Source organism: Pieris rapae, chromosome 16 (genome assembly GCF_905147795.1).
Source record: "Pieris rapae chromosome 16, ilPieRapa1.1, whole genome shotgun sequence".
Classification (NCBI taxonomy): Eukaryota; Metazoa; Arthropoda; class Insecta; order Lepidoptera; family Pieridae; genus Pieris; species Pieris rapae.
The window spans coordinates 8,433,126-8,505,214 of NC_059524.1; the positions used below are offsets into that span (position 1 = coordinate 8,433,126).

General features: G+C 32.8%; 3 protein-coding genes across 5 annotated transcripts; 1 reads left to right on the forward strand and 2 right to left on the reverse strand.

Moving 5' to 3' along the window:
- Positions 1–976: 976 nt before the first annotated feature.
- LOC110993115 (tryptophan 2,3-dioxygenase) lies at positions 977–15,901 on the reverse strand. The gene is made up of 10 exons (XM_022259228.2): positions 15,769–15,901; positions 12,422–12,591; positions 8,898–9,031; positions 5,687–5,809; positions 5,109–5,200; positions 4,179–4,323; positions 2,950–3,071; positions 2,482–2,609; positions 1,959–2,052; positions 977–1,731 (listed from the first exon to the last, which is right to left on the reverse strand). The coding sequence occupies exons 1-10, from the start codon at positions 15,783–15,785 to the stop codon at positions 1,557–1,559; spliced, it is 1,200 nt and encodes a 399-aa protein (XP_022114920.1). The 5' UTR covers positions 15,786–15,901; the 3' UTR covers positions 977–1,556.
- A 6,619-nt stretch (positions 15,902–22,520) lies between these two features.
- Positions 22,521–25,033, forward strand: LOC110993104 (RNA-binding protein 41-like). The gene is made up of 6 exons (XM_022259209.2): positions 22,521–22,666; positions 22,759–23,037; positions 23,373–23,705; positions 24,071–24,287; positions 24,450–24,597; positions 24,856–25,033. Exons 1-6 carry the CDS (start codon positions 22,662–22,664, stop codon positions 24,966–24,968), a joined length of 1,095 nt encoding a protein of 364 aa, XP_022114901.2. The 5' UTR covers positions 22,521–22,661; the 3' UTR covers positions 24,969–25,033.
- On the reverse strand, positions 24,829–34,024 carry LOC110993103 (SWI/SNF-related matrix-associated actin-dependent regulator of chromatin subfamily E member 1). 3 transcript variants are annotated; one of them, XM_022259206.2, is made up of 15 exons: positions 33,926–34,024; positions 33,382–33,461; positions 32,828–32,872; positions 32,026–32,273; positions 31,705–31,908; positions 29,942–30,023; positions 28,656–28,757; positions 28,416–28,549; positions 27,883–28,023; positions 27,421–27,537; positions 27,121–27,301; positions 26,738–26,836; positions 26,581–26,652; positions 26,041–26,184; positions 24,829–25,833 (listed from the first exon to the last, which is right to left on the reverse strand). In XM_022259206.2, exons 2-15 carry the CDS (start codon positions 33,446–33,448, stop codon positions 25,796–25,798), a joined length of 1,674 nt encoding a protein of 557 aa, XP_022114898.1. In that variant the 5' UTR covers positions 33,449–33,461; positions 33,926–34,024; the 3' UTR covers positions 24,829–25,795. The 3 variants fall into 3 exon arrangements, with proteins under 3 accessions (XP_022114898.1, XP_022114899.1, XP_022114900.1); XM_022259207.2 differs by lacking the exon at positions 29,942–30,023 and adding an exon at positions 31,341–31,416; XM_022259208.2 differs by lacking the exon at positions 32,828–32,872 and having other exon boundaries at positions 32,026–32,162.
- Positions 34,025–72,089: the final 38,065 nt, after the last annotated feature.

Sequence of the window (72,089 nt, forward strand, 5' to 3'; positions counted from 1 at the left end):
TATGGCAGGTAAGCTGGCTGGCGAGGAACTGTTTGTGTCTTGTTTTTGTTTCTGTGATGCAGCCGGGGGATGCGCAACTTGTTTCGGTGTAGCACCTGTTTGACATGCTGTAGTTCCTCCTTGAGGTGGGCCGCATCACAAAGACGTTGGGCTCTCTGAAACAAACATTTACCGACAGAGAGCAGTTGTGACGGGTGGTGGTGGGATTCACCATTGAGGTACCTATCTGTGTGGGTTGCCTTTCTGTGTATTGTGTGACCTAGTGTGCCATCTGCTTTGCGTATAATTAAAATGTCCAAAAAGGGCAGACAGTTGTTGTTTTCTTTTTCAACAGTAAATTTAATGTTCTTGTGTATTGAATTTAAATGCGCTAGAAATGTAGATATTTTGTCATTGGGGAGTACTACAAATGTGTCATCGACATATCTCTTGTACAGTCTAGGTTTAACCGGGGCATTGGCCAAAGCTCTCTCCTCAAAGTCCTCCATGAAGATGTCAGCGACTATAGGTGACACCGGAGAACCCATGGCTACTCCATCAACCTGCACATAGAACTCATCTTTCCACATTAAGTACCCTGATGTGAGACAGTGTTTTACAATATCTACATAATCTGGTGACATGTTCTGTTCCTTAAGTCTTTTTGAAATTATATCTAGGCAGTCATTTAGTGGTAAGTTTGTAAATAGTAACTCAACGTCAAAACTCACCATAGTTTCGTTGTGGAGTAATTTGAGATCTCTACATGTTTCCACAAAATGGTAAGAGTCCTTGACATAAGCACTAGTGTGCCCCCTGAGAGGGGATAATATTGATGCTAAGTGTTTGGCTAACCTTTGTCTTCAGTCACCGTGACCACGCACGCTGTAAAGCACGCGAAACGTCGGTTTAAATTTAAAATTATGTACAAATAATTATAAGTTTAAATATAATAATACATATCTATAATCCGTTAAAAAAGTGTTTTTCTTTAAATGTATAACTATTTGTAAGGTACAATTGTCTAATAAATTTTTATCTATCGACAAAATATCTTTTTATACGTACTATACTAGGAACTCTCTATAATTTACTAAAATTCTTGGTAAAATCCGCACAGACTCCATATAAACATTCTATAAAAAACAGCCATAGATGTTGGACAAATAACTTTTAATTGGGTATTTTTAATGTTCGTACAATTCAATTTAATTTTTATATTAATGTTTTCCAGTTTTGAAACTATTAATCAGTTACAAACAGTAATGATGTCACTTGATGTTATCTGTATTTAGTTAATGTCATTTGTGTAGTTTACAGTAATAATGCACTATGCATTGCCATCCATCTTTATTTGACAACTTCATGACACTTGACATTTCTCAGATTGACATCGGCTCCTTGAATGACGTCATTGCGGTTGTTTTCGGGGGAAAATATTTTTTTTGATTTCGATTTCATTACGTCAAAAACAATAATATTAAAAAATTTAATTGACAAGGTTTGTAATACCCTATTGATAATTCCTTTAATGGTTTTGTAATATATTTGTTATACAGACTGTTATATAGAAAAACCTATAAATTTGAATTTTCTAAGCCATTTTGACTGCTTCTTTCATTTTCCTTAACTGGTTCTCCCCATGTGAGGTTTAAGTCCCGTTTCATACCATCATCCAGAGGTGGAATGAGAGACCGAGGCAGAAGGAAAGTAGAGAGATTGAAGAGGTCCAGAAAAACTTTGTAGCGGTCACTGAAATGTAAAAAAAAAACAATTTTTCAAACAAATTTATTTCCTGCTGTAGTTCTTCTAAGACTCATACTAATACTCCGGCAAATATGTATTCAATTCCGTGCTCTCTGGAATTGTAAGAGGGCGTTAGCTCCTCGCCCGTATCTATTAAGCCATAGACAAATTGTCTTTGATGTCTAAGCCTTCTTTAACATTATTATTATTTATTTGCAATAGTTCTAGATTACCTGAGAGTAGATCTTAAGTATTGGTACCCCGATGATCCACCAGTACCAAGCTGCTGGGAGCCAATCATACGCTGGACCATTATCACGTGATTGTCTGGGAAAAAAATTATTACAGATTCAGGGACATTATTTAAGAGAAAACATTTCCTATATAATTTTTTTGTATTGGACGTTTTTCCAATCACCAGTAACAAAAGCATATATAATATAATAGCATGGCTTCTGACTCTCTGCGACCCAACAAACTACGACTTGATTCTTCAGTCTCTTTTAATGGAAACCAAAATGCGAAATCTCTATGTTGGTTATGTAACAGTCGACGGTTTGACGACACCATTGTTATATCTGGGGGACGTTGCCAGGCCGGTAAGTGGAAAAACGTCAATTCAAACAATAATATTTTTGTAAGGAAAAATGTTTTATTTTTTATTTATTTTATAAAATATGTTTGAAAAGTAATCTGTTAATATTGGTGTAAATATGACAGTTTTGTTAAAAATCCTTCTTCCCTAAAAATACTCACATCGCCACTTGGTGATAAGACTGTCCATATCCATAAGCAGAGTTAGGAGCTGATGGGGTTGAGAAAAGCGGGGCTCATCGCGATAAAAAGTTATCATGATGGCACCCTGCAGTGCCTTGTGAGACAACCTGTATAAGAAATTTTCCGATAAGTTGGAGGATTGTTTTATTATATTGATTCCAACAAAATATTAACATTAGCACGTATATATATATGTAAACAGTGTGAATATATGGCGCACTAATAGATAAGAGAAATATAATAAAGATTTAATGTAACAAGCACTCATCGACAAACATAACAAACACGAAAAGATTTAAAAAAAACTAAAGGAAATTGATTTCAAACTAAGCAAAGCAAAAAAGCGAAGCGTTCCTTTGAACTAACGGGAGCGTAAGTACCTTTTTAAGGGGCAGATTTTGATCAACCTTTTTTAATTATCAAATTGGATTAGAAAAAAGATGATACCTTCTTTCTCCCCTAGACCTTAGAGCATCATGGACGGCAGGATCGAAAATGGAGCGATAGATTTCTCGACGATTTTCAATATCTTGGAGACGGTGACGGCGGACGTCTTCGTGGGGTTCTCGCTAAAATAAAAAAAAGCCTGTAGAGTAAAATAGAAAAAAACTCAACATCTACAGCTGTGATACTTTGTGACATTTAACACCTTTGTCACCGTGACCACGCACGCTGTAAAGCACGCAAAACGTCGGTTTAAATTTATGTCTTAATAATTATAAGTTTAAATTACAACAATAATACATAACTATAATCCGTAAAAAGTGTTTTCTTTTAACTCAACATCGTTTAAAAGTAAACGATTTTTTGAGAATTAAATTAGAACTATTTTTAAACTGTCATATCTATATATCTATTAATATTTATATAAAAAATAATAGTGCTAAAAGTTTTTTAGGTGTGTGCCTCAGATTTCTGTATAAATATCATGATAATTATTCAATCTAATACACGACACGCTGTCGACTTTTTCTGTCAAAGGTCCACTATGTATATAATAGGAAGATGACAATTTTGCCATTTCTAATTTACAAAAAAAATATATATTTTTTTATTACACGACTTTTTGAGCGTCTTTATTAAATGTTTGTATTTGACCATGACAGATAACAGATATATGATAACTTTTACTAGGGAAGGCATTTTATTATTTATTTATTTACACTTCGTTACATTACAATATAAATATTGAACACTAGCAGACTCGGCCAAGCGTTGCTGTGGCTAAGGTTTTTGTTATATTACATAGTAGTAAATTAATCAAGGGAAACCGTAGGAGAACTTATGTGAAACGTTGGTACCACGACACGGACCTAAACTAAACTACCTTTAACTCAGCGCCATCTGTTAGAATTGTATCAAATAATAAACAAATGTTAATGTTATCGTAATTTTAGTAAGGATGCCTATTTTTTTTGAAAATGAAATATAGCCTATGTCACTCAGGAATGATGTAGCTTTCCAACAGTGAAAGAATTTTTCAAATCTGCCAAGTAGTTTCGGAGCCTATTCAATTCATACAAACAAACAAAAATCAAACCTTTCCTCTTTATAATATTAGTATAGATAATTAAATGAAAAGGAGAGCAACTCGCTGTTGGCTACCTAAACATACAACAATTCATGTATGTCAAAATCTACGTTTTTAAATATAAGTTTCGTCTCTGAAAACATACCATGGCCTCTTCAATATCCTCAGCTAGAACTTTGTCAACAACAGCTTGGAATTTTCCCCAGAAATTGAAGCCGTGCGTGTTCAAGCCGGGAGTACGCTCCAGCCATCGCTCGATTAAAGCTAAGAGAGCTGGCTCCTCTTCTGATCTGAAAGCAATCAATCATTGCAATCATTAGTTTAAATCGTGTTAATTTTCTATTACATGTTACAACATAATATATACATATGAAGAACAAACATCATCTGGTCTCCTAACTCCAAAAAAGTACATAGTTTCTTTCCATTTTTATAATGGAAAAAATATATCCAATTTGAAAGTTCGATACACGATTTAAATATTCACTCGCTAGAAAAAAAAACCATATAGCCAATTTTTGACACTTTGAATTTATTTTATGACGAAAATGTATATAGAACATGATTCTGAAATATACACGATATATTTTATCGCAAACCAAGTAATCCGTTTCATAATAAAAAATGACAAAATTACATTAATGAGACACTGACACAACAATTCATGCTGGCATTAAGTGATACCACCAGCACATAAACTCTCTCAAAGGCTCGCGTGCGTTGCTGGCCTTTTAATAATTGGAACGCTATTTTCTTGAAGAACCCTAAGTTTCCGAACCAACTAGTTAAATACTGCGGAGGGCAGCTGGTTCCGAATAGTGGTGGTACGCGGATATACTGCCTTAAAAACGCTCAGTTGTGGAACAACGGACGTCGACAACGGGTGGAATTATTAACGAACCAAATATTTAATCCTTAAATAAACGTAGGTATTTAATAATTTAAAAGAATTTATATTATTAATTACAAAACAACGGACTAAATTGGGCACATGTTTCTTTTATATTTTTATATGAATATAATAATTCTATAAATTTTGCAACGTTCATAAAGCCGAATGTTTTAATTCACTCACTTTTTCAAAGCCTCCATAGCTTCCGGATCGTCTCCGAAGACTGTTTGGTAATTTTGATTGTATTTTACGCGCAGAGCTTGTTTGAGACCCAACTGGAATGAAAATAACATATTAGGTATTTTATGGCTGAATGTTCAATTTAAGTAGAAATTAATACACAAGGACATGGGCCGCCTTATAAACAAACAAACAAATAACATTTGCAAGCCTTTGTTTCCGCTTTCGTATTTAAGCATTGCTTTTGCAAATTCTTTTACATAAACTAATACAGTCATAGCCGTCAAAGTAGACGACGACACATTCGAGAATTTATTACTTATATTTTTATTTTCTTATAGTGGTTGCCTGGAAGAGATCGTTTGAAAGCGATAAGACCGCCAGTTGCCCTATTTTAATGCAACGAAGTGTTAATAAATAAATAGTGTATAAAGAAAGTCGAAAACTAAATTTGTGTGAAAATCACATTTCATGTCGACAATTTTTTTCTTGTTAGTTCGTTCCTTCGTGCGTATGTATATTAATTTTAGGATCTTATTTTTGTGACATTAGTTTATTCAGTCTTTAATAAATAATATTACCTTATTCTCAAGAAGCCTAAACTGTAGACTTTGGAAACCCGAAGCTGGACGCAAATACTGCCTGAAATCCATGAAGTCTAAAGGTGTCATTGTCTCCAAGATCATTACCTGATCTACTAGTAGCTGAAAATATAAAAACTCGTTTATCAATTAAACATGATACAAAATATCGTTCAACAACCTAGCGAATAAATCTCAGTATTGTCAAAGCTCTATATTGACGTACTGAAGTCAGACTTAGCATTAAGGGCGATCATTAACTCTTCAAAGTACCCTCATTATGGTATAAATTAATAAAATAAATCAGTGGCGCTACAACCTCTTTAGGTCTTGGCCTCAGATTTCTGAATCTGTATCATGATCATTTTAAATCTAATAAGCATGTAGGATCAGCCTCCAGTGCATAAGACATGTCGGTTTCCTCACGATGTTAAATGCGCATTATAGTATGTATAAAGAAATGCCAAAATTCTAACACAATTATTGAACTATTCAAAAACTACATTATCTAGAAGATAGTTCTAAAAAATAAAAGAGTGGCATTACAATCTTTAATGGTCTGAGCTTTATATTTCTGTATCTGGTTTGTGATCATTTTTGAAAGGCAAGTAGGTGATCAGTCTCCTGACACACGCCGTCGATTTTTTGCGTCTAAGACAAGCTGGCTGCCTCACGATGTTTTCCTTCACCGTTCGACCAAATGTTAAATGCGCACATAGAAAGTCCATTGGTGCACAGCCAACGACCTCATTGACGAGTCGTACGTTGATATTTGGCCGCCTCTGCTCTTGCAAGCCACGGCCCGTACTGAATTTTGGTCTCAGGATACAAGTCGTTCGTATTAATACGTATCAGACAGTTGCTCTGTCTTTTTCGTCACAAAAAAGCTTTTTGTCTTGATTTTTAAATACATTAAATTAATTACTTTAGAAATGCACGGAGGAAAGTGCGCAATCAAATGCGTCCTTATATTATGACATCATGGTATTAGAAGAAGTAGCCTCTTGTCTATGGCTACTTAAAACATTATTATCTAAGAATTTATGAATCAAATAATATTGCTATATTCTACAAATGAAATCAAAATATTTGTCTCCAATAGGCCCGCTATCTTCTGACTTTTGACATCGGAAACGTACGTTTAGATAAACGAAGACGTAACGAAAACATATTAAAAATGATTCACGGACGTTTAAAAGATTGAGGAGCACCCATTTTAACGATTTTTGAATTGGAATAATTTTCTCAGGAAACAAGTTTCGCCAATTTGTTTTAATACCGCTTTAATATGAACATACAAATAAAATTGTTTTTTTTTATAAAACGGATATATATGTATAAATGGCTTCGCTGTTAATACAAAATTTATTGATTGTACGATGTTTAATATTATATTACTTCAACCTGTCTTATGCAAGTGATATGTAGAAATTATTATGGTCCGTTAATATGTCATAAGTACGACTATAATGTGGTACTATTTCTATATTCTATATATTATATAGAAGATAAGCCACTCCTTATATGGAAATTGTATTCGTTTTTACAACAAAAACCCAAGCGAAATTAGAGAATTATCACTAAATAAATTCAAAGCCCTCCTTAAAAGTAAATTAATTAATACAGCTTTTTTATAAATGTGACGAATACTTAAATGATCCTAATCCTTGGGATTGAATTGCTCCAGTTCAAACAATTTGTATTAAAAACTTGGCTCTTGACTTGCGAACTGGTAGTAAATGTAAATTTACAATTAATATTTTTTTTGACGTTCATAAGTGTACTTGTTTACCTAGATGAATAAAGATATTTTGTTGTTGTTCTTGTTATATATTATACTAGCTGAACTGGCAAACGTCGTTTTGCCATGTATATCATTTATGGTTATTGTGCCTCACTCGACATAAATAGGTATAGTGTGTCGCGGACTTTTTTGTAGATATTTATAAGATCTACAATTACTTAGAACATTTTATGGTTCTATCTTTAATAGTTTAGGCAGGGTACGCAAAATAAGTAACTTTTTTGGTTGATTTTTTACACCTAGTGTCCGAAAAACCCTAATATCTTACGGAACCCTATTTTTGTTCAAAATTAAACATAGCCTATATTTTTCGTGGATAATGTAGCTTTCGAATGGTGAAAGAATTTTTAAAATCGGTCCAGTAGTTTATGAGCCTATTCATTACAAACAAACAAAGTTTTCCTCTTTATAATATTAGTGTAGATTACACAAAAACTACTGAACCGGTTTCAAAAATTCTTTCAGTCTTAGAAAGCTGCATGTTGCAGTGAAGATCAGTCAGAACTGACAAAAGCTATATTACATTTAATGAATATGCAATAGTATTCATTAATTCCCAAGAAAGAATTAACCAAAAAAAACTGACATCGCGTACGCTGTGGAAACTTATGATTATAGAACTAAATATGTTGTACAATATTATAGATTTATATTTTTATTGTGTATACCATATTTTTTCATTACAACGTTTACTATTTATTTTATCTCTTAAAGTAGAAACTAAAACTCGTATGATGTTAAAAAAGCAGAGAGTGTCTTTTACTACAGTTGATCGCAGTTACAAATCAATGACTTCACAATGTCACTTGGTAGCTATCCTGAATAATCGATTGTAACAAAAATTTATCAACCAATGTTTAAAGTTACGTAAAGGAGATGCATACGCTGTCATTACATCCCTGAAATTACGTATATCTTTTAAAGCCACGTATTTAATTACGTACGTACGGTATTGCGTTTAGCTTATCGGTTAAAAAAGTGAATTATTAAACAATATTATAATCAATCGCGGTCAGAGAGACTGCCATATCAAGTTGACAGAGGACTACAACTTACAAGATTAATTAATAAATTTATTAATAATAATTAATTAATTAAATAATAATAAATATTTAATCAAATGTTGCCATTACATAGGCACGGAGTTTGTAATTGCCACATTTTCTATATTGTTAGTTATAAGATTTAGGAATTAAGTTTAATTTTTTAATATTTGTATGTAGGTTAGTTGGTGTGGGTAATATTATGGAATTCTATCGCATTAGTTGTAACTGTTAAGATAGGAAAACTTACTGGAAAAAAAAAATTACGGTTACAAAAGTATTTAAATTTGTAATCGCAACCAAAGACAATAGTTTATTTCCCACATAATATAATTAGTGACAGTTAAATATAAATACTTTTTACCTTTAATATAAGAACTACTCTGTTCATTCTCTTGAGGATTTCCATGGTGTGACCCTCATCCAGACCTTCCACATTCAGCATAGATCTCACAGAGTCCACCTCGAAGATTATTTGCTTGAACCACAACTCGTAAGCTGGAATATATTAAAAGATATATTATATACTCCAAACATTTAACACGTTTATACCACAAAGATATTATATATAGATGATTTTGATGATTAAAAAACTAGGATCATACAAAAAATGATAGGTACCAATTTCTCTAATAGAAAAATATGAAGCAAAGTATTGTACAAAGTACTCCTCATATCCCCATATGGGTATCCCCCATTTCTTTTAATTGTTAACTTATTAATTCCCAAAGCTCAAGCTTCTTACCCGCTCTACGCCCTTGACTTGCGAACTGGTTTTAAATGTAAATTTACAATTAATTTAATTTTTTTGACGTTCATAAGTGTACATGTTTACTTATATGAATAAAGATATTTTTGAGATTGAGTTTCAGTTCAATATCAGCAGAATTTTACAAATTCCGTCTACAAAAACCAACTTAGGAGTTGAGGCACCTCTCTTTATAATGCTATGCGAATATAACAGAATAAACATAACGTATCAAGAGCTTGATAGTTTAATTAATTAAAAAAAAGTATTATTAATCCGTTATTTTGCTATTAAGAAAAAATTACCAGTAAAATTTATACAAATATTTTATTTGTTTAAGTTTTAAAAGTGCAACAATTATGAGAATTAATTAATAATTATCATATATTTTAGAATAACACGTAACATCTACAGATGGTGAACTTTATTATATATGTTTATACATCCCAGACGACCAGATTAGTTTAAAATATGCATTTCATATATCAAACAGTCATTCTATTCTTGAGCAAGCACATGGGACAGGTTGATGAACTTAAACATATGTGTATATAATTAATATATTATAAGTTGAATGACGTATCCATATCATAGACTGGTTTATTATTCAACAAAATTTAAGTTCTGTGACACATGAAATCTGCATATCTTAATATATATAAATCATGTGTAACGTTGTTTGTCCGCGATGGACTCCTAAACTACCGAACCGATATCAATCAAATTTGCACACCGTGTGCAGTTTGATCTAACTTAAGAGGATAGCTTACATCATAATTTATACCCGCAATTTTATATTATTGCAAAAATTTGTTTATTATTTGATACAATTCTAACAGATGGCGCTGTGTTAAAAGTACCAACGTTTCACATAAGCTACCTTTCACAAATGTTCTCCTACCGTTTCCCTTGAATAGTTTACTACTATGTAATATAACAAAAACCTTAGCCACAGCAACGCTTGGCCGAGTCTGCTAGTTACCTATAAAGCAAACCTTTCAACGGAATCACTTAATTTTCCAGTAACGTTATCTTGTATCGTAAGTTCATATTTAAATCAAATTCCAATCTCGTCGCATGACGATAAAAATGGTTTGAGAATTGTTTTTTTAAAACGTTTTATAATAATAATAAATTACTAAAGTTATATATACAAATTAGATTTTTGTTCTGTATTTATTTCTTCTTATTATCGGAATATCATATTTTTATTTTGTGCGACATCTCCATTATAGTTGTCTATAAAGTCCATCTGCTATCATCTATATATAAATATATATATATATATAAATATATTTATCTATTTATAAAGGATTGCCAACGCTCGGCACACTGATTCATTGGTACAATAAAAATTTAATCTGATAGGCAAACATTACAAACACGAAGAGATAATGAAAAAACTATAGGAAAATCAATTTCAAATGTAGCTTTTATAAATGTTGATTTTTGCGTCAACAATTAAATTGACAGAATACTAATTATAGGCTTATTTTCCTGTATGGGATGCAACCTGTTCAGACACACTGGCCTCTTCCCATCTAGATGGAACCAACAATAGAGCTGATGCGGCTGAAAAAGCTAAAGCATGAAAATACAGGGCTCTAGGCTCCGAATATGATGTTGTTCCATTCGGTGTCGAGACCCTTGGTCCGTGGGGTCCTAGCGCTATAAGGCTTTTTAGGGAATAATCAAAAAGGTTAGTCGACATCACAGGAGAACGAAGAGCTGGCAGCTACCTCGCACAAAGAATTAGTCTAGCTATTCAAAGAGGGAACGCTGCCAGTATCTTCGGAACCTTGCCTAAAAGGACTTTTAATAACATATTTTAGTTATTACATTTTAAGGTTAATTATTTTATTAGAATAATTTTTACATATTAAAAGTAATAAATTAAAATTGTTAATTTGTTTATTAAATATATTATTATAAAATAAAAATAAAAATAGCCTTTATTACTGATTAACCTGATACAAATATACATTAGATTTATTTCAATTTTCGGTATCAGTTTGCCTTTTGGCATAGGCCTCCCCTAGGCTTTCCCACCCTTGAAGAATTTAGGTTTATTTGACAATATGAAATCAATCTCATTTTTCACGTTCCCGTCTGGAGAAATCCAGGTCCATTTTTTATTTTTGTTTTTCTTATATAAACTATTTAATATCCTAAGGTTATGTGCCTGTGCCAGGTGTATTAGTCTTTGTCCGTTATCATTTCTTTTTCCTGTGCTGAATTGGCCTAGTATGTTATTTTCGTTTGTTAATCTTTTACCAATCTGGCCATTGAAATCTCCCATCAGTATGATTGCCTTGTGTGCATCTTCCAGAGTCCTGTCCAGGTCTTCGTAGAAATTATCCTTTATGTCTTTTGGTGTCAGCTCTGTCGGTGCATATACTTGAATTATTGACACAGTTGCATACCCAGGCAAGTTGATATTTAGTTGTGCAATTCGTTCTGATATTCCAATGAAGGACTGTATAGTGTATGTATTGACTGTAGCATTTTTTAATAAGGAAACCTACACCGTGTAGGCCTGGTGTGGTTCCTATATGGTATAATATGTAGTTTTCATGTTGTTCAATCTTTTCTCCCATTCTTCTCACTTCGCTTAGGACAATAATGTCCCACTTTATAAAACCTAAGGCATATTCCAGTTCTTGTAAAGATTCGTCTGTTCTTAGAGTCCTGGTGTTAAGCGTTGCTTTCTCTTATATTTTTTGACATTTATTTCTTTTCCGTTGTTTTCGTGTGTATTGTCTTGTTTCTGTATGTTGTGTTTTTTGGGGAGGGGGCAATCCTAGGGGGTATTGGTCTCTTGAATCTATTATTATAATAATAGTATAATTATTATTAAAATATTAAACAGCAAGTCGCGGGAGCGTGAATTTTCAGCAAAATATTGCAAGTACCGTAGAATCCGTTTATATTTCCTCCGCCAATATTTTCCAACCGCTTAATATGACGTATATACTACGTAGTTTTGTTTTCATATAAAATTATAAAAAAGTCGGATATAATAAATTCCCTTACAACGACATGTCGCTTATTATAACCAAAAAAAATATCATCTCAATTACGATTGAGGAGAAAGCTGCAATGATGCAGATAAAATGGAGAACCAATCTCTCGTACTGTACCTTGATGAGTCACGATAAATAAGTGCTCATCGTGAACAGGTTTCGAGGACTCAGCACTGAGCATGCGCTGGGCACTGAGCAGCTTGTCCAGCATGAGGTATTCCCCATACAGCATCCCAGCTTCATTTCCCAGATGGCTGCCATCCTGCCCTATATCTTCCAACGCTGATCTGAAATTTAAAAATCCTCCTTATAGTAGCGAGTTATAATTTCGCCTCTGTGGATTCAAACTTAAACACAAAATAACTATTAATATTGGTAACCAAGTACACTTATGAACGCCAACAGAATAGATGTTAAATTGATAAAGGCAAAGGCGTAGAGCGGACATGAAAAACTGGCAGGAAACTCTTCGCCACTCTTTTTAATAACAATCCCAAGCGATTAATGGACCCACATATGTTATAAGCTCAGAAAGTTTATCGTCCTCTATCAAATCAATGTTTAAAAATTAAAGAAGCTTACATCAAAATTATTATTTCTAGTATTTGAAAATCTGGAGTCACCGAAATAATATCAAATTAAAACTGGTTCGAACCAGTTTGAGAGTGACGCGTGTATGATAATTTAAGTTTTTTTTATATATATTGTGATTAATTATATAATTGTTTCTCGGACAACCAATAACACTGGGCGAGAGGGCAAGTCTTTGCTCAAGTCGATTTAGTTCGAAGTAGACTCTTGGGCCGTGAGGTTATAGTGCACAGGCGATAATTAAAGATTTTAGTTGGAAGCTCGTAGATAATACCTAGACCTGGTGCTTTCCTCGCTCAACGACGAGTATCGGAACGCAGCAAGGAAATGCTGCCATCGTTAATTTTAAATTTCTTTTAAATTATTTTTATTGAAGTTATACTTCTTTGGCGCGATGAAGAAAAATGATGAGAGTGAATTTTTACGATGCGCGCGCACACCAACACCTAAATTCGACATCGTAAAGGTCTAGGTGGCATGGAAATCGATAACTATGTTCAATTTGTATATTCTAGTATTTTAATATTTAGACCACTAGTTTCGTCAAGAATTGTTGTCAAAAATGTCAAAAAAGTATCACAGCTGTAGAAAATGTTGTATTATCTGTTGAATATATATTTCAATAGAGAGGACGGTCTAAATTTATCAAACACCTGGGATCCAATAATATCCGAATTAAAATCTCAACACAAACAATCCGCAAAAATGGAGGACACCGTGAGCAATTTCTACAGAAACCCTACATCTTTTTCCTTTTGTCTTCAGTCACCGTGACCACGCACGCTGTAAAGCACGCGAAACGTCGTAATCTAACGACGTAATAAAGTCGTCGAAACGTAATTTAAAATTATGTTTAAATAATTATAAGTTTACAATAATACATAACTTCAATCCGTTAAAAAAGTGTTTTCTTTAAATTATATAAGTATATTTTTTAAGATGGCGCGTAACAGAAAAATACGACGCGTAACCGAAAAATGTGACGGTATTTTTTTTTCCAACACCAATAAAGAAACTTCAATTAAATTATATAAAAAACGTTATCATCCACGACATTAATAAGAAAAGTAATAAACATTGACCGTGCTGCGTGATTTAATCATTCATGTATAAATTAAATTCTGAGAGACAAACTGGCGAGACTGAATTTGTAACATGCTTTTAGCTAATGACCAAGAACCAGTTTAAATCCACTAAAAATACATTTTTATTGTTATTTGTGTATGTTATGCAATTGCAATAAAAGCCTTTGACACACCCGAAACGGGTTAACCAGTTAATTTATCAACCGGTTCAAGAAACGAAACCTACCCGAATTATAACTGTAGTTATTTTCATATTCACCTTAATAAATGTTGTTAAAAATTCATAACGCATACAATATTAAATACATTAATTATAAAATGGGATTTGGGATATATCAATGGGATTATTTTGCTCCAGTTCAAATAGTTATGGCTGCTCTGTAAAACTTGGCGATTAAAAAGAGTGGCGAAGAGTTTCTTGCTAGTTCTTCTTGCCCGCTCTACGCCCTTGACTTGCGAACTGATAGTAAATGTCAATTTAGAATCAATTTAACATCTCTCTGTTGACATTCATGGGTAGGTACTTGGTAATGACTAAACTTATTTTGAGTTTCTATCTTTCCGGCCGCTAGTTAAACGGCGTTTAGTTAAGATAGAAGTCTGTTGATTAAACGACTTATTAAATTAGTTGGCTGCGAAGTATGTATACTTGTAAGTCTAATGGTTAACATGTAATATAACAGTCAAGGTAATGAGATTGATGTGTGGTTTAGGCTGACAGAATGAATTAGGTAGCAATGTAATGAATACCCGTAAAATACCATATTTTTTCAGTCCACTGAATAAGTTATTTTGATTCAGTTTAGATGCTTCAGTTGGCGCTTTTCTATATTAAAGATGCTTGTTTTCTAGGCAAGTTATCTTTCTCACACATCACACAAGTTAAAATGAGGACAATCAGTACTTTTAAAAATATATTATAGAAAGGATATACACGTGTAAATTTACATGGAATTTAAAAAGCAGCGCCAGCCAAATTCATGCAACTTCCAATCAATTAGCCCGTAACATGAAACTATTCATGTGTTGAGGAATCACATGCGGAGTTATTATATATAAACACTTGAATATAGTATTTCATTTTTAGTTTCAAAGACAATTATTACTTTAATCATCATCATAGTACTATCAATTCCTAAAAATATCGTATAATATATTTATGAATATCTGTTATATTTTCGTGTTATATTTAGTTAGTCCGCTCTAGATGCTTCGTTGCTGACCACGACGCTCAGACATGAGCTGCCGACTAAAGAGAGAGAGATCTGTTATATTCATGTGAGAACCCCAGCATAGAATTTTTCGGGTAGATGGCTGACATATTATCATGTTTATGCCACGGAGGTTTTAAGTACGTTGGTGGTAAAGAGTTTGTACCGAACAACACAATAAAATAGCTGTATTAACTATTAACGAAAAAGTAAGATTTAACATAACATTTATCAGTTTGTTTATGTCACTCTTGAATATTCTATGTCTATCATTTTATAACAGGAATATTATTTAACTTTATCTTAGATATCTATTTAATTAAAAAACAACGATTTCTTTAATAATACGAATCAAATTAGGTTCATTTTCCAGAGTAGCTGTATGCCCCATGGCCTGTCATAAACACGTTTTGATTTATCTTGCTGTTATTTTTTATTTACTAAGACTTGAATTCTGTACACTCTACAGCATGATCAAAGGATCGTTATTTTTTAAAATACCTACAAAATATGTTAAAAATTAAAAAGAATATGTAAAACTGTTAATTTTCTGATATTCAAAAAAATTGATACATACCTCATTGGACACGACATATTTCCCAAATTCACGAATTCCAAATTCAAACACTTCAAAATTCCGACACACGCGTTCAATTCACGATGTTGTTTCACACTGACTCGTGTCGTTAACTCGTTAATGAAGCAGTGTTCTGTGATTGGAGATGTAATTTTGCAATTCGGCAGTTTAAGTGCTATAGATTCTTCACGGGTTTCTTATTTCGCTTTCATTATTATTACATCATTTTTGTTTATATGATGTTATATATGTAAGTATTTCGTAGTCTAATAATTTATATGTAGATAGATTGATAGATTTTGCAAGGATAGTTTAGTTTACGTTGAAAATATGTATGTAGGTAAATACATTTATTTTGACTAATGGAAACAAAAAAGAATTGTGAGGTTTCGATGATAGAACAATCTTGAATCTAAGTAAATTCTAAAATTAAATCTATTTTGATTTTTTTTTCTATACCTATACAAAATTCTGTATGGTACTTACCACTTATCTATTTGATTGTTTTAAAAAAAATATACTTACATCACAGTTAAGAAAATTATACCTCAGAAGAATGTTCAATCATAAGTCGTAACATACATGTAGCAGCAGCAGTTGCGTCGCTGCCTTAAAAAAACTAACTTGGCATATTTAAGGGTTCATAAATCTAAGTGGGGGTCAGGTGGCGGATAGTGGAACGACCGTAAAATCCAAGACCACACACCGGCAGCGTTAGAGGGTGTAGTGGGGAGCCCTTAGGTGAGGCTCTTCCAGGAAATACTACAAAGATCCAGTGAAAACGTTGCGACATGGCGAGTCAATGCCGCCAGTAAATAAGCATTATCCTTCAACTACGGGCAGCTGCGTAGGTGGTAGACTGAACGAGTGGGAGCTTAGTAAGCGTGTTCAGTCGTCAGTCTTATTGTTGGCAACACCGGCAAACAGCGATGTGGAAGGCAACGGAAAACCACCACATTATTCTTTCCCAGGATATCATTGTGGCTGAGAAAATAGCTATTATATATATATATATATACATGAATTGGAATCTCGGAATCGGCTCCAACGATTTTCATGATCATTTTAGTTTCGGGGGCGATAAAACGATCTAGCTAGGAATCATTTCTAGAAAATGTCATTTTATTCTGTCGGTAAGATCGAAAAATATTATTCATATTTCATCATTTTATTAGTATGTAATTCGTACTGAAATAATATAATTTCCAAAAAACACAATTTATAAAAAATACCGAGCAAAGCTGCCGGCAATCCAGGTGCTTATATTTTAAATTATAATTTATATGTGAAAGAGAAACTAAAGGGCTCAAGTTGGCTTCAAGTATGCAATTATTGCAAAAGTTTGCGTTTTTGATTATATCTGTAATGTAACTTAACTAATCTTAGGGTACATACTCGAGTGAAGACAATATTTACTTTGTATTATGTGTCTAGAACCAGGAACATAACCATAAATATTAATAGCTAAGTATTATATCGAAAATCATGTAAGCTAAGGGCTAAAGCTAAAAGGAAGATTAATAAAAAAATTCTATGACAGACGTTTCGCACTCGTCGTTAATCAAGTAAATGCTATTATTTTTGACGTAAGAAGTTACCGTTATATAACACAATTATAATAATGTCTCCATCAATTGCATAATTACTAAAAATTAAAACTAATGCAAAACGGGATTACTTCCAATAATATAATTAATAACAAAAAATATTAGATTATTACAACATACAGTTTATAATTTGTATCTAAGTAAAATATAAAAGGGTATGTCGGCGCGAAGGGCCTGTAAATAACGAATCCAGATTAATTAAAGCTGTCATTAAATTATTGAAGATAATGACGTCAGTAATACTGGTGTCATAGATTAGTTTGTTGGCATCTGCCATTTAATTTCGACATTAGAGTCTACACTTTAAAGGCTTCTGCTTGGTTCGACCGCTCAATCGAACTGAGGCTCGCACCAATCAGTTCCTGTATTTATAACAACCAGAATTTGTAATAAACAAGCTTCGTAACATTTCGGGTACTCGTTCCACGACCGAACCCGAATAGACCACAGAGTCAAACAGAGTCATAAGAACGAGTGTCAAAGATTACTTTAATATTTATTGTTATCTAGTCTCCAATATTTAAAATTATGATAAATAACTTTCCATAATAATAATTATGACTATGGAGTCAGAATTATTATCGATCATTGAATAGTGATTAATTATAAGATCTAACAACATTGACAAGTTAAATGAACTAGTCATATTAACGGTTTTAAAGAGATTTGACTTCGATGTCATTAAATGATAATGACAGTGGCAGCTGACACTAACACGCCATTGCTGTAACATAAATAATAAAGAATATAAAATTACTACAGACTATCATAAAATACGAATCCCAAACATTATTAATATTTTTCGTAACAATATATAAATTTGCGCCGATACGGCCATACTGACTCCAGCGCGTCCCTTGCGCTGTTTTAGATTGCAACAACTTTAAACAAGGCATCACTCATGACGAGATCTAGCCAACACGTAACGCATCACCCATCCTGGGTTCAGCCAACAAGACCAGGATCAAGGATACGCATGGTGGCCAGCCAGCGTTTTAGGAAGGATATTGGATAGGAAAACACAAGGCATCACTCATTACGAGATCTAGCCCACACACAAAGCATCACTCATTTAGAGATCTAGCCCACACACACAAGGCATCACTCATTTAGAGATCTAGCCCACACAAGGCATCACCCATCCTGGGTTCAGCCAACAAGACCAGGATCAAGGATACGCATGGTGGCCAGCCAGCGTTTTAGGAAGGATATTGGATAGGTAAAACACATTTTTATTTTTTCATAAACATGTCAATGCATATACATAAAATAATTATTACCTTTAATTAGATTAGTTATTCAGTAATTCAATGCAATTACCTAGATCCAAAAACGTCAGTAGAAGAGGTCGAGGCCTCCTCACATAAAACTCTCCGACAAATCTTCCGCCGATACGGTCAATTCGACTGAAGTATAAACTCATGGCGTTCGAAAAATTGCTCGAATTGGTTACTCAACCAACCACAACATGTAAACCGCCTCGGCCTGCTGACATCTAGACTAAGAATTATAAAGCAGTTCTTCTCAAAAGCAGTCTAATGACAGAATATACCGATACCGGTTCTCTTTAAAAAAATAAATATTAAAAATTAAAACCCACAGTAAAATGGTATCACAAAAATACATGATATTTTTTTTGTCATCACACTATTATCACATTAGTTATTCACATCAAATTACATTCATGCACCTGATGTTCGTCAAAAATATTAGAAGGTTTAATTTTACAATTACTTTTACAGTTACATTTATAACTTAAATTCAAATCTTAATTACTCATATCTGTAACGTATGGAATGTTTCGCTTATGATGGTTGATATAAAATGCACAATTAGTTTTAAGTAATGGGCCAAACCCAACAAAATAGAATAACAACGAAAAGTGGGTAGAACGAATACGCAACGTACGGTAGACAAAAATCACTGCATTTTGATGTGTAGAATGTAACTGAGCTGAAGAGAAAGCGTTTTGGATTGAGTATTCATACAAAGTTGATATTTGTCATGACAACTATGAATAAAATTAAAATAAAATACGTTTATTTTGGAACATAAGATCGTCAAGATATCACTTTTTCCACGTCATTAAATTCGAACTTGTAGGCATCCCTACTCATTGGCAAAGAAGACAGGGTGTAGGCCGAGAGAAAAAGCCGACGTAAAAAATTCTTGGTACTCTTTTAAAATAAAAAAAGTCATCAAACAATATTACAACGCTCATAGCAAATTAATCAGAAGTAGCCTGCCCAGCACTAGTCCTAGGACCTTTCATCAACTAGACAATCGCCGACTTTATAGTAAGCCTTTTTACACAGCTCCTCTTTTTAATACATTTCCCAAATTTATTAAAAGACAGAGATACAAGAGCATCTGGGATTTTATATGAAAGAAGAGAATCCCTTTTCCCAAAAAGAATTAGTAACTAAACCACTCAAATCAAATTTAATTTTTTTTTGTGAGCAGTTAACGTCTCCCAATATTTGAATGATCAAATTTATATTTACAACTTTGATTTGGATTTTACTTTGCCATATGTGCAAAATATTAGAGAATGTTTATAATGACCGATATAAAATTCTCTTTTCACTTTCAGCGATGACGAAAAGTAAAAATACATAAATTTACCGAAAGACATACGTAAATATTAAACACAAAAGCTGTTTTTTTTTTAATAGTGTCATCTGATTAGGGAATTCCGTGAAAGCCAGATGCTATATCTAAGCATCTGTAATATCGGGCTCTGCCTAATCTCTAAATTTGGTCTGCTAATATCTCTAACCGCACTTGAATTCAACACGCAAAGATCAACGCAAAGTTGGTTCGTCCCGTTCTTTTTCTCGATTCATAAAATTCATATCTTATTATGACTTTCTCGAATTAATTGACAATTTTAATAGTTTTAAAAAGTCTTATAACTTTCTTTGAACAATTAATTACATATTTTGTTGTAGTAAGTTTAATAAATGAACAATACTTAATAGTTTAATTTAGCGAGTTACATTCGTCATTTTGACGGTAGTAGCAATTTTACTCTAGATGACCCACACAACGGCAGAAATCTCATTTAATAAACTGTGCCATGAAAACCGGTATTGTTGTTACTGAATTATGACGAAATAACGTTATGCTTAGACGAATTTCTCACTTTGCAGTCCCGGTAACACGACAACGACAAACGACCCGGTTTAAGAAAGTGAAACGAACGAATTGATATTTTGAAGATACCATAACACGGGATCTTTGTTATATCATTATATTTACTCTACTTTCGATTTTACGCCTACGAAATATTATAAGAACTGATAAGAATTTATTTAGTGAATCGGAGGTAATTCTCAGTTACTCAGATCGAAAAAACTCAGGGTAAATACCTGTGATCACCGCAACCATTACCTCGGCGTCGGCGTCGGTAGCATATGGTCGAATCCTCTTAAAAAAACGTCCGTGCCATTGTAGCATACTCTGCGTAACGGCTCGCTTGGTCCAAAGTGTAGTTGCGATATTTCGGCACGTCAATCGCGTACCGAAACTCTACACGTCACTAACGTATGGATCAGCTCTCCCGAAGTCTCTTGGAGATGTGTGATCCCGCCGCTGCTGTCGGCGTAAAGGGCCTGTAAATAACGAATCCAGATTAATTAAAGCTGTCATTAAATTATTGAAGATAATGACGTCAGTAATACTGGTGTCATAGATTAGTTTGTTGGCATCTGCCATTTAATTTCGACATTAGAGTCTACACTTTAAAGGCTTCTGCTTGGTTCGACCGCTCAATCGAACTGAGGCTCGCACCAATCAGTTCCTGTATTTATAACAACCAGAATTTGTAATAAACAAGCTTCGTAACATTTCGGGTACTCGTTCCACGACCGAACCCGAATAGACCACAGAGTCAAACAGAGTCATAAGAACGAGTGTCAAAGATTACTTTAATATTTATTGTTATCTAGTCTCCAATATTTAAAATTATGATAAATAACTTTCCATAATAATAATTATGACTATGGAGTCAGAATTATTATCGATCATTGAATAGTGATTAATTATAAGATCTAACAACATTGACAAGTTAAATGAACTAGTCATATTAACGGTTTTAAAGAGATTTGACTTCGATGTCATTAAATGATAATGACAGTGGCAGCTGACACTAACACGCCATTGCTGTAACATAAATAATAAAGAATATAAAATTACTACAGACTATCATAAAATACGAATCCCAAACATTATTAATATTTTTCGTAACAATATATAAATTTGCGCCGATAGGTACTATGTAATGTGAATAAATATATATTATGTGGGATTAAATTAAATTGGCGATTAGAAAAGTGCAACGAATTAAAAAGTTTATAGTTTCCATATGATGTTGATAGTTAAAAATAATTAAAAAAAATTGTTTTTTTCGTAAAATCATTACAAAAGAGAAATCAATTTGTTCTAAGCACATGACAATCCAAACCGTACCGTGACAACCAATTATTAGGTCTAGATTTTTGAAGTATTAAAAATAGTATTACTAAACATACACTTGTTAGACAACAAAAACTTGTAGCGATTTCAATGTTGTCAAGTTTATAAACTGTTGAAATAATTGCTGTATCGATCAGCGTTTCAACAAACTGTTCAGTTATTTTTTATATTATATTTATCAGTAGTTTTTTTTTATGTTTATCAGTGTTTTTGCCAGCAAACTGTTAAAAAAGCTAATCAATAAGTTATTATGTATTACTTATTATATTCATTTAGACACAAATGATTTAAAATTGTGATAAGTCCCGTTTCTTATTGCAGTTAATAAAATATTGAATTAAGCTAAAATAATTTATAATCTAAACAATCTGTAATGCGTTTAAATATGATGTCTATGGTAAATTATCTATGTAAAATGTTGTTTTCTGTCAAAGCTATTTTCTCAAAAACGAATGTCAAAATAATTCAAATGACTACTCTGTGAAAGTTGAAACAGAAAACAACAAACAGATCAAAAATGTTTTCATTTTATTTTTTATAAATACAATATTTATAAAAAATAAATACATATTATTTTCAATAAAACATATATGTATAATAAAAAAGTTTAAAATTATTCATTTTAAATACATATTGTAAATATCGTATATAATATATATTTATTGTCAAGATCGTCGCGTTGGTGTAAAATTTTTACTGTTTATATAAAATACTATTATGTCTTAAAAACAAATTCTGAATCTGCTGTACTGTTGGTATACTGAATAAAAATATATATAAATTATTTGTGTTATACGTTTACTCTCTATAATGTGGTAAGTTTAGAGCTATAATTTTTTTCTCATTACTACTATTTTATAACATGTTCATTAAAATACAGTACTCCAAATGTTTATGATTTTTCTAGTACTCCAGAGTTACCAAAAGAGTTTAAAAAATCCTCTGAAGTATTGCCCTTTTCAAAATATGGAGTTTCATCACTTGAAGAATTTAAACTAGCGGAAGAGCAGGTACAACATTTAGAATGGCTAAAGAAAGCTGGTTTGACCAATGAAGAAATTAAGTTATATCAGGATAATGAAGCAGGACTTCTTGAGCAAAAGAGTAAATCTGAGTCCAGTATATTAAAGCAGAAACTACAACTATTGTATAGAAAAATTAATGAATTTCAAGAGAATAAAAACAGGTATGTTACATTCTATTATTCATTTAAAACTTTTTAACTTTAAATATTATTTTATGTTCCTTTCTTGTTACTTTTAAAAATGGTATTTGACAAATTTACCCCTGAAATGATTAATAAATAATAATGATTGAATGTTATATACATATTAATGCCTTATCCAATGATATTCCATCTACCTGTGTGAAAACTATAAAAAATAGTTTGTCTGGTTACTTGTAATTTTTGTGTGCATGTAAAGTTTTTATTTATATTAAACAATTGCAAAGGAGTAGGTGATACCGAAAAAACTAAACAGTTAACAAGTTGTTATATCCAAATATGTGTAATATTTGCAGCTTTGATAAAAATGAAGATCCAACACCCACTACTTCATCTAATATTGAATCTAAGCAAAAGAATACAAAAGATTTTTATCCAGAAGGCCATCCAATGAATGAACTCAAGAAAATTGAGGAAAGTCTTTTTGGACATTTAAGAAATGATGATATAATACCAATTGCTAAACGAAGGAAAATTTTACGAAGGTTGGACCGAAAAAAGGAAAGGATTTTGTCTCAACAAAAAGAACTGCACATAGATCCGATACCATGTTCTTCAAAGGCTAAACTGGGCAGTTTATGGGATGTGAAAGATATACCAGATAGACTTAAAGAGCCACCAAGCAAAAGGTTGGTATGATCTTATATTGGTCTAGCAAATTCTGATCTAATACCTGGTAAAACATAATTTACGATAATAAATATAATATTTGGAAGGTGTTCAATACTTATCTATTTAAGAAGGAATATTCAATGTCGCTGAACTGAATAACAGGGACTCCATTTCTTCCAGGGCATTCATTACTGAAAAATATTGCACAAATTCTTTGCTTTGAAACATGTTTCAGTGCAAGGTACCAATGAAACAACAGTAAAAACCATTTGCCAATGTGATCTGAAAATATGTGACAGTTAATGGAAACTATAATATATTTTGGTAATGCAAGTATCTAATGAAAAGATTAAGCATTTTTTAAACTTAAATTATGTTTTAGACCTCTTATTGGCCCAAAAAAACAAACTATGTATACCATAAAGGATAATAAAATTGTAAGATTGGAGCAGGAAAGTCGGGAGGAGTTCCGGGCAGTTGACATTGTCCTACCACAAAATCAGGCAGAGGCACAATTGTTAGAAGGAACTAAGATGAGTCTTGACGATATTAAGAGTATTGAACGGTTTAAAGATTATAAACCTGGGATTCCATCAAAGGTATATAGATATTGCCGAATTATTATTTAAAACAAATCTGCCACCTCTCTGACTTAGTTGTTGCAAAAGATATATATTGGAATGTATTTTGACTTCTTCTTTTATCTTGCTTACAGTATTGATGAATTAGATTTTATATCATTCCTTCTAATATGATTTCAGGTTCTATACTTAAAGAATATTGCACCTTGTGTAAGTGAAGATCAGATTTCTCTATTATTCAATCAATTTCAACTTGAAAACGGTGGTCCAATTGATGTGCATCTTCTGAGTGGCCGTATGAGGGGACAAGCATTTGTTACATTTAGAAGTAAGTTTCACCTTAAAACTGATGTTATCTGTGGTATTAAGTCAGTCAATTTTTTTATAATTAATTATAGCCTATATCATAAGTCTGACTACAGAGACATATTATTACATAATATACTTAGTGCAATTATACCCTAATTCTTAAATTCTCTTGTAGTGAGTGGGATAGCAGTTATTATGTCCAAATAAACATAACAAATTAAACAAGGAAAATCAATTTAAAAAAAGAATATACTAAATATACATTTATTTCTAACAGGTGAAGACTTAGCAATACAAGCATTAGACGAAGTCAATGGAACAATTATGTCTGGTCGACCAATCATAGCTGAGTTTGGCAGAAACAGCAATAGAGTACAGAATGAGAGATAAATATAAAAATATTGTATTTAATCATAAGTATTACTATGCTAATTATACTCTATGTATAAACATTACACCTAATTATTAAGAAAAATTACAAATTCTGCATAATATAAAGATATTCCTAAGTTACTTTCCTTCTTTGAGTGGTATTTATTTACATCCCACATGATGGTATTAAAACCGAAATTACGAATTTTGATATTGTGTTTAATAAGAAACTAGAAATATACAATTTTTAACATCTAGTTAGATATATCTAACTCTAATCTAATATCTATCCAACAATGTTATATCCAATTGTTACTAATGGGTGTAGAATTTCTGCTACAAACCATATTTTAATATTTATAAACTAGTGCCCAATATACCCTACTTATAAAAACAAACAATATACCTTACAATACAAAACACGCGCGTTCCATTAAAAATTGTAGATAACCAATCACACAGACATACATTTTTTAACTTTTTGTCACTCTTTTAAAGTCTTCTAATATTATCCAATTTTAGTCCAATTTCCATTAAAACCTTAACCCACACTTGAGTGCACTCTCAGCGAGCGAAACACTACAAATACAACTGTCAACTTTGACATTTTAAATCTGTCAGTAGACTTAGTGAAGTAAGCACGTTTTTGATCATATCCCCACTCTGCACCAGATTGAATCTCATTATTATTGTGAAGGTTGATGAGCTGATACCGTAGTTTTAACGTGACAATGAGGGGTTTTGGAGAAGCTAGTAAGCACTCAAGAGTGGATCCAGTGTTGAGCTTAAGCGCCCTCCTTCGAGGAGGACTTGCGCCGTCTTTTGACGACGCGTTTCGGTGACAATCATTCATTCTCCTTCTTGGCGGGTGGCTCTTCAGCCGCTGAAAATGTTGTATACCTTTTAATATGCCATAATGTTTTCGTCTATATTAGCCATACCGTCAATACACACAAAGTATTTGATCATAGATTTAGAATTTAGGAATAAGTGTTTAAATCTTTAAAACCCACTAATATAATTACTATATACATGCGTTATTTTGACATTCCAATATTTTTTTAACAAAGCTGACAATTAACCAACTCACGCTTGATCTCATGATGAGGATGCGGATGCGCGTGGTGCGGCGGGTAATGTTCCGGTCCGGGTGGGTAATAATGCGGATATCCGGCCGGGTATCCACCCGCGTACCCCGGGTAATATCGTCCACCATATGCACCACCGTAGCCACCTACAGAGATTATTATTCATATTAATAGATTTCATAACATATTCAGAAATAACTTGCTATATACCCTGAGGTTATCCGGTTATTTTAGTCATAGCGTTTTTCTTAATAAATATAATACTCTTTAAAAACCCCGTATTTACTGTGCCCTCGAATTAGAGCTATAAACCAAACCGAGTACAGCTCTCAAAGAGAAATAGTTTTGGCATTTTTGAAGTAATAACATATGGGAGGGTAACGTTACGTAACGCGTTACGGCGTCTGTCTAGCTTCCCTTTCTCTCAAGCATACGGCGGCAGGCAGGCAGTCTCCTCTCTCTAATCGCAGCAACAACCGTATTTCGGTTATTATTTTTACTACTTAAAATTCTTTATAGTATTAATATAGTAAGTTTTTAACCTGGTGGCGGAGGTGGACCTCCATGAGGTGGCTGATGCGCAGGCGCATTAGGGTTTGGTGGCATCATCATACCTAAAACAGAAGCACCGATTATCGTTTCTAAGTTTAAATTACATATGTGTATATTGTATTTTTATGACTGTAATAAAATATGTACCTGCATTGGGCGGGGCTATATGCGCTTGAGGTGGCGGATGCGCAGGCGCATCTTTAGTTTCCATCTTCATTTCATGGGGCTTCTCTTCTTTGCGCTCACCTAATAAAAATAATATTTGTATTACCTCTTATCGTATATACATCTATGGCATAAGTAAGATATTTTTCTATTAATAGCTTGACCTAGTATTTTTTTAAATGATGAGTAACCCTAAAAAAGGTTAATTAAGCTATTTGGTATAAGGATTTAGTTTTTTTTATAACAATGTTTATAATGTAAATGTTATTAGGCATTAATATTTAGGCAAATGTATTGGGAATTAAAGAAAATACCAAAAACCTTAAATTTAGTCATTTAGTAAATTAAATAAAAAAAATTCTCACCCTCATTCTCGTGTCCCGGTGTACTATCCGGTATTGCCTCTTTATTTTCCGGTTTTTGCAGCTCTGTGGTCATATTCTCGTCCATCTTCACTTCACTGGTGGAGACTTTGTCAACTTGCGTTGGCGCATTTGGTCCATTTGTTTCTGTTTTTATCGGCTGTTGACTCGGTTCATTGGCAGGCTGAAAATATTTATTACCATAATCTTTTTATTTTGTAGTGATCATCAATAGGACATGACGATAGATGTACATTTTTATTGTATGTATTATTTTTTAGTTGAAATATGAATCAGCAATACCTCATCCTTTCTCTCTCTGACAGTAGTATGAGCTGGATTGACTCCACGTCTCATCTGCTCTAGGGCTCTCTCGACCATTCGAGTGAAAGTCTCTTCATCAACTGCTGGTTTGCAATGCTGAAAATATAACAATAATAATAAAAGCCTATTTAATATACTCAAAGAAAATAATAGTATTTTTATCATTAATTACTTTTGAACACATGTAGTATAAATAATAGTTAAATTGAAGCAAAGTACTGAGCAATAGACACCGTGATCAAAATTATTTACAATGAAAAAAAAATTTCTGCTGATCATACGGATTCAGAAAATATATGTGTACCCACATTATTAATAAATATTTTTAAAAATTTGTATGAGAGAATTATTTTTGTAATTGTGTGAATAAAGTTATAGAGCAAGTTTAAAATAAGGTAGTGATTTTTTTTTAAAATGCCCAAACGCCATTTTTTTATGTACCTTCTTAAGTTCCTCCTGGAAAGCCTCGCTGCTCTCAATAAACTTGCGTTTTTTGGCTTCAAACTTCTCCTCAATCTGTTGCAACTCGTCTTCCAGTTTCTTCTGATGCATTGTGAGCGATTGAACTTGTTTTTTCAGAATCTAAATAAAATAAAATATTTTAAGTCAGAAAAACAAGGATTGTAGAGTACACTTTGAATAGCACATTTTAGTTAACATTATTTTCATCTTAACCAGTGTTTCCCTACGTGGGGCCCACGCCCCAGAGGGGGGCAATTTCATTGTTAAAAGGGGCTTTTCGATTTTTTAATAATTATTTGTAATACAGGTTTTTATTATAATAATACTAATATTATATTTGATTTACGTGAATACTACACATTAAATAAAACTTTATAATCCAGATTGATCATAAACATATATTTGATATTTGGTACTATAAATATTTAATTAATGAGAACTTTTGTATATCTAAAGTTTTAATACATTTCATTAATTGTCCATTGACTATTGGTGCAAATAAAATAACAAACCTGCATCCTTGCGGTAGTAACAACAGATCTCACATCTGGTACAACTGTATCGGAGAATATCTCGTTGATGAGGCGGTGGTTTCTCAAATAACGCGCGTACGACACGTGCTTCACAGACAGACCTTCGTCTTGATCTGAAATATTAATAATAATCGTATTAATTTTTTGTAGGTACCCTCGGAAATGCATTTCGTTTTCAACATTACTTAAGATGTCATATGGAAGTGTTAAATACTTCACCTTCTTCATCTTCAGCAGGCTGAATGTCAATTCTTCTGTCCTGCTGTTGTTCTTTTTGTGAGCTGCCTTTTTTACTTGAGCTTTCTTCTTCCAAGGCTCCAACTGAATGTTAGAAAACATTATTTCAAATTCTACAGACAATCAAATTTCAATAGATTTTTATTCTTTATTAACGTAATCTAAGCTCTTTAGTCTGAGTACTGAAACCAGTGCAATTAGATTTAATTTTTTTAGGGTAAATTAATAAATTTACCTGCAATAATGATAATTAAGAAAGTAATTTTGTCATTTTCGATAGCAAAGGACTAAGGCACGAACACAACGACGGTATCGGAAAATATCTTGATACAATTTTTTTTTGGCCATTTTTAACTTTTATTTATGTAGGACTAGACTTTCCGTTTGACGCCAGATGCAATCAGGTTTTCCATAGAAAAAGCATCGCAAGTCTTCTATTGCCATTAGACATTTTCGTGCTAAGACTAACTAAGCTATCTTTATGTAGTCAAATGTACATTAAATAACGAATCCAGTTACAATTATTACTATTTCTTACAGTTTCTAGACAGTTTACGGGACGCCCAAACTAGGAAGTCATCGCAACATGAGCACCGAAGGTGCTTTACCTTTGGAGTTAGGAGTCACTACAAATATTACTAAATAAGATTCACTTTAGTCAACACGAGCTACGCACGCAGGCAATATAAGCACAATTATTTGCATGTGAATTGCAATAGTTATTTTCATATTTTAAAAAACAAAAAGATCACTTTTAGCACGTGCATATTAAAAAAGAGAACGTCGACGGGCCTTATACAGAATTTGATTACACAGTCCGACGCAAACTTACGTGGAGTAAAAGTAAAATTGCCATCCATCATTATACCATCTACTAATATTATTTTTGGTTTTAGAATACTACACATTAAATAAAACTTTATTATCTATATATCCAGATTTATCATAAACATATATATTTAATATTTAGTACTTACTATAAAGTTTTATATGTGTGTATGTTTTGAAATAAATAAATATTTATCAAAATTAAGAACATTTTTGATCCATTAAAAAAACAAGTATATATTTAACGTGTTGTTTATTTTTATTGTAATCACATATTTCACAAACAAAAAAGAAATATGACATCGAACTTGATTATTAGTTTTTATCGAGTATATTAATAAAATATATTTATATTATCTACGTTTAAACAGTTAATGTTTAATAAAAAAATTAACTTATCCAAATAGTTAACATCAGACTATAATTTCTGAAGTACTTACCGACAGCTTTGTTCTTGGCAGCAATGTATGCAAGATAGGTCGGTGAATTGTGATATGCCTTCAAAGTTTTCTCGTACTCCGACTGTGCGTTAGTTATGAGGTGAATGTGCATGGAAACAAACCGTGTGCTGTTAGTCACTTAGCTAATGAGGGGATGCTAATTTCAAAGGGATGTCTGTAACCCTCAATAAAACCAATAATTAAAACTCAACCAAAGAAATAGACGTTTTTGTAAAAATAATGAATTTAATTCATTATTGGTTACGTCTATAGAATCGCCATTGAAAGTTACAGAGATTTGTATTGATACTACTACAAAGTACAAACTGCCTAAGTGATCCAAATATGTATATATATACCTACTCATATATATGTCGCAGCTTAAGCCGTTCAATTAACAGCCTAGCCTTTTAACTAAACCGCCGTTTAACTGGCGGCCTGAAACATATTCAGCCGTAGGGTTTGATACAACATTTATAAAACTGGCTGGCTACCTTAGGCCATTCCTACGATAGAGTTTAAAGTTATATTGCTTAAGTCATATTCAGATTATTAATGTCACTACACTCTTCCACTGTATTTGTTGTTTTTCCTGAAACTTTGGAAAACACCATCAAAGTTGTGGTTTGCCGACGGCATATTGACAGTTTCAACAGTTTCGTTTTAAGTTTGAGAGTGGCAGAAAGTGGAATTAAATTTAAATTAACAGTCAACAGCCTAGGCAAGTAATTAAAACTCATAGTTATTCACCTAGCTGTTTGATCAACTGACTGAACATCTTTTAGGCCGCTAGTTAAACGACGCTGTTTAGTTAAAAGACTAGGCCGTTCATTGAACAGCTTACTTAGCTAGTTGGCTGCAACGTACTATATACTTTTAGCAGCAGAATACCTACCACAACATTGATAGATTTTTAATGATCTTACACGAGTTTGACAGACATTAAAAGTAAGCTTTTGACATGAATTTAATTTGTAAAAATTTGACACAAACGTTTATGCCACAGCTTTTTTCTTTTAACACATGAATTTATAATTAGATAATGCCTTTTTATAATTAAACTAGAAGGTACATATTTACAAATTGTTTGAAAATTTTGTATGAATAATTTCTATTTCTTTGAAGATCAGTTAGATACTACCTATAGGTACAATGTTTATAAGACTATATAAGGTTTAATTAGCTACAAAATAATCATTACGCCTAGCCAAATTTATATTTTCAACTAAACAAACAATTATTCATATCTCAATTTCTCTGGAAGTCACTGTGAGGTATTTCTATAAAATTTGTCACCATAATTGTATGCTAATAATGAAACACTCAAACATTTGTTAGGTGAACCAAGCGTGAGGTGAATGCAAGGGGTACACAAAATTAAACCCTCTTAGGTTGGTACCTCTAGTCTTATGTGCGAGCCATTGAATATACGCCGATGAGGATTGGTAGGATTTTAACATTTCTGTATACTGCGCCTACGTTGGAAATAAAAATTGCATCCATCATTTGGAATTGAGATCAACTATTGTTTAGTTACTTCATAGTAAGCCAGTAATTATAAATCAATTTTTGTTTGTAGTATAATTTGTTTAATACCTTATTAAAATAGGAAGCAAGTATAATATTGTATGATTTATTATTACATCAATGTAAGGGCCATTACAACCCCTTACTATATAATTTAAAAAAAATCTAAATAATAATTATAAATAATAAAGTATAACTCTTGCATAGACAATTAAGAATAATAAACATTTCCATACCTTCTCAGCTTCATATTCATCGACAAAGGCATACTTCTCAGTTTGAGGTAAGTCTCTCCACATTCCACCAATAATACGTCCTATCTCCCATAATTTTAGATCAGGGTTTGCTGCTTTTACCGTGTCCCATACTCTGCGGGAGTACCTCATGTATGGCATAAGTGGCTTTTCTGGCGGTTTTGGGGGCTTTGGTAAACCAGCACTCTGGAAATATACAATTGTTATTACTATAAAATACTTGATTTATAATTCAAAATATGTTATATATCTACAATCATATATTATCGCGATTAAAAAAGTAGAAGTCTCCTTGCAACTTACCCCACCAAGCCCCTTCCCAATTTTTTGTGGTTGGAATCCAGGATGAGAATGAACAGTAGATACAAATGGACTAGTTTTATCATCTTTTCCACTTTGGGCCGCTTGGCTTGACCCTGACGTGGCCCGCCTTGCACTCTCTGCACCAAAACGCTGTGGTTGCCACCCGTACCCCGGGTGGCCCATTGGCCCACCCTGGTATTGTGGGTGGTACTGGTATTGGTTATGGTGAGGCGGTGCATTCATACCGCCTTCAAGCCAAGCAGCGCGGCAATACAATGAAAAGAAAAACAAAAAGCGTAAGGGGAGAGGATAGGAGCGGGCAGCAAAATAAAATAATGCAATTCAATAAACATTGTTTTAGTTGAAAAAAAGCCTAGTTTAATTATATTCTTGTTATTTGTAACTGTTTGATGACATTGTATATTAGTTTGTAATATCATGTGAAACAATCAATTGGCTAAATGCTTTATGTGCAATATTGACAGATGACTGATGGAAGAGAAGCATGCAGACAGATCAAATTTAATCAATATTTTATCAATTGGTCTATGGTTAGTTTTAAGCTCGAAGTTTCTCAGGTAATCTTAATAATATTTAGTGAAACTTTTCACAGCCTCTGCCTCTAGGCGTATTCATTTAAAGCTATTAGTTTGCATGGCAGCGAAATTATTTAGTAGGCTCTAAGAACAACAGTGATTGCGAGATGTGAATGGAAAACAGAAATGTGATAATCCCCAAAGAACCTAGATTCCAAAATAATAAAACAATTTTGAAAAATAAAAAATTCACATTGAGTCATTACCTTTCATCATACTGAAACTCATTGGTGCCCCCGCAATCATGTAGTCTGTTTCAACATAACATAACATGAAAAAAACAAAAGAAATAAGTCTATGCGTAAAGAATAAAAAAGAGTGTTACGGATGCAAAAATTGAAATGAAGCGGAGAATGCGTCATGCTTCTCAGGATATATTAAGTTAGATACCAGCATTGGGTATGTCCATAAAATAGGGAAACTGTTTTAACATAATAAGCCACTTTCATGCAAAATTTGTGTTGCTATGTGGCTCTTATGAGTTAAATTTATTATATTACTTATCAATACTATTTTTTTAGACCTTTAAATTTAAATGTCTTAAAAAAATTATGATATTGAAAACCTTTAATGTATAAATTATTATTAATATTTTATAGACAGAACCCGCAATTAACACCCGTCAAGCCATTGGTCATAATATTCTGTACTTGGCAGGTTAACTATGTTAGTATCTAACAACATACTAAAAACTGAATATAATAACTATGCATTTGGCATACTAATATCTAAGTTTATTCATATTGTAAAAAATACAAACGCGGGTTGTTTTGAGGACTTGGCATCGACATTGATGCGTTTTGTTTATAACTGTTGGGTGTTGCCATAACACATTCCACTCTGAAACAGTATGAAGAGATTCATAAAGCCATATATTATAACCTTTCAAAGTTATACTTTACATAATATAATATAAAGTTATATTATCTATCAAGGATATTGGGAATTAATTTAAATAAATATCTACATCTTGGATCATGTCAAAGAACCCAAACCTGAGTAAAATTTCAGGGCATTGATAAACAGTCCTAGACATTCACATAGTCAATGATCCTTTCGGTACATTATTATAATTTATTACTCCATTGGTAATTGAGCAATGAAAGAATATTCGAATGTACAGTACTCATAAACACAATAATAGTTTGTTTTATTACTCTAAAGCAACAAAATGTACGATTAGAACTTTTTAACTTTTAAACAGTGACCAAAAACTAATGAAGGTACGCCTTTTAATATATTGATAACATTACTTATTTGAATGTGTACATTACATTGAATTCAATAAAATTAGAAGCTTGTACCTGTAATGTTAAAATTTGTTCTTCAATTTTTCTGAAACGATATAACTAAAAAACACAACAATGATAAATTAAAGCGTCACAGCAATGAACGCGACGCCATTTTCCTATGATTTAAGTAAGTCGTCAATTGTCATGATGTCAAATATATAAATATTGTTTTTATTAAAGAAATTCGCCGTTGAAATAGTAAATATCCTATAACGGCTCAGCATTCGTTATTTTAGAAATTGAACATAATAAAACTTAATTACTTTATAAGATAGCACTTTATTTAAGTTATAAGATATCAATATCAACGACATCTATCAGAAAGTACTATGAATGTAATACTCAATTTGAAATGCGGTGAATGCAGTGAGTGCGCCTTCAAAACAGATGTCGCTACTAGGCCATACAATTTTAATAAAGTTTTCTGCTTATATTATTACATATTATTTTTACCGCTTTTATTTTAGCTAAGACATTGTCTCTTGGTCTTGTGGATTTACTTGTCACAACCACACCGGTCGGCGCCAGTCGTCTCTTTTACTGATTAGTGGGAATATACCCGTTCTTTTACCAATTATCTTAATCTAATCGATTACTTATTGTATTTTATTTATTAAGTATTTTAACCTTTTTTATCCCTAAACAGTCACAAATTATAGGAAGATTTAATAACGCGGCAACAAAGAATACTATTTAATGCTAAGAAGAAATTGTCTAGGTAGTAATTGCCTTTTAAAATTCCATTAATTATTAAGTTAACTAAAAATACGATATGAATGTGTACTACTAAATCTGTTATTTTTGAATCAATTAACATATTCGTATCATTTATAGCAACGCTGAATGCAAGTACAGTAACCTCTTGCTCTAATCTAGTTTCACTCACCCGCACAAATGTCACTGGGTCACATCGTGGTCATTGTAATTTGCGACACCTGTCATCTGCCAATCAAATTAGCGGGTGGAAAGGTTCCGTACAATCTGTGCCAAAATGAATACTAACATCGCCCGCATTTATACTGCATTACCTAATCGTAAAAATGTTAAGTTTGATGGGTAGCCTATGGTTAAAAAGCTTGGTCTGGTAATAATTAGCTATTTTTATATTGTTTACTTTGATTATTAATATATATTTTGATCATTAGTATACCAATGTATCAATTAATGAACCTATATAACTTATATATCTTGAATACATAGGCTGGCACGGGCTCACTTATGAACTCTGTGAGTGTTTAAGAGGTATTGCTGCCAATAACCATTTACCTATAGTCTTACTAAAAATAATAATTATGGCGACATTCTGTGAGACGAAAATCTGCTTTTCTATTTCCGCTGAAGGTGCAAAGATCATATAGTCCTTAGGGTAAGATGAGGCTAAGATTTAGACATAACAAGGTTTTGGATTGACATACGAAAGATGGCTTGAGTCCTGCTCTGAATCTAAGGAGGCGAAATCATTTATTAATTTATTCACAAAAATACATACACTATCCATACATAACGCTACAGGATAGTCGAATTTTTCGGGGAAATGTTTACGGGGATTGTACAATAAACTGGTTCTGTTCCTTGGAATCGCCTCAAATATCTGTATCTTCTTCAGAATCATTTGTCAGTAGCAAGTAGGTTGATCAGGTTCCTGTGCCTGGCAGACGCAGTCGACTGTTTGGGTCTTAGGGTTTTTATCATGATGTGTTCCTATACCTATCGTTCGAGCGAATGTTAAATGCGCACATAGAAAGAAAGTCCATTGGCACAGCCGGGGATCGAACCTTGGAGTCCGTAGCGTATTTTTGACTCTGAAGCTGATGTTAGTTCTTGGAAACTGGAGACTAGTTATCAACATTATTGGGCGTCATGTATGAGTCTTTCAATTTTACTGTGCGTCCAATTCACGCAAATAAAGAACTAATTTTTAGTTGAAATAACCAGATACTTCCAGAATCTATTTGTAACATATACGTCATGTATAAGGTTAATGGTTTATTATTTAAACAATGATTCATTGATTTATGTGTAGTCATGAATGATGAAAGTTTACTCTACTTAATGTTCTGTAGACCATAGATGAGGCAGAGGGCTTCCGTTAAGCGTCTAGACAGGGCCCTACAATCAGAGCCAGTAATAAGTGGGGCAGTGGCGTAGCAATGGGAGGGACGGCGGAGGCTGGCCGCTCCGGGTGTGCCTGACACACAAAGTCGACTTTTTGGGGTGACACCCACCCGGTCACTCAACTTTAAGAACAATGTACAAAAAAATCGCTAGCATAAAAACATCTTTTTCGGGGATTCCTCCACTAGCACTAGTTCAGCTCTGCAGAATTCGGGCCAGAAAATGGCTAGAATCTGGCGAAGACAGCGATTAAAGATTTACTCTATATCTCGCCTAGTAATCTTATTAATAGTATATTAATATGTACGATATTTTTTATATAAAACAAGCCTACGGGACACCCAACCAGGGAGCCATCGCAGCCCATTTTTAGTGGGCGCGTTGCCGGCCTTTATGGGAAGAGTAAACTCACGCATTTACACGATTTCCTGGTTTTTCTTAATATTTAAATGAAATACTGAAAAAAATAGTTAAACTCTCGCCGTATTTAGATTAATAATGTTCGCCGTTTATTAGAATCGGTTCGCAATTCAATTAAGCCAAAAAACATTTTGATTCTCCGATCGCTTGCTGTCCTAGGTAAAACGTACAAAGTATTAAGGAGTAGTAACTAGTAAAGTGTTATTAGAAATATGACACAATAGTCTTCGAGAACAAACAATTGTTCTATATTTGTCAAGCACCATAAAGTTTATGTGATGATAAATTTATGATGTCATTACTGTAAAACCACTTATCACGTGAACGTAGAATGAACTGAGTGTAACTTTCAATTTATTACGTTATATTATATATTTGGAGATCATTAGCCTTTTTAAGTCTGGGCCTCGGATTTCTGTATCTGTTTCATAATCATTTGTTTATCTAATAAGCTAGTAGGTAATCAGCTTCCTGTGCCTGACGCACTCTGGGAAAATCCGGTTTCCTCGCGATGTTTTCCTTCGCCGTTCGATCGAATTTTACATGCGCATATAGAAAGAAAGTCCATTGTTGTACAGAGAATCGAACCAACGACCTCAGAGAGTCACATGCTGAAGCTACGCCAAAACTGCTTTCTTTGGAGAATACTTTTTTATAATAAAGAATCTAAGAAAATTCATTTATATCATCCTTCAAAAAGCAGTTATATTACATACGGCATGGATTACCCGCAAACTTATACAAAGGAACTGTTACCAACACGCCGTTTACCCTAAATTTTACTCATGATATTCCTTTTTACATATATTAATTATATTAAGACTATTAAAACCCCTTTACTAAAGTATTTCATAATATGTAAAAATTAAAATTAAGAAAAGATAAGAAAATTGTATATGTTATAAGTAATGGGTTTTACAATATAATTTTTTATCAACCGATAAAAATATTTCGTGGAAATGCATAATCCACATTTCGTCTGAAATATCATTGGTGATAAACGAATTAAATTACTGCGAATGAAAATCAATTGTACAAATTAATTAACATTATTTATGTATTCGTTTCATAGAAATTATAACAATAAACAAATCCAAAATGGCGTTCCAAATTTATTATTTCCCACTATTGCTTTAGGCGTAGAAACAGAGTCGAACTGAGCACGTATTTGACATAGTCTTCTCGGGCTAAATCATGTTTCCGAATCTTATTTATCTTTATTAATTTATTAAGGAAACTAAAATAAAAGTAAAACATAAAATAAATACATTGGATATATACACAAAAAGGTTCACTGATAAAATGTATAATACAAAGCAAAAAAAACATGACAGCACAAAATTAATACATTAGGAGAACGACAAACATAGTAGTACCTAATAAAGATACAAGGCTTAGGACATCAATCGTTTAAACTTATTCTTTAATAAAGCAGTAGAGAAGTGCGAAAAAGGGTGGATATTAGTGGTATAATCCGAAGTAGAACACATCCTGTGAAGAGGTTCACGGAACCCAATGTTGGTTCTGGGACTGGGAGTCGGAAGGTTAAAGGTTCTGTGCGAGCGTAGAGATCTGGCAGGAACAATAAATGTTTAAGTTTGAGAAGATCTGAACAAGTCAGTTCATGTACGCATATTTTTATAATAGTTACACAATCTATCAAATTACGCCTAGTACTCTAAGAAAGTAAGTTCCTTGTATTTAGCCCTACGACCATTCATGCGATTATTTAAAATACGTAAAAATTTCTTTTATATTCCATCTTGCATATAGACGGCGCCACAGAGCATCTTCTTAATATAAAACAATAAAGTCTATACATTCAAAGTACGGCTCCTGGGTCATTGAGGTGGTTTAAATAGAGGATTTTATGTTACTCTATATTAACCACTGGCGTATAACAAAAGAATATAAGCGAAATAATAAAATGTTATACTCTCCGGACGTAACTCCGACGATTCAGGTAATCGACACGTTTATAAAACTAAGAAGGCCTGATGAGAGAAATTATAAATAATACATTATTCTGGCATATTTCTGGTAACACAAAAAGCACCTATATGTACATTAAGATGTGCGCTTCTTGGTCAAGTTCTACGAACACAATTTTAAGATTTCTTTCCGCGAAGAATAGGAGGAAAAACTTTCAACAGAATGGTGATTTGCCAAAAATCAATCGTAGTATTGTAACAGATAAGTGACACAAATTACTTTGCCAATGTTGTCTTAATGTCAATCAGTAATTCTGAGAGGTAATACTATATGTAAATACAAATTATAGACATAAATCTACTTGTTACGTTATTATTTAAAACATTGTTAAATTATCAAATACAGAAGAGTAACTTCTGACAGAAAATTAGCATTTTCGTCGTCCTAATCAGCAGAATATTCCTAATTCCGTCTCAAACACCAATTCAGCCACGCATTCTAATTCTGTGAAATTATAACATAATACTTTTATAACATGTCACTAATCCACTGTTTGCAAGATAAATCTAAAACAGGAAGTATTATAGTTTTTATTGTCATTTGTTTTTGAAAATGGATATGGAAGATATATCACTATGTATGGTGTACTTTAATAAAGAAATAATGTCTGATATTAATATATTATATATATATATATAGCACGTACAGTATGATGATTTTTGATTTGAAATAAAAATTACATTGAAAACATTTTTTTCACGATTGAGATTTATTTAAAATACTATTATGCAATATCTAAATATGCTAGACAGTTATTTAAATGCAATAATGATTCAAACAATGCACTCCACAACGAATGTCTGCCAAAAACTAAAATGGGCTTTATCTGGACGCTAGCCAGATTTACTACTAGGGTAAGTGTCCTTTTCAGAAGTCCAGTTCAATGTTCACGGAAATTATGCACATCAAAAATTTTATGGCGGAAATATTTTTTTTTTTGGAATGAATTATTACTTAGTAAAAGCTACGAATAGTAATTTCAATGTGTAACATTTTAAGTAATAAATAAAGTTAAAAAAACACATACTCTTCTCTGAAACAGTATCTCAATTACAGAAAATGATTATCGAATTAAATGAGGCAAGCAATACTATATAATTATGACGAACCACCAAACTAGTCCAATAAAGACTAATACCTACATTACAATATGTTCAAAGCTATGTTTTTTTATTACTTGGGGACATGCATTGCGTATACCGTTTCGCGCCGCGACTGCTTGGTGCGAAAGGGTTAAGTGGGACTCGCTATTGTGCATACCCACTAAAACCCAAAGGCGCCACCAACTATGGCCTTATGCGGGATGCAGTAACAGCAGAGCTTTATCCGCTTCCCGACATGCAATGCGGCGGTTGTGTCCGCCTCTTCACGACCATTGTTGGTTTGTGAGCTATGTTCAAAGCTATGTTGACCCAACAAGTATATTTCTCAAAGACACGAAGTTATTAAGTATAAAGCATGGTATGTTTACCTGTTCTGAATCTCTTAGTGCAACGCCCCTTAGCAAATCTTTAAATAAATAAATAACGATTTCCACTTCCAGGTAATGTTCTTAGTCTCCTTGAGATTTCGCTACCACAATATTAACATACTAAACAGAAATGGTCTCAAATAGACAATTGTTTATTTGCAATTACGTAAACTATCTTTATTTAACGTGTGTTTACTTCCGTAACAACTGATTTATACGTTCTTTATCAATAAACAAACAAACAAAGTAGCGAATTATGAGATAAGATTATTCAATGTGTCACTCAAAGCAAGGGCTTAGTCTGTGCGGAAAGAGAACAAATATCATATTTCCTATGCGTTATTTACTTACTTACCAAAACTATCATATTACATACTCTTCCTGCCTGGCGGTAGAAATTGGTACTAACGTCGCCATTTTGGTGCGTACGGTAACCATTACGTGGTGTAAAGTACTGGAAAGTCGAAAATAATATTAATAATAACGCTTAATTCAATCCCCGCCCCGCAGTGTAACGTTTTATCCCCCCCACCCCCAAATTAGTTACGTAATACTTGAACCTTAATAGTCAAAATGCAACTAAATTGTATTTATTTTTATTTCTTGCTTAATTAATTATAATGTAAAAGTTTTAATTAATTATCGAACGATTCTGATTGCTATTAAAAAGTATTAATAGTACAGCCACAGGTACTAGGTAGTAGTGTACTACTACCTAGTGTACATCTAGTAGTATCATAACAAAACAACGTGTACGTTGTTTTATTAAGATACTTTAATAAATTATAATATATATTTATATGACTGCATGACTTTAAATTATTCCCCTTATAATGGTTTATTTTTTTTCGTGGCAATACTAATATCTATGCGCTCGTACTGGGCAAGTACAGTATGTGGTACGGAAAGTACAGTCCTATTATGATGTTACAGCAATCCACATCGTTCGTCCACATCGACGTTAAACGACTCTTAAGCCTAGTGATAATCGAACTCAATCTAGTTTCCAGAGATGTCAAACTATTTTTCCACTTAGACAGCGCTCAAGACGAGCTAGTGGGATAGATGAGGTAGCTTGGGCAACAAAAAACACGGTGCTGCCTGGTTGACATTTCGAAAATGTCTAGAAAGAACGAGTAATCAAACCTTCCCGCAAAATCCGCAATATAATAGCTCAAAAAAGTATTGATAAATTTTTGTAGATAGTTTTATGATCTACTATTTTTGTCCGAGGTATTTTTATGATAAAACTTACCGTTTTGCTGAAAATCGCGAAAATTTCTTTTTTTTGGCCTTGGTCCTTGAAAAAAAAAGTTCTATACAGAGGAATGATGGGGACTTTCAAATTTTATTTATCTATTTTTTAAACAATCTTACCGATTTTCAGCTTAGTGGGAATTTATGTAGCTTCACTCTTATTTTTTGGTCTAATTTGACCGGACTATTATGGTGATTTGGAAGGGAATAAAACAAAAAAAAATCGAGTTATAGAGGTTAGACTTATAGAGGTTTTATTGTATAAATATGTCAAGTACATATCAATGATAAACATTTCAAGTATCTACTGATATCTTTGTGGGGCAGTTGTATGAATGCAAGCCTTAAAAATGACTCTTTCATTGATATTCTATGCTTATAGCATCAGAAACTAGAACGGGATAATTGTCAAGATTTTAAACATTTATTCGTGAATATTTGAAACTATAGATAGAATAATTGTTATTTTTGTTTTTGCCCACGAAAAGGCTAGGCAAGATGGCGTCGGACCACTCCATATGATTGTAAACAAACAAGTTTTTAATTTCATAAATTACCCAAATATATTTAGTTTACAAATATAAATGTATTTCAATAAAAAACCATCTCCGATGACATTAAACTCTAAGATAGTATAATGATTAGATAGCCGAATAATTATTAATAACAATTATTATGCTACGTCATCGTCATAATCTATGACATATGTCATGTCAGTGACGTATCGTGAAAATCAATATTTCTTGATAAATTAATGGCTATTCACAATTTATTCCACTCTATAATGTTTTTTATAGCCATTATTTATACGGTTTATTCTCAATAACATTTATTTGTTAATACTTTGAAATAGCCTATTGTTTCGTATCTCCATTAACGTTACCAACTCTGCCACGGAGAGGTATAATATTATGTCAGCCGTAATAATTCGCCGAATATTCATTCCATTCCACACCTTTGACAGTTTACCTAAACATGAGTAAATTGAATTATTGTTTTTCCCTCCAATACGTCTTTAAATAATTATAATAAGTTCAATAGCATCGTAAAGTTTATATCATAATAATTCTTTGTCACTGTGCCACGAACATAATTCATAGTACATATTAAAATTGTATTGAACATCAACAGTGTTTTGTGGATGTGTTACTGAAAACTACGAAAATATTGTCAATCGCTTGATTAACGCTTTGATAAAGGATTCAAAACTTAAGTGTAGAATATAAGGATAGATAGGATAGAATATATATCCTACATATTATGAGTGTAAGTAAATCCTAGTAAATTATACGTAAAACGCGTACTATGTAGTATGTGTAACCTTCAGTATTGTAGCACGTACAGCGCATTTGGCAGAACTCCCGTTCCATGTTTACTATCGTAGAGTCGAAATTAAGAAAAAAAATTTACTATTGTATTGATCTGTTGTTTAACAAGGTTGTTGGTTGACTTTTGATTCCAGTTCCTGACATGGTAATCACATTTTTGAAATCGGGAATAACGCGGGATTTTGTCATCTTTCAAATATTTAATAGCATATCTAAACAACTATAAAATCATCGCTTCATTAAAAGTTAATATAAATTAGTATATGTTTATAGTTTTTTATTCGTTTGAAAATCCTCCTATTACAGCTCGATCCATAGTCAACATACAAGCAAGTTCAGCGCTAGATACCACCTTTCTTAATGTGTTTATATCTAAGTGGTAAAAAAAGTACACGACAATAACCTCGATTCACATAGAAACGCCTGCCCTATAACATTTGTTCGAACCTAAAAATACGCAAACTGAAATACAGTCTGTATTCCGCCGCCATAGTGCACGCACGCCAACATGTTAATCAATATCCCCATGCAAATGGAATACGATAGTGTGTTAAAGATGAAGGACAATTTCATGGAATGTGTGGTACCACGTCGTCCTAGGCATTGCTTGTCACCACTACCTGAAGATAGGGAATGCAGCAATAGTGATTTAAGGAAAAGCAGTTTGGTGAACCGTCGACGTCGACAGAGACGTCGGCTACCTGTTGTGCCGGAATATGATGAGTGTTGAACGAAATATTTTCGTTTGAGGATTTTGACGCCCGGTGTTGCAGTGAATTTTTGCGTAAATGTTACGTGTTCATAGAGCATCGTCTACGGTATTAATATATGCGAAATGAGTTTGTTATTTGGCGCGTGGCAGTGATATGAAAAATTTATTGGATATATGAGAATTGTCTGTGATTTGAGCAATCATGTAGAAAGTGCTGAATTATTTTTGATTCAAGAGATCGAGGAATTGATTTGATAGCGAAAAAGTATTAAAAACAAATTGTTACGGTCGAAAGACTGCTTCGTAAGGTGAATAAATGAATAAAATAATTAAAAGTTTTATCTATTAGTCTGTTATCGCCGTAATGTGCAGTGAAATGGAAAGGGAAAATTAGTTGCGTCTGTTACGAGACTACTTAAAGATGTAATAAATTGTATTGTTGTAATAAATTGTATTAAGTTATAAATATAAATTATAGATATTTGTGAAAAATCATACGCATGTATATTTTTAGTCTATTTTTTTGTTAAGCATCTATTTTCTATAATATGATGCTAATGAAAGACATTAAAATATTTACTTAAACTTACGTAACTAGGATTAGTTAAAATACATAATTCTTATTAATAATTAAAGTATATCTAAGCTGTGACAATATAAACATGTCATCAACCGACCTATCAACACATTAACATTATCTTTGGCAGTACGTTGCAGTTTTCCCGCGCATAACAACGCTAATGTCACACAAAGAGCACTAAAGATAAAAACATTGTGTATATTAAACAAGTAAAACTATTTCAATAGTAACCGCTGTTCATTTATCACTTTATAAATTAGGTATTAAATTTATGTTATTGGTTTTCCTGTTAGTCTTATCTTATCAATAAAATGGTATTACCACAATACACACAGTATTTTATTTATAGTATAAATATAAATTTATAATTATTTCAAAACTTCGTTTAATCCATACAGTGATACGAAATTGGGAATTGAAACACATAAAATAAATTCGATAAGCTTCTATTGAAATAATAAATCAATTGTTATGTTATATTAACATTATTTTCCTATTCTCAGAAAAGTTAATAATTGATAACATTATTATCATGTCTACTATTCTTATCAATTATATTAATAGTATATTTGTCCGATTAAAATAGAAAGTGAATTACATAGAATGTGTTCTTGCACATGGTAACTGAAATCTTTTATGACATTAAACACTTTTTTAAAGACGAAAACTTAATACATAAATACTTAGTAGAAATTTAGTGTCTGTGGTAATTTAAACGGTGACAGATAAAATCTTAACGCGGAGGTTGCTCTCGTCATATTAACATTTATATTTTATATAAAACTTAATTATAATCACCTCACTGTCATCTGGTATCGTTTTAAAATAAAGCATCTACCTATATATAACTATGGTATAAACAAATAAATAGTGGCATTATTGTTATAATAAATAGCTAAGGAAAACTTTAAATAAACTTTTATTAAGTTGTAAATACTCTTTACTTTTACTTACGATTTTGTAATGTATTGTGTAATAAATTGAATAAGTGATATATCTTTGAATGTATACTTATTTTATACATATAGCAAGTAAACAACTGGTGTATAAATAAATCTTCGTAATTAAACTCCTAAACGACTGGACAGATTTTGATGATGTTTTTTGTTTGAAGTAGAGTCGAGAATGATTTACATTTTTTGATATTAACGACGTGTGTACAGACAAAGTCTATCGGATCCGCTAGTTTACTATATACTTAGTTAAATTTCATTTATTTTTGTTTCTGTAAGTGTTAGCCGTTTATAAACACATTCATCACTTGTATTCATATATTAAAACCATTCACATTGTTATCAGCTTCCGTTTAATATATGTGGTTTATTGTACAGTGTCGTGCGAACGGAAATGTATACAATTATAATAACAGTTTCTAAAATTATTTTTAATTAGCGGTCTGACTTGACCGCAAACGATACAATATAAGGAGCGTTTCCGTTCAATGAGGGGTAAATTTCTGTATGTAACATTCATTTTCTTATTTATTTATTGAGTTTACGACACCATATGTAATACAAAGCCTACTGATTATTTTACCAAATCTTCCATCTAAAATGTATGACATTAATGGTAAATATAAGTATAACAAAAAATATCAAACATATATAAGATAAGGCACAATAAAATTAGCCGAAATTATTGGTACTTAAAGCAAAAAAGAAATCATTAACAAAACAGCAAATTAGGTTCGAGAAAGGCACCAATACTTCGTCTAAAACCGATCAGCCCACAACCGAATATATCCAGCAATATTTTATAAACATGTGTAGCCACATGTATTTCTTTCTGGACCGAACTTCCAATACACAGTGCGATCACGTTTTGCCTGGTATTCCGATGTGGTTCTATTATTCAGGGTTTAGTGTCGACACTGAATCTGGTTGAGATTCAAAAACGACTTAGCGGGAACTATGATTTTCATATGACAAATCAAAAATATTATTTAATAGAACTGCGGGCCAATGCCAGAGAGCTTGTATACATTTTTGCGGCCTTTTCTTTGTAGGACCCTATATCGAAATGGTTTAACTTTAGTGGGCAACTTTCACAAATTAGAGCACGGCAAAAAATGCTTTAAAAAGGCTCCGTTGTGGAATGTTGATGAACACCAGATTCTGAGGGTCAGTGTCCGTAGCGCTGATAACTTATAAAATCATAGAAGTCGGGATCGCAATCGCTATCGCGATTGGGATGACAATCTGAACTCTCAATCTTATGCTAAAATAATAATAATGGAGTATCGATTTGGTTCTAGAAAAGTTATCTTAATTTACTCTCGAAATTTTCCAAGTACAATAATCTACGTCTTATTAAAACAGCGACTAAACATATAAATTATTTTAAGTTCATTATCTCTCTAAAGTTCTACTGAGACAATTAATTAACACTACATGGCAACAATAATTAATAATAAGTAATGAAACGAGTCGTTAAAATGATAAAATTGTTCGGTATTTTCCATATTACAATAATATGTTTACTCGCAACAATATTTAATGCGTTGTTTAATTTGACATTGAACTTATTATTATCTGTGCATTTTATCTGTGGTAATTTGGCGCCATTAATCATTCTACAATCTATAGTTTTATAATTTCGATGTCGTGATCTATTGTTAGAATCTGGGTGGTATATTAGGAAGAATATGTCATGGTCTTATTTCATTATCCATTTATAGTCTTCATAAAACTGAAACAAATGCGTGATTCGACATCTATGGCTACAATCAGTGCATCAATCAGACATATCTGATTAGCGATATCGAAGTGTTTCTGATCGCTTTTGCAATCTCGATTCTCGACATCAAGCAACTCGACTGGCCAGTCATTGGCACAAGTTGAAGAAGATCCTAGGAACCCTATTCAGATGTTTATAATAAATGCTTGGAAACGTGCTGGTCCCACTCCATACGACAATCATTGAGCCTTGACAAAATCTATAGGTTGCTGATCTAATTTTACATATTTTCGTTTTATAATACTACAAACTGTAATTATTTTATTTTTACCTCACTCACTGTTTCATTATTTTTTTATTACTTTTAATATGCTACGATTTAGATATTAGTAAGTTGTGAGAAACATGTATACTAACAATACAATAATAGACATGTATAGTAGTTTTATTCTAGAAGTACATTGTCATTGTTGAACAATTATATGTGTACATATAATTAATTGTTTAACTGTATACAAATATTACATTTTAAATATTAAAAGAGTAAGTTTCTTGCCATTCTTCTCCACACGAAACTACCTTTCGGAAGGGGCAACTAGAATCATCTTTATATTTTATTTAACGTTCAAAAGTGCCATTAGACTTAAATTAAATAAATTATTTGGTTATTTAATAATACATATTAAGGGACAGTTAGTCGCGGGAGCCAGTTTTATTAAACTGGTTAAAATTAAATAAATGCGCAAATACAATAATTGCAATATCACGTTCACGGTGTCATTTAACTTAATTGCAACTCGTATCTGATTAATTACCAGTTATTGACCTTATATTATTTTAATTACTAAGCACCCATACCTTGCAGAATGTATTCTTCATATGGTGACTCTAAATCATTGTTTCACAACAGGCCCACGGTAATTTGATTGTTAAGGCTTTTTGATAACTTATTAAATGTATTTAGAATTTCAGTTTTTCGTTGGTTCGAAAAAATTATGATACATACAAGATAAGTACAGACTACTTCTTTATGAAGGCATGTTTTGATACTTTAATAATTAAATGCCTTTTTATTTATCACTATGCCGAAATCTGACCACCGATAATCCAATTTACAACAGAACAGTAAAAACTATAATACTTCTTTAAAATTCCTCCTAATATAATTTTTTTTTGTATAAAATATATCGTTATTTATTACTAAAATATCTATCCTATTTTTTACTTATATCGAGGCTTCTTGACACCATTTGAACTAGTGAATCAGTGATAGTGCACGTAAGTAGTATGTGTTAAAAAGTGAGTGAAAAAATAGAACACAAGAACAGTGTTCTTTAATAGTAATAGTACTTAAGTAGTGTTATTAGGCACTTTCTTATGTTAAATATCCTTTCTTAGTAAATTAGGTTAGACTAACTTTACTAATTAGTCTATGTTAGGCTAGATTTTAATGTTAAATCATGTCTGTGTGCAGAGACAATTTATAAAAAAAGATGTTACTTTAAAACAGTTATTACACTTGACATCAGGTGAGCCTCCTGCCCGTTTGCCCCCTGTTCTATAAAAAAAAAATTAAAAACGTATCCTTTATTTAAATAGTATAAATGCTTTGGTCACATGGAACCACACAAGACAATACTCAATTGCACGTCATATCGCCCATTGTTGATCGTTATCGGCACAACATCCGATGTTTGACCAAACATCGATTCACGTGGCTCCAATACTATGTAACACACGACCCGCAATAAAAATACACTTGTAACCAAGGGCGGAGACAGGGGAGGGGTCATGGACCTATAACCCCCTGGGGTCTGGGTATCGTTGTATTACAATTTTCAATTGATGTTTCAACATCAAAGGCTTCAGCCTTTGTGAATTACAGATCATAATATGTATTGAAAATGCTTTAACATTAAGTATCGACACTAGAGAAAAGAGGCCTTATGTGTAAAACTACCATTCTACTTTTGCAATGGCATACAATAAAATATTTCGGTATTTATAAAAAAAGTTGTATTAATGTTATTAAAAAATCAAAAAAATCAAATCAGTGGCACTACAACCTCTTTTAGGTCTTGGCCTCAGATTTCTGAATCTGATTCATGATCAATTTTTAAATCTAATATGCAAGTAGGTGATCAGCCTCTAGTGCCTGACACACGTCGTTGACTTTTTGGGTCTAAGACATATCGGTTTCCTCACGATGTTTTCCTTCACCGTTCGAGCAAATGTTAAATGCGCACATAGAAAGAAACTCCATTGGTTCACAGCCGGGGATCGAATCTACGACATCAGGTATCGCACGCTGTAGCCACTAGGCCAACATTGCTCACTGTATTAATGTTATTACCTTAATTATATTCTTCATAAATTTTAATAAAAGTTAACAAAATTTTTCGTGCTTACATCGATTTATTAGACGATGTCACGTCAAAATGAAACCATTTAAATTTAGACTACCACATCAGAAAAGACAATTAAATTTCGTAAGACCAACAAGTTGGTATTACTTTTGCATCGATATCATTAATTATTTTCTTTAGACGACTTTAATTTGTTGGATATCACGATGTATTTCATTGTAGTAAATTAATTGTGGTTTTTGAAATGTTTTGTACTGGGATTCGAACTCAACTTCAGCGTTAAGAATCGCACAGGAAACCATTGATCTTAAGAATGTTTCCTGTAAAAACAGCAAAGGATCTCCTTGGCATCTCCCCTAAACTAGGTAATATGGGTTCTCTAAATGGATGCCCTCCTCTGGTCGCATTTCATTTTACATCAGGTGGTTTTGTGGCGTAACGTCCAGTTCTGTATAAAAAAATGTAATGAAAATGTTTAAGAACTGAGTTGGTGGTTAGTAATTGCAATACGAAAATTTGTCAATAAAAATTCATCCGTTTCTCAATCCCTCTGTCTGGCATAACAATGTAAATTGACTTCATTGTTTAAATTTTAAAACATATCGCGTTCAAAGTACTAAGATGGTTAAAAAAGCTTATTCAGTTTTAATTATTGAAATAAGTATTCTTGAGCAGTATTGGCTTAGTTACTTGCTGTTGGTTTATATGTGCGTACCATCAATAGATTTTTCATAGAGACAACATATGCCTAAAATTGATAATATGGGGAGGGGCGTAGATAACCTAGAGATCATCACACTGAAGGCAAATGATCGCCGACGAGATGGACTATTCAAAGACTAGCCGTCATCCTCAAAATTATAAGAGTAAAAGAAGCGCTGGACTGGTGAAATTATTTGCGCCAGATCTTACTCTAGACTCGACAAATACCGGAGAGAAGACATGGAACACAGAAGAGGATTAAAATGAAACAAAAATCTATATTTTTTCGTGCATACAAAAGTCATAATCAGGTGTACAACAAAGATTAATCGAATCTGATTTTTGACGTTTAAGATTACACTATCAAGAGATTATTATTATCATTTCCGTCACAATAGTTATCAGATGTATTAAACAAGCTTATATTTCCCTCTAATATGTCTACGCTATGACTTAACATGAGATGAACAACGTTAAATAATTTTACTTTTTATAATCTAATATATATGTGCGAGGTAGCTGCTAGCTCTTCGTTCTGCTGTGATTTCGACTAACCTTTTTCACAATTCCCTAAAAAGCCTTATCGCGCTAGGACCAAGGGTCTCGACACCGAATGGGACAAAATCATATTCAGGCTTTAGCTTTTTCAGCCGCATCACAAGCCGCACCACCACTGTTGTTGGTTCCGTGAAGATGGGAAGTGGCTCTAATCTAATTATTATTTATCGAACATTACCAAGGATATTATGACGTCAATGCTGCGTGAAGTTTTCATCAGTAGACTATTTCTGTCTATTAACCCTATTTTACACAGCTGAGATATTTTTAGTATTATTTTTTCTTGTATTAGAAAAATTACTAGAAAAAAGACTTAGCAGTGTTGGCCTAGTCAACAGTAGCTTCAGCGTGCAACTCTCATCCCTAAAGTCATAGGTTCGATCCCCGGATGTGCACTAATGGACTTTCTTTTTATGCGCATTTAAAACTCGCTTGAACGAAGAAGGAAGACATCAGGAGTCCGACTTGCCTAAGACTCAAAAGTCGATGGCGTGTGACAGGCAGACACACTTGTCCTTTAGATTGTGATAAATGATCATAAAACAGATACAGAAATATGAGGTTCAGACCTAAAAAGGTTTTAGCGCTACTTATTACGGCACAGATATCTAAATTTATAATTATGTCTATGATTGAATTAAGGACCTATGCAGGTGGAACAGAGAGCATCCAGTGTTCAAAACCAGCCTGATCGGGGCAGCTCTTAATTTCTCTCCACGTCACTCTTACTTCCTTCACCTCCGCAATAGTGCTTCGTTGCCAGGTCTGTTTTGGGCGTCCTTTTGCCTTGAGGATTCCAGTCGTCCTTGAAATGTAATTTGGATCCCGCCAGAGAAGATCTTCAAAGTAATGCCAGTAAATATACCATCTTATCCTGGGATTCCCAGTAGAAGATTTTTTTTTGAAATGTACTTAAACAATCACAAAGTGAAAAGTCATAGTTAGGACGGTGCCTGGCCGAGATCGCGTGTTGTTGTAATGAATAAATAAATTCAAATGTTCTGCACACTGCTTGCCTGTGGATCGAATGATGCTTTATGAAGTCTCATCGTGATATGACGTATTCTGTTAATTAGTACCTCACAGTCCGTGGCGACTCGAACTAGCCATCACTGGTTCTTTCGTCATACAAACGGCGGATCAATTAACATCTCTAGACGAGTAGATTTCCAATTAATATTTTTGACGTGAAACTCCTTTAGGCGCATGAGGGTAAAATGTTGATACGGATGAAACGTAATAATAATAATAAGCGTCACGAAAATGTGCAGCGTCTTTGTCGAAGAAAAGGGATAGAGCGATTGAGACCGATTAAGAGGGAGTAAGAAAGGGAGATCGAGAAAAAAATCTCACTATTGTTTGATGTATTCGATTAGTAGTTACATATTATTCATTTAGAGTATCATTAGCACGTGTGTAAACAGTGTGAATATAGATATACAAATACATGGAGTGATTATATACTGATACATGATCATCTATTGGGGCTTTTACGTTAGTAATAATTAATCTACAAAGAAGTTTCTACAAAAAAATTATTAAAAATATACACCATAGAAAAAAATTTGTATAGTAGGTTATAATATAATATATATTTAAATATATCATATTATTATATTTATATGTTGGAAATAAATTATTAATAAAGGACAAATACTGATGACAGACATTTTCTTATGCCTTAGTATCTTGTTAACCACCACAGACAAGGCACGCTACCCTGTAACGCTCCAATCATTGGCTTAGCTACCTTGGACGGCACCCGCTGCAGAAGTTGGTAGTGTCACCCCATCGAAAGTGAAAGAAATAAATTTTATATGATAAAGGACATTCATTTATTAAATCATTTATTAAAATATCGCGAGTATGGGACGGGGAATCACTCACGACAGCGTCAGGCTCTTTTGCGGGAATCCCCGAATTCTACATAGAGCTGAGCTGGTGCTAGTAGAGGAATCCCTGAAAATGATGATGAAAAATTTATTTGTACATTGTTCTTAAATGGCCCAAACAATGACATATTGTTTGGGTCATACAACATATGTTTGAGCTATATTATCGTATTTTTTATTAGTTTTATTGAAAATCGTTGAGTAGTCTTCTCAGAAATATACAAACATTCGCGTTTACTATTATTATCAGAATACCTGTCTCGTGTGTTTTTCGGAATAGTCTATAGGTGCCACATTACACAGTAAACATTTTCTTACGATGTGTTAACATGCAATCTCCCGTCAGTTACGTCATACTTATTTACGTTCACGTAATCTAACCTAGTTGCTTAATGAGGTTATGGCTGTTCATCAGTATGGTATAAAGATGTATGGTATAGGATATGCCCTTAGGAGATACTGCTGGGGCGGTTAGCACATTCAAAGGCCGCTTCATTTAACTCCTCAATGCTAAAATACTTAAGCTCTACATGTCAAAAAATTCAAAATTAGGCGTCTTAGGGCATGCTTATGAATGTCAAAAAAGTTTACAAAATTCGCGAAAGAGCAAAACTACGCCATATGTTAATGCTAACTTATGATTTAAGTTTCGATTTACGTGTTTTTACTGTGCTGTGTTTTTAACCTTGCTGAGATATGTGTACGTGTGAAATTTGTGCCGACATATTTTCACGTATTATTTATATTTATAAAAAGGCCTTAGGTCGTAGTTTCGATTCCCGGCTGTGCAGTAATGGACTTTGTTTCTATGAGGATTTAAAATATCGTGGGGAAACCGGTTTTTCTAAGATTCATAAAGTCGACGGCAAACAGAAATCACTATTCCTATAACATTGTAGTGCCACTCATATTTGGAAATGGAGATTTCAATGATTATTACAGAATTCAACAACGTAATTCCGATGTAGTTTTTATATATCCATTGATGTCGTATATTTGAAATTCCAATAAGTCGATATTGGAGACAGGAAGTATGCAGACCATATTTTTATTTGTTATAGTTTCACCCATTTTCCATTTAATGGCTCGACGAATTGCAATAAAACAGGGGAAATGGGTAATTTTAGGATAGCCAAGTCGATATCGGTCTAGACTACTTAAAACTTGATAAATGTAGATAAAACTATAGTTCTATCTACTATACTTCTTTTCATAGTTGCGTCTTGTTCAAATATATTATTTATTTCACGGCGCAGAAGGTTTGTAAGATATATATCGTTTCTCAAGCGTCGCGACCCTGTAAAAGGGGGTCGCAGTCTGATGAAAAATAATAAATATAAACTATATATAGGTACAAAAAAATCGTCAAAAATAGCGCGCTGTGAACATTTTATTATAAGTTTACCGTGACGGGGTCACAAGACTGTTATACTTAAGTTTTTGGCTTTTTCCTAGGATATAAAAATGGTTAGGCGCTGTCTGCTGAAATACAGGTTCACACCAAGTCAGCGTCAGATAAACCTGCGCAATTAGATATAAGCTTTTCCTGTAAAACAAACTTGAAATAAATTATTATTATTATTATATTATTATACTAAAAAGACCTTAGAGTTAAAATCAAAGAAGATATTTTTAACGCAGAACAATGCCAAAAGTAAAGTCGGAAGTTGATGAGGAAGCGTATTTTAATTACTTCGTGATCAGAATACATTAAAGATTTGTATAATACAGCGATTGTAGGCCGTTTAAAGTATAATATCTTAAAACTATTGTGCAACTGACTCGAAGAATTTATAACGATGTCGCTTTATATTGAATATTGTGAATTTCGTAATTTTAATAGATGTTTCCTTGATTTTTTTCGTCTACAGTATTTTTTTTATATTTGGGGGGGGGGGGGGATAAATTACACTAAATCTGCTTAAGTGCTTAAGTACTTGAACGTTCCCAAAGACATCATTGAAATCTAGCCTAAATTAGTTCTAATAATTAATTTACTACTAACTAAAAATATATTTAAGAAAGTGTTCAATAACACTTCTTAGTCATGTGTGGAAAAAACTTACCACTGCTTATCTCTTAAGACTAACGTGCGCAAACACTAATTCATTAGTATAGTTTTGTCCTCTTCGTTCTCTTTCTCTCTCTCTCTTTATCAAGTGAATTTTAGCTTTGATATTTTCAATTTTTTAATTAACGTGTTTCAATGCGCCGTTATCCTATAAAAAACTAGTAACAATACACCTTTTGGTATTTTCCTCTGCATCTATTTCGTGATCATTATCTTCTTAATAGGCAGCAGCAGCCAGTCAACACTGTCTTGACATGCCATTTTCCTCACATTGTTTTCCTTCACAATGTGTTAAACGCGTACATTGTTTATTTCGCACCAATAAAATTTCGAAGACAAAGTCGTGGTTCGAATGTACATCTGGAGAATCTCAGCCTGAAGCCACTAGAACACTGTTCTCCGCGAAAGTATATCCGATAAAAAAAATTAAGAATAATAATTTAATTTCAGTGTGAACAATTTTGCATTCTTAATAATAATACTTGACTGCACAGAATCGACATAGTGAGGTCGACATACTATTAAATTACCCATATTTTTATTTATTTACTTTGCCTTAGAAATACATAATATATAGGTATATATTATAACTATTGTTTTCCTTTATCTACGATAACCTGTTCTGTGTACCTACGGTCAAAAGCCTCCCCCATTGTCCCCCATTTTTCATTATTGTACAAAAATTTCGTCCATGTCTTTCCAGCCATTTCTGTTGGTTGCCATATTGTTTCATAAGTGTTTAATAATTAAACTCCCACGATTATCGAGTCTTTTGACATATTGATGAAGGCCAATAGTTTGAACAATAAAAAGTTGTTGTTCTCACTGTAGTATTTATATACAGACAGGTAAATAACTGGTTTTAATTTACGCAGCTGGTGTTATGTCAATATAAAAACAATACTTGTCAACAGACTGGTAACTAGAGTTTGTGGAAATAGTGAACTACAAAATTATTGTAAATAGTGTGTAATACAAAGTTTACACTTAAAATAAAAAATACTTGTGTCACATCCTTGTTAGGTCAGGGCCTCAGATTTCTGTATCTGTTTTATTTAGTCAGTCTAATAGGCAAGTGGTGATCGGCTTCTTGGGTCCAAAGTAAGGTTTCATTACAACTTTTTCCTTCACCGTTCGAGCGAATGTTAAATGCGCACATAGAAAGAAAGTCTATTGGTACACAGCCGGCGATCGAACCTACGACCTCAGGGATGAGAATCACTCGCTGAAGCCACCACTGCTCTCTATATTAAATTAAGACACTTGGACACAACTCAAACTATGACTCTTATATGCTAAAATATAATGTATGGGGTTCAAGTGGACAGGCGCTAATTTAGGAATTGATTTGGCGCTTGGAAGATAGTACCGGTGACAGTACATAAGACAGTACACAATACAGCATGGAAATGCCAGCGTTAAAACTTTTTTTTAGTTATTTTTATAATTACTATGAAGGTTTTTCTTTTTTTTATTGTTCCATTAGGGGTTGCCTGATTACTTATGTAACCTGTTTTTATATGTATTTTTTTTGTAAAAAGTAACGAAGTTTTAATAATAAAAATAAAAATAAATAGGTTAAGAAAATACTATAAATACTGTTTACTTGATTGTTATGTTTAGGTTTTAATAAACGATGTACACATTTTTGACATAGATTTAGTTTGTCCATAGTCTGGGTTGTGAAACCTTTCTGCGAAAGGCCTATATATACCTGCCATAGTTTTTAAACAACTTGAAACGGTCACCGCAGACCAAATATATCAGTGGCGTATCGCCTAAAATTATAACTTTAATCCTCTGAATTACGTATAAAAATAATTGTCAATCCCTTATCTTGACTTGCGATAATACGTTTGTATGTTTAATTGTGCCACATATGGTATCTAAGAAAACTTTCCATGACGCTCTATTTTTGTTTAAACGATAACAAATTTAATCAATTTATTATTTACATGGAATTTTACGTATTGTATATTAATTAACTATTCCGAAAACAATTTTATTTTTACAATTCAAATAAGTATTTACAATATGCTTACCCTAAATACGACAATAATAAAAGGTAATGAATAGAAAATTGAAATACATTTAAAAAGTTTGGTCCGTGTGGCAGTGCCCTCTCATCCTCTCTTGGCGAATCATTTAAGGGTTGCAGTTAGAGTATGAAATTCACTTCCCGTCCCTATTCGCTTAGCTCCTTCTCTATCTTCCTTTAAATCTCTACTGTACACACATTAACTGTCCACATCGTATCGCTAACTTCCGTACTAACTTTTATTCTTGCTAAATAATGGATAAAAGTTAGTACGTACGATTGGCCTAAGCATTAGCCAGCTAGTTTATTAAATGTAACGAACGCTACGGCTGAATATCTTTCAGGCCGTCAGTTAAACGGCGCCGTTTAGTTAAAAGGCTAGGTTGTTAATTGAACGGCTAATTAAGGTAGTTGGCTGCGAAATTGACATCCACAAGTGCTGTTACACAATATGAATCGATTTTCCTTGAGAAAGCACTCCTTGCCTACCCTAATCTAACCCTTAGCATCGACTCTGTATATAGTTATAATTGTCTTTTAATTAAAACAAATTATAAACGAACATTACAGTAATAGAAATAATAGAATTTTGTATTGTATAATTTTATCTTTAAGTATTGTTGACTGAGACTCCAGGTTATATTAGACGTCAAACATTTGGTTAATTAATATCATCTCAATGGTTTCTGTATAATTTATAACAATTAAAAAACTTGTATTGTATCAATTTAAATTAAGAAGAAGAAGGTATGAAATAGCCTTTTTTCATTTCATTTTTAACATAAGTATTAAATGTAAAGTAATGACGAACAAACAGTAGAATATGTGCGTATAATTTGCACTATATTCACGCCAGGCACGACCTGGTGCAACAAATACACATGACAGTAAACCGTAACGGCCTACAGGACATGTTAATAAAGCACAGACCATGCCTGATGTTCTCGCGAGGAATATTGGAAATAAAAATACCACCGATGTAGCCGGGGCGTACCTCGCGCGTAACACACCATGCGTGAACTATTTAATTGTAATTAATATATTGTATCTTTTTAGATGCACCAGAATTAGATTAAAATGAAAATTTGTTTAAATGTATATAAAATATATAATGTAAAATGTATCTGAATAAAGGCTATTATTATTATTATTATCTTTTGAGTAAACATTTGAGAGATAGAAAAAATCCCTGAGCACATGCTATTTAGTTATTAGTTATTTTTTTGTTGGATGGGGAGGAGAGAAATGGGAATTCAGGGAATAGGGAATTCTTAAATAACAACAAGTAAAAGATGTTATGACTTCTAATGTATAACAGCAAAAAACGTCATTTCTATGAATCAACTAGGTAGATCATACACTTATGACCCAATTGAATTCCATTACAACAGAATGTTATTCAGTTTTAGTACTGTATTTAAGTAGGTGTCTCATAAAATGCGTTGAATAAGATTTTCGTTCCAGTTTCTTGAAGCATCAATGACACGATTACGCAATATTCCCTCGTCCTACTTTCGCGTGTTGTTCCCCATGATTTAACATATCTAAGCGGGTTTTATTGACAAATCCCAGAGAGTACATACTACGGTACCATTCCACAACTGCGCGTTTTTCTAGGTAGTATTTGTGCACCACCACTTTGTGGAGCAGCCGACTGAAGTATTTCCGAACCAATTCGACTTAAGGTCCTTTAAGAAAAGAGCGTACCAATTCTTAAAAGGCCGGCAACGCACCCGCGAGCCCTCTGGCATTGAGAGTGTCCATGGGCGGCGGTATCACTTAACATCAGGTGAGCCTCCTGCCCGTTTGCCCCCTGTTCTTTTAAAAAAAAAAAACGGTGATCGTCAGATGGGGTGAACGGGACTTAACTCTGTACTTTAATTGTTAATTACGTAGAATTCTGACAGCTATCATTTTTTGTCGTGACCTGTTTGACCGGGTAGATTTTTCAATTTCAATACGAGTCTGAACTTACATACATTTTATTTGTTGGTGAATGTATCCATTTTATTAAGTGCGGTGCTCTACATTTAAAGTGGTTTTACGGAGAGTGATAATGACGTCCCTTTTCATCACAAACAGTAAAAAACGCATAATTAAAGATGACCTTTTTTACGGTACTAAACCTGGAATATGTAGGCAGTACTGCCAGCTAAATAATATAAAAATTAAAGTTCATTAGATATATTGTTTATAAACGTGATTAAGTAAATAGTAAAAAAAATCGTAACATTTTATTTCTTATTGCCCTCAAACGGGTCAAATTTGACCATTTTTCGGTGGAGAACTTTTTTAGTAGCAACACTTATGTCAGATTTGAAAAAATTCAGTTTAGCAGAAATCAGATGGAAATCAAATGAAATACACTAAGGCTACGTCCGCACAGACAGCTGTAGCTCGCAAACCAGCTGTAGTGCGGCCACCGTGTATCCTAGCATGCTCTAGTATGCTCTAGCATGCTCTAGGCGCTAAGCAAGCCGCCTGTCTGTGTGGACGTAGCCTATGCGTTTCCTAGAGCTTCATGATAGGTAAATGTGGGAAACGATAAAACTCAAATTAAAACTATAATTTATTCATATAGGTCACAATGAAGCAAAAAATTAAATGCTTCTAAATATTTCCTATTGAAATATAAATACATTTCCTTTACTACAGTCCCTTCAAACTGACATAGTCGGGAAATTTCTACTACTGTATACATAATGATACACAATCCTTGACACAGTTCGATAGACGTCGATAAAATCTAAATCGTTTTAATGGGAAGCACATAGATTATATGTGTATTTGATGAGGTTTTATCAAGAATGTTGACCTACATACATACCTATAACCTAGATATTCTACAGGGATCCTTTTTCTACAACTGAGCCCTTTTTAAGGCCGACCATTATGTGGAAGCTGCCCACTGAAGTATTTCCGAATCAAATCGACTAAAGGTTCTTTAAGAAAAAACGTACCAATTTTTACAAAGCCGGCAACGCACTTGCGAGCCTTCTGGCAATGTGAGTGTCCTTGGCGAAATCACTTATCATCAGGTATAAGGGTATAAATGTTTATAATTATGATTTTTCTTTCGTTATTTTGGGCCAAAATCGGCTTATGTTGAGTTTATCACTTGCCAAGTGAGCACAGGTATTATTATTATTTTTATTTTGTCTCATTATTATGAATGTTTTAATAACAGGTTCGTTGAAATGGTGACATTGTCTTTGGCAGTTTTCCAATATGGCGAACTCACCTTTTCCATTAGTCATACGGGTTTATGGTCTAGACTCAGCTTATTTTCATTAGGCTATCAGATGGAATAACAAAAATAATTTTGTATTATAATTTGTGAGACAGTTGACTCATGGAAGATATTTTGGTGTTGATGCTCTTATTAATCTTATTGAACTTGAATTAACTTGACGTAGATGATACGTATGGTATTTTGTATTCTGCCTAGACGATAGTGAAATTCAGCTATAATATATTTGCCAGTTTAGAGTGTCGTAGATACGCACTAAAAATGTACATTCTATATTGTGTGGTATTTTCTATATGTATTTGATGTATGTGGTAACATATAGGACACTAAGAAAAAAAGAAAAGAGATGTCATTCAGAACAGACTCTTAAGACGAGTGAATATATGATTCTTTTCGTTGGGCGTGTCTATAAGAATATAAATGAAATACTCTTGTTTGTGAAGAATAAACCAATTAACAAAGATAATATTGGGTTGTGATTTATAACCAGATAGAACATCCCATAGCAGAAATACATAAAAAAAAATAAACAGACTCCCAAAAGTTTGGTCCTGGTAGTGTACCTTAAATAATTTCCTTACTGTATTGCGATACTTATTCGTTGAGAGAAGTACGAGCTCTGGGGTCATCAGTACTATCTACCTGGCGCCAACTTGGACCTTTAATTCGTGCCTCTGCATTTGAACCCTACGGCCTAAGAGTGTACTCCAAAGGAAATACAAAGTTGGAGGATTGAGTATATTTAAGTTTACTCTGCGGCCCCATATTTTGATCATGAGAGGGAGGTGAGACGGAGATAACGTGTAGTTTAAGAAGTAGTAAATTATGTATGAAGACTTATATTTTTTTTATTCTAATAATGATGCAATGACAGTATATTGTTAACGTATATAATATTATTCGGTTAAGGTCGAAATAAGTAATCAAATTACGTATAATTGGTATTGTTTCATACAAATTATAACTCAATTTTAGTAGGTCACAGAAATATAGTGTTAATATTCCAAACGCTAAGTTAATGGCTTCCGGAAAAGACGAGGTCACAGCACTCCGTAAGAGTCCTTGGTCTAGTTACACCAGTTTTAAGGACACTTACGCCAGAATCTCTTACTTAAAAACCTCTTAACCCATTTATGCAAAAATTATTTAATTTAACGGTTGGAATTAATTTGGTCTAGTATTTTCTTAGCCAAGAAGTGGAAGAAGATTATTTCATACAAGAAAAACCAATTTTATTTCTGATCCAGGTGGTGTTGGGCTTCCTCTATGGACTTGGTAACTTTCCATTTCTGATAGCTGTCTACGCTATGATAAGATCTAAGTCACGCCGATATCGTTACATGCCCCAGACGAAACGAGGAACCCATCGCCCACTGGTGGAAGAAACTATGTCAGAGGTTTTTTAATCAACCGCATTGCTAGTGGCACTGCTATCGGGCTTCTTCAAAATGGGCAAGAACGGGGCATTACCACTGTCTCACAGAAAACGTGATGATGAAGTGCAATTGGTTTACCTTCTTGTACTCGTCGTGCGTACAGTGAGATTCCCGGATCACGTCCACCTTCCCTGTTCAAGTAATATAATGGTGCAATAAAAAAAAGACAATCCCAAAGGGGTACCAGATCCGCGGCGGAGAATCCCCCTCAAGCGTTCTCCACCGGGGCGCACATATCAGACCAGACCTACTTCGTTTGTTAGACTGCTTAATTTGGACATCGGTATCGGTATATATTGACCATACAATTCGTATCGTGCGTAACTATTATTAATATGTAGGTTAAAAATAATGTACTTAGGTATATTTGTGTGTTATTTATTGTTATTTCACGAAACTATAATAGTTACTCTATGCCAATAAATGTTTGATTTACAATATTTACAAGCTACATGTGTGTTGACTTATAGTTAACACTCGTGACTCAAATCAAAAATAAACATATCTTGAAATAGATCAAAGGATTTGTTGCAACTTGTAGCTGACTAGCCACGTATCTGTTTACATGGCTTCACGATTCAATGACCTTTTAACTGCGTGCGCAGTATTAAATTGACAAGGACAATATTGATGTGAAAGTTAAGTGCTATATATCTTTTAATTCTTACATATTATAAACTGAATACCCTGGCTGGCTGGCTGAAGATAGCCAGGTGTATGTACAACTGATTACAAAATGTGTTTCGGATTTTACGGTTTTCGCCGCTAGATGGCATAGATACCGAAAAATGATTTGATGTATAAATTGACAGTATTATATTCTTATATCTTTAAACGAGCAATTCTTGTATATATATATATATATATATATATAATTAGAATCTCGGAATCGGCTCCAACGATTTTCATGAAATTTAGTATACGGGGAGATTCGGGGGAGATAAATCGATCTAGCTAAGAATCATTTCTAGAAAATATCATTTTATTCGTGTTTTATTTTTGATTATTCTGTCGGTAAGATCGAAAAATATTATTCATATTTCATCATTTATTAGAATGTAATTCATACTTAAATATAATTTCCAAAGAACACAATTTATAAAAAAAATACCGAGCAAGGCTCGGTCATCCAGGTACTATTATTTATCATCATGAATAGGTTGAAAAAATATTGCAAAAATATACGAAACGCACGCGGGGTGTATATGCCAGCGGAACTAAGAATCAAAAATGAAACCAATACTAGGATACAGTGTCCCTTTAATATAATTTCGTCGCAGTTATAAAAAAATATCTACTTACGCAACGAAATAATTCGAGTAGTATTGTATTTAAGATATATATAAGCTGTCAGAAATAGGAATAACTTAACGTTACTCTAGGTAGCGTACCTTAATAAACAATTATGGTTTTAACCAGTTGGTTAACACTAGGCAGAGAGATAATAAAATGTATGTCAGCACTAATTATCCATTATTAATCATTTATTTCCAACCCACAAATTTTAACATTTTAACACTTAATTAAATATTATCGAATATTTACAATATTCTTAACCTATATTGTAAAAATAATTAAACAATTTTATAAATATAAAATTAATACCATTTTTAAAACCTATAATGCTGGCATTTCGTCGCTGTATTGTGATACTTATTCTTCGAGGAAAGCACCAGGTCTTGGGTCACCGGTACTATGTACCACCCGCCAACTTCAATATTTTTGCCTGTGCACTAGAAACTCGCGCTCCAAGAGTCTCTACTGCAAAGCGATTAACAAAATCGCTTGCATTTCGGCCGCACCAGCTTAAATGCTTGTCCGAGGGAGGTGATATTGGGCTACCGTGTTACATGTACCATACTTTATCCCGTCCCATCCTTCGAAGGATCTAAGTAATCCCATCCGGCCGCTTGGCATCGCCATCGATACGTGTTCGTTACAAAATGGCAGACGCATTGGCAGAGGCCAGAGAGCGGCGTATGTTGAGCGTGGCGAGAAAAACGACGTCAGTAATTGATTGGTACAATATTTTAAAATAAAATCAATGTCACCAATGACGCCATATTTAAAATCATGAGACAGCGCGGCGGCCGCGTAACCTCAGTTTATTATAACTCATGTGTATTTTATACGAATGACGCAAGTTCCTGAGTGTTCCCTCATAAATCCATCATGGCGGAGAGGGGGGGAAATTGGGGCGAATTCGGGGAAAAGCGATAAATTGAACGCATTATCTTGTATTTTCTGTTCACACATAAGTTCGTTTGATGTTTTCCAGGTATTCTTGAAAATAATTTTTAAAAATTTTAATATGAATGAGGAAGATATAATAAGATATATATTGAAATATAAAAAAATAAAGATATGTTAAATACAGATTTATTCAACGTATTTCTGTTAGGAGGTGATAGGGGTGACTATTTATGATAATTTGAATATCATATACCTACAATGCAATATTTACCATATTTGATATACTTCTTTTTTAGCTTCTATAAAAGTAAGCCAAAATACCACATCAAAAATAAAATCAATTTAAATCTTAGCGGAATTAACACTGGTTATCTACCAATATTAAAACTGTTCGGTACAAAATGAGAAGATCCAGACGAGAAAACAATTTTTTTTCTGCTCAGGGTGTGAAACGTTATGACTACTTGGCTTGCATATTATTTTAAACATTTAACCGTTTTCTTAGCCGTACAAATGCATAACAAGGAACGTATTTCAATAATTGTAGAAGAAATTTGAAACAAAAGTATCACAAGGGATTAGTAGGCAGTTTTTTATGTTTAAAAAAAAATCACAAATATGTAGCCATTGTTGGCATCCTAATCAACATAATTGCTTTATTAGAGTTAGATAGGTTTCGGATGTAACAAAAATACTTTTATATCTGTATTGTTTCAGATTACTTTTCTAAACAAATTTTGATAATATATTGAAATTTGATTTCCATAGTATTCATGAAACATCCAGAAGGAGCAGAAATCTCTAGTTTAAAATATTGGAGCAGGACACATTACTCTATGTTATAAACGAAAATCTATATTCGTAGCAAGATATACAGATTTAAAGTGGATTTTAAAGATATGGAAAGGACCAAGAGAGAGAAGAAAAGGACGCCCCAAAAATATAGAAAGAAGAAATAGAAAATATTAAGATAACAAGGATATATGTACAACAAATATAGGCTGTATATCCTATTTTTATTATTTTTATTTCAAAGAAAATCTGTATGAAAAATCACCAACAAACAATTCATGATAATTCAGGCACAGCCTATAAAAATACACACCTTTCAGGCACTTAACCTGACCAATCATACATTAAGATGAAGTAACTGATAAATTATAAGCTTATGACGCAAAACATGTAGCTGGAATCGTAAACGTTTCGCCATGTTATTGATGCAAATTTAGGCCGATTTCTGAGAAAACGGTACATTGTGTTACTGTATACCGGGTCACGCAATATATTTTGGATGTACAAAAACATAAACAAAACCAGAGACACAAAGGACTCTATTAGTTATGCTTTATGATTATCTGTGAAATTGTAAATTGTGTTTGTAATTTAATTGGCCTAAAGGTACTAGATACCAGGCCATAAACTCAAAAAAAGTTTATAATTTAAAAGTCTATTTTTCGTGCCCCGAGGAACAAACTCGTAAAGCACTATTACGACTGTTTTAATGTTTTCTAATATTTAAGTTCTTTGTGTGATGAACAATAAAAAAAACAGAATTTTAGGAAAACTATTCCTTCAAAAAAACATGGGATGCCTTTATTTTGCGGAAATTTCGTTAACTTTACTTTCCTGAAATAGATCGCAACAATCATATAAATAGTTTTAGTTTAGATTGTAATTCTACAAAATAATAATAAAAATCTGCGAAAAGAGTAGTAATGTAAAATTAGAATTATTTAATGTATATTTCTTTTTTTTTTTGAAGTGTACATTATGTTACCTATATGAATAAATGATTTTTGTTTTTTTTTATACAATATTACGTTTTAGACAGTCGTTAAAATTACCGTCGTAATGTGCGATTACTGTGTCGATCGTAATTTAGTTTAAACAGTGAAATTCGTAAAAGCATTCGTAAAAGCTTTTGATCTTCAGTCTAATTAGACTTTTACTATACATACTGTTCATTTCATATATATAAAAACACACATATATATATATATATATATATATATATATAAATTTGTAAATGGAATCAAATTAATATCTTAGTAATAATAGCATTACCTTTTATTTATTCAATCAAACAACTGTGCTTTATGTTTCTGTTTCAATGTGTGTTCCGTTTTGGCTTTTGTGTGTAATGTAATTGTTTGGATATTGTTTAGTGATTAGCTGTAGGAATACTTAAATAAATAAAATAAAATAAAGAAATCATGAAAAAAATATTTTGTCTCTACGACTTTGTTCCCCAGGGCAAGCGAATTTTGCTGGATGATGTGCAGTGGCCTAGAAAGCGGTTTGAGTGCGGTCATGCTTTTAGCTTTTGGACGTAGCTATTTTATGTTCACAATAACATTGCGTGTGTTGTGAAGGTGAATTGAGATAATTGGCATGTTTTAGACACAACAATTGGCGTAGAAACAGATACGGTTGGTCACCTTTAAGAAAAAATCATTGATAGACCTTAGATTCTTAGGCCCATATAGTGCTGTAGATGAATGAATTATATTGATTGATGTACTGAAAATATATAGATAGCAAAAAAATTTTTTTAATTTTATTCTTTTGTTTTTCTTTTAAATGTAACTTTGTCTTTAAATGCTTGTTTTCTGTTTTTTTATTTAATCTGTGTAATCTGTTTTGGCTTTGTGTATTGTATTTGTATTTTGTATAATAATATGTATTAAGTAGCTGTTAGATTACTTATAATTAAATAAATAAATAAATAAAATATTATGTTTTCTTCTTATAACATAAAAGAAGGCTAGAGATTTCTAATCTCGGTTCTAGTTAAAGGGAGAAGAGAGAATATTAAGACTGTTTATCTATGATTACAATTTTCGTGCTATCTCTATTTTATTATTAAAGGTGTAAAGAATTAATCAAACAAACATAATACAAGCCGGTTATTCGTAATTTCTTAATAATATTTTTAAATATATATTGAAGAACGCAAATACAAAATCAATAACTACAGTCATAGACATTAGGTTACTTTGTGTATTTTCAATCTATTAATTATATTCTACATTATATAACTTCATGTTTTCGACTCCCAAATTTGGGACAATGCTCTGTTATGACAGGTTTTTGTATTAAAAAGTATTATAAAAGACATATCAAAACAATATAAAATATGACATAACATTCCAAACTCGTAATACAGATGATGTGATTCGTTGAAATTTAAAATACCCGTATTTCAAGGAACCAAAACGAATTCAGGGCAAGTCCATTGACAGACAAACTGGCGGGAAACGCATTTTAAAAATAAAACATTTCGGGCACAGATAATGATTAATAAAAAAATACACATTATTGTGGTTTTTTCGTAGAAACATAGTCGTTAAAGATCTGTGGATCTAATTAAAAATATTTCAAATTCCGTATTTACTTGATAATTGATTTTGTATGTAATGTACGTTATTTATATTTATTTTGGTACGTGTGTCAACAAATTTGAATAGAACTATTATTTCTTATTTTAATCAGTTGAGAAGTTGAATTAAGATGAAAGGTTTGATTTAAAAAGGTCTAATATGTAACTACTAAAAAAATACATCAACCAAAAGCGTGTATTTTTTCTCGATCTCTCTTTCTCACTCTCTCTCAATCGGTCTCAACCGATCTCTTCCTTTTCGTCGACCAAAACGCTGCACATCTTCGTGACGTTCTGTAAAAATTTTACCCTCATGCGCCTAAAGAAGTTTCACTTCAAAAATATAGAAAAGTTTGAACTTCTATCACACATTATTTATTGTCATTTTTCAAGTAGGTTTTAAAAGAAATTGTGATAATATAACTCTACGTCCATAAAAAAGTATAAATATTTGTTATTATATGTATCGGAAATGCAGTACAAATATATTTATGGAAGCTTGCGCTTTCCTGCTTCCGCGAAATAAAGTTCCCTCTTGTCAAATATGTTTTTTTTTGTTAAATGTCAACCAGATTCCCTTTGAAATCTTTACACAGCCGTGATCGATAAATTGTAGAAAAGTGATTTTCAAAAACATAATATAAAAAAAATATGTATGATGTATATAGCGCAGTGTTTGTTGGCCTCAGCCAAATTAATACTGCGCTATATACAGCCCTACACTTGGGAAAGTTTTCTGCCTGGTTTTTTTTAAATATGTAAATTTGAAATCAAAAAAATCATGAGTCCAATTTCAGCTTTCCTTTAATTGAAAATTATTGTCTAGAATCAGTAATAAGGTGAATAAATTTTAAGACCAAATCTCCGATTCTGGATTCTCGGGTAAAATCTTCCTTTACTATAGTTATTTTATATTATATAGTTATATAATAGTTATATAAATAGTTATAACTTATCATGTATATAGTTTTGTGAGAAATAAAGATTATTATTATTACAGTTATGTAATAGAAATCCCCGAAGGATTTAAATACGTTTGTATGTATTATTATGTTTATGAACACAAACACATGCAAAAAAATACAGTTACAAACAGCTTATTATCAAAACATTTCAAATGGGACTTGTGTCTATTACAATACTATGAAATGGACATATTTTTCAGGTCATTTTTTGTGTTCCATTCAACCATATATAACTATGTATTTAGGTATATAGGTGATGTAACTGCGGAAATTTCAATGCTATGAAGTTATAGGAAGATTTAAAAATACATTTTAAAAAGCTAATATAAAAACAGCTATCAAGAAGTTGATTCTCATATGTTAAGTGTCAGATAGTACGTTTATTAAGGAATTTAAGAAACATTATATATGCCTTTTCTTTTTTTTATTAGACCTTTTTTATCCAACTTTTCTAACCACTGACAAGAGGAATTTCAACATCAAAGATAGTATGGGATCAAATTTATTATTGTTTAAATTTCTTGTTTTTCAGGGGAATATAATCTCGCAACGTCGCATTGGGCAATTTGGGCGAGAGTGCATTTTTATGAGCAATTATTTTAACGCTTTAAGTAACATTCGCCTTTAATTGTACCTCGAACTTTTAAATATTAATTCTAGATTCTCGGTAAAATCTCAGTCTGCAACACAGGTAGTGTTGCCCAAAATCGGTCTTGGTCTTGCAGTCTTGGTCTTGTTCTTGCATTTTTGCAAGACCAATACCAATACCAAGACCGCCTTATCGTAGCAAGACCAATACCAAGACTGAAGCCTGCAAGACTTGAGCAAGACAATACTTAAGCCTGCAATACTCTTGCGTCTTGCAGTTAGGACAAACTGAGATTTGGGCGTTATCAAATTTTCAACTTTATCACTAGAGAAATAAGGTTCAAGGTTGATTGGGAAAATGTGACGTTCTGCGAATAAACTGTTGGTCGGTCGGTGTATTATATACCTACATATTTGATAATTTACCGACAAAGACGCCGAGGTTTGCAACAAGTGTATCACAGCATTTGACACGTTGTCTCGATAGTGGGTGATTTAAACAAATTTGAAACGTGGAAAAACTCCAAATATGAGCGACGTCATATTGCTTTACGCATTTGGTTTTAAAATCACACATTTCCAAAAATCGAGATTTGCAGTGTCGGTTTATCAACTTCTATCGTATCTACTCTAGTAGCTAGTAACCTCCATAAAAACAGCAGGCAACGTATAGTTCCAATAAAAAAGGAACATAATAAACAATATTATTTGCATAATTATCTACACTTTATTTTTGCGTAGGCACAAAACCTATTTGATTTTGATTCTGATACTTCTGTTTTTTAATCTTTCAAAGATTTATTCTTTCTATCAAAGAATGCCGCATTTTTCTTTGTCGGCCTTCGGCTTGTGTGCTTATAAATATGAGTTTTTATTTCAATTTCAGTCATTTCTAATTGAGTTTCGCTTCGAGTCTATCTTATTTATTATTCTCGCCCATTTACCTAGCTAGGTACTCTAAATTCTTATTGCTTTCGGAGTGAATGTTTACAATTTGACATGAGTGACGAATAAATAGCAATAGGCTAATAGGTATTTGCAAGTCTTGCGAGACTTGCGAGACTCTTGCTGCAAGATCAAGACCAAGACCAAGACTGAGAGCGCAATACCAATACCAAGATCAAGACCAGGTGTATTGACGCAAGACCAATACCAAGACTGGTCTAAGTCTCGTCTTGGTCTTGCATTTGGGCAACACTAAACACAGGTAACAACTTATTCTGGTGCCTAGCCCCAAGCGGTGTATCTCAAGGTTACCATCAGGTTGTACAAGAAAATGTAATGCAGAATGGTTTACTTCAAGTGATTGGCATCACGCTAGACTCCTAATTGATTTTATTTGGCAAAAGTTTTCCATATAAACTGTTCCGTACGCTCCAATTCACGTATATGGTAACGAGATCCGAACACAATACTTAAGTATTTGTGGTAAGTGATGTGAAAAAGGCGTTTAAGATTACATAACAAATAGGCTTCCTCATCTTATTAGACGGGCTTCCTCTTGGAGATTAAACATAGGTTTTGTTATGCGGTTCATTATATCATCATCCCTGAGAAGGTTCAATACCTGGCTGTGCACAAACTGGAACGGCGAAGGAAAACATAAAATAAAATATGTTTGTTTTGGAATTTATATTCCAAGACGAATGTAGGGTGTAGGCCGAGATTTGCTTTTTGTTTGATGATTTGCATTTTTTTAAAAAGAGTACCGAGAGTTTTTTACGCCGGCTTTTTCTCTCGGCCAACACCCACTGTCTTTTTTGCCGATGAGTAGGGATGCCAACAGGTTCGAATTTAATGACGTGGAATAAGTGATACCATGATGATCCTATGTTCCAAAATAAACGTACTTATTTTTATTTTATTATTTTAGAGAAAAAGCCAGCGAAAAAAGTCTCGGTACTCTTTTAAACTAGCAAATTACATCGTGAGGATTTTAGACCCAACCGAATTTAGACCCAAAACGTCGACGGTGTAGGCACAGAAGGCTAATCACCCACTTGCCTATTCGATTGACAAATGACCACGAAACAGATACAGAAATCTGAGGCCCAGACCTTAAAAGGTGGAAGCGCCACTGATTTATTTTTTGATCATCTCATACTGATAATATAATGACTTCTTAAAAATCACGTGGCATTGATAATGTAAATAACGATTCTTCCCAAACAAAACTCAACATTAAAGCTTCATACTTCGGTGTATTTTGCTAGTAATGTAGTTTGGGAAGACGATGCCAACTTTTGAAATTTGAAATGTTTTTGACAATTCCCGGAAAGTGCGTCTCAAATATATTCAGTTCAAACTAAGTTCGTAAGACTTTTGTCCTTCACATACAAGAGTAGATTATCATTTTAATGATTGATTATCCTGTCCCCATTTGTCTGATCCTGAAGAAATACTTCTTCCAGGTTCTCCTTGTAAAATATATGCAAGTTTTACATACATACATATATGTAAGTTGATATTGTATGTGTGGGGTGAGACTTATGCCCAATTTTTTATGAAAATATTTTTGTACTTGTAAGAAATATACTTAAAAATTACTTTTATTTATTGTTTTATATAAACAACATCTAAAACACTTACGGTGTTTCACTTTGTCAATTCACGAAATGGATCCTTACATTAATAGAAATGAAGTCAGACCGTGTTCTATAGAAAAGGTTTTTAAAACGGTTTTGTCTGTATTTTGCCGTGTAGAAACTTGTATTATTATCAAAACAAAACGGACCTTGGGGGCAAGGTTTTACAATTGAACTAAATTTCCCGCTGCGCAGAATAAGCTATTTTTAACTTAAGTCGCATTTTGAGTGACAATGACAATTGTTCTATTTATATCTTGCTGTGGTCTGTGCTTCGCGTGGTCCTAATAAACATTGATTTATTTCAGAGGAGGTATTATGTTTTTATTCTTTCTTTTATTTGTTTTTTTTACTGATGATATTATTTAATAATAGCACCGGCCTGTATTTCTGGTATGTCACTTGTTCCTTGATCTGGTCTACGTAAGCTATTCTCGGTCTTCTTCGCGTCCTCTACTGCCTTCCATCTACCCTCTCCGGTTTTCTATGGTACTCAGCAGATCTCGTTTTTCTCCGACCATTTCTATGACCAGCACCTGTTCCTTGGTCTCCTTTTCGATCTAGCTTATCCTCATCAGTTTCCTTCAGCACCACATCTCAAATGCTTCAAGTTTTTGCTGCAGTCAGTACAAATAAAAAAATAATACACATATAAAGATAACTGTTTTATGAATAATCATAACAATAAAGATAGTATTCATTTATTTAATACTCGCTGGTGCCGTGAAAAAAATATCATGAGTAAAAAGACTTTAAAAGACCAAAGAAAAAAAACTTAGGAAATTTAAAATGTAGTCAATGTACGATCAGAGATCTGATCCAGAGTCTGTGTTACGTTCTTATACAAATTGTTTTATGGTCAAATAAAGAACAGACACCTCTTAATATTCACATCGTCGTCCCATATTCATTCCCAAGGTTTAAAATCAGCAGGATCTTCCAAATTCCGAATGTAAGAACCAAAGCGAATTCTTTGCGAATATCACAGAATAAACACTTCTAATCCAGAGCTTAGGGATATTCGGTTGTGGGATGATTTAAACAAAGATAAAAATTGTTAAGTGCCTATCTGATACCTAATCCGCTGTTTTGCAAGCAATTAGTAATAAAGTCCAAAATTGTTTGTATACTTATTAGAAGTGAAACCATTTAGGCGCATGAATAAAGTATAATTTTTACGGATGAAACGCAATAATAATAATATTAGCGTTACGAATATGTGCAGCGTTTTTGTCGAAGAAAAGGGAGAGAGCGATTGAGAGAGTGAAAGGGGCAAACGTATGAAGCAAATAGCCATGAATCGATAGTAGTGAGAAACATTGAGAGAAAATACACGCTATTGGTTGATGTGTTCGTCTTGTGCAGAAAACGCAGATTTTTTATTTATTAATGTTATCATTAGCACGTATACAGTATGTTAACTGTATGAATATAGATTTACAATTACATGGAGTGATCATATAAGTACAGGTCTATGTAATAAATAATTTACAAAGAAGTTTCACTTCTGACATGTGTACGCACGCACTTTTTTGTATTTTTTGTAACATTTAGGGCCTGTTTCACAATGTCCGGATAAGTTCCAAATAAGCTATTTGTTAC

Coding starts and splice junctions, on each gene's coding strand:
- LOC110993115 (XM_022259228.2), bottom strand. Junction 5,810..8,897: donor GAGTAGTTCTTATATTAAAG/GTAAAAAGTATT, acceptor TTATATTTTCAG/CTACTAGTAGATCAGGTAAT. Junction 3,072..4,178: donor AGGATATTGAAGAGGCCATG/GTATGTTTTCAG, acceptor TTTTTATTTTAG/CGAGAACCCCACGAAGACGT.
- LOC110993104 (XM_022259209.2), top strand. Junction 23,038..23,372: donor TTTCAAGAGAATAAAAACAG/GTATGTTACATT, acceptor TAATATTTGCAG/CTTTGATAAAAATGAAGATC. Junction 23,706..24,070: donor AAAGAGCCACCAAGCAAAAG/GTTGGTATGATC, acceptor ATTATGTTTTAG/ACCTCTTATTGGCCCAAAAA.
- LOC110993103 (XM_022259206.2), bottom strand. CDS start 33,448: ATGGCAACACCCAACAGTTATAAACAAAACGCATCAATGTCGATGCCA. Junction 28,758..29,941: donor TGCCAAGAACAAAGCTGTCG/GTAAGTACTTCA, acceptor TCTAACATTCAG/TTGGAGCCTTGGAAGAAGAA. Junction 26,185..26,580: donor AGGTCCACCTCCGCCACCAG/GTTAAAAACTTA, acceptor TAATCTCTGTAG/GTGGCTACGGTGGTGCATAT.